Consider the following 72,089-nt stretch of genomic DNA (forward strand, 5'->3'; position numbering starts at 1 on the left):
TTTGGCGACGCCTCTTGATCCTGTCTACTAGCCAAAGCATATATGCGGTTCGAAGGACCGCTAGAACTGGAAGCTCCACCACGACCTCTACCACGGCCTGCTGGTGTCTAAATACCCTGCCCCATAGGGCGCATAGCTACAGAGGAAGACGAACCAGGAACTGATCCAGTGGGCTGAGCTACACCACCTGTACCGCCACCATACGGACACTCTCTCATAATATGGCCTTGGCGGCCACAAGAAAAACAAGCACCTGTAGCAAAATGGCATTCCTCGAAATGGGGCCTACCACACCGAGAGCACCGAGGCAAAGGTGGCCTCGACTGACTCGAACCCCTGTTCACCTGCGAACTTGAAGCCCTAGAGCTCTGACCGGCTCCTGAATATCCTGTACTATCAAATCTCCTGTCTGTAAACTATGGGGGTGCACTTCGTGCTGGCTGGGAAGGATATCTACTATACTGCTGAGGCTGCCTGCCTCGAAACTCGCCAGGATAACCAGCCGATCTAGCCCTCTTATGCTGACCTCTGTCATAATCTCTATCTGGCTGACGTCCTCTATGTCGATCCTATACCCCCTGTGCATATGCCTGTATCCGAGCAATGTCCATACCTGGCTGAAGAGCCACCGCCATACAACTATCAATCAAATAGCGGTCCAGTCCCATCACATAACGATGCACTCTATCAGCCATATCAACTACAATAGTAGGTGCATATCTAGCCAATGAATCAAACTCAAGACTATACTCTCGAACGTTCCTGCTACTCTGCCTTAGATGTAAGAATTTATCAACTATAGCCCGCCTCATCTCTGGAGGCAGGCAGTGGCCAAGGAAGGCCTCAACAAACTCATCCCATACTTCTGGAGGAGTATCCTCGCCCCTAGATAATTCCCACGACTCATACCAATTAACAGCTACATCCCGCAATCGATACGAAGCCAACTCGACCGACTCAGTTTCAGAAGCCTTGATTATCCTCAACGTACGCTGCATCTACCGAATAAACTCTTGCGGGTCATCCTCGGGCTTTGACCCAAAAAACTCTGGAGGATTACAACTTAAGAAGTCGCGAGCTCTCAAGCTATCATGTGTATCCGCATGGTCAACCCCTAGTCCATGCCTGCGAGCCTATCCTGCCACTAATCTGGTCAGCAACTGAACTGCATCTCTCATGGCTCTATCCTCTGCCCCTGGCTGAGGAGCTGGAGGCTCGGGTACTGGAACCTCGGGAGCTGGCAGTGGGGCCGCCCCCTGATCTGGAGATACTTCTGCTCTAGGTTCCTCTGGAAGTGGCGGTGTAGCAGAACTCGCTGACTGGAACACAATCTCAGGCATAAGCTGGGCACGGGCCCTAGTAAGTCTCCGAGTCTGGCTAGTATCCCCTGCTACCAATTTGCCCTTTTGGGCAGCTGTCGCTTTCTTTGGAGGCATAATTGTAAACATAATAATCTGTTAGGGAGGGGTTATCCTGATAATATAGCTCTATCGCACGATCTATGATAAGATGGAAAGATAAAATCCTAAATGTCCTGTAGCTTCCTATTTATATATGTGGTGCACAACAAACTGATAAACAAGACTCTACTAGACACGGTCTGTAGACACTCCAAGGATGAACTGCTCTGATACCACTTTTGACACGACCCAACCCCGTGGGCCATGAACAATGACCGAGATGGACACTCGTATACATACCTGCTAAACATAGTCAGGCTGACACTATAGACAATATAGGAATTGACAAAGATCCAAACGTTCACAATGTCACATATCATGATAATCTGTCTCCGGAGGAGTCACAGCCAATCATATCGTAGTAAAATACGCAAGCCGACAAGGCTGCCACTATATATCATTATAAAACGCAAGCCGACAAGGCTGTCACAACATGTCAATACCATACATAAGCCGACAAGGCTATCAAAACATGTGAATACTATACATAAGCCGACAAGGCTATCACAACATGTGAATACTATACATAAGCCGACAAGGCTATCACAACATGTCAATACCATACGTAAGTCATATAGACACGGCTGAACAAAACTTATACATAATCCACACATATGTCTACAGACCTCTAAGATATCGATAGTGAAATATGACGGGACAGGGCCCCGTCGTACCCCTGGATAAACATGTATATATACAGCAAAAGATCTGTACCAAAAGTCCAAGCTCCGGAACAATGGAGTTCTCCAAGACAACTGAGTGGAAATCCTAAGCTGGAGGATCGCTAAATCGAGTATCTGTACATGTAGGCATGAAACTGTTACACCTTGGAAATTTCCCGTTGGAAAGCAAGTAAATGAACTAGTAATGCATGCAAATGGATGTGGACGATTAGAAGGAGAAGTCTAAGAAATATGAAAAATTACAGATTTGAAATCTGCCCAGTGGTCGTAAAGAGCAAATACGGATCGTAAATTGGTATACGGTCCGTAAACTGCCAGGTCGTAAATTGGTATGTAAGCCTTCAACTTTCTGCCAGTTGAGGAAATGGTAAAATACGATCTGGTTTACGGGCCGTAAAGTGATTTACGGCCCGTAAACCATGGTCGTAAATCACCATGCAAGCAGCCAAAGTTTCTGGTTTTTGAAAAGGTTAAAGACGATCGCGAGGGACGAACCGTAAAATGGAATACGTGGTCGTAAACTCAGTTTACGACCACTGTTCACCGCAGCACAAATTTTGCAATTCATTAATAAAGGGACCAACACTTGTTTTATTCCATTTCCACATTACACACCTTCTCTCTAAAACCTCTCTCTACATTTATTATCCAAGTTTTCAAGGATCATAAGTCATCAACAACATAAAACAAAGTGAATCAAGAGTAAGAACATCATCAAAGGTCATCCAAGTCAAGAAATCAAAATGGAGAAAAACTAGGGTTTTGCTCAAAGTGGAGTATTATCAACTAAAGCTTGTTCCTATAACTTCTAAGGTAAGATTCATGATATTTATATAACATTTAAGATATTGGAGAGTTGAAATGCATGGATTGTAGAAAATATGGTTAACTAGGTCATGAATGATGAATAGTGACATTTTGAGGAATAGTTTGAATTGAATCACGAATGTTGTTGTGTTGTGATATGAATGTGTTATAAATGGTATTAAGATCATGAACTAGACACTTTAGACGGATGGACAAAGTTGGGTGTTATGACCTTGAATATGGATGAATTAGAAGCAAGTTGAGAAATCTAGATAATGTGGATAATGTGAATGACTAATGGCTATTGTTATGATATTAATGAAGGTAGAAACGCTAACATTGGAAGGGGACGTGCAAGTGTAGAATAGTCCGACAAAAAGGTATGTAAGGCTAACCCTTCTTTCATAAGGCATGACTCTTGGCCAAATTCCTAATTCCTTTATATGAGTATGTTGTCTTCACATGGTTGATATTCCGAGCTCATAAGCTCACTACCCTTGATATGTGCTACGTTTGTACCACGCTCCTCATATAACGAGTAAGCCTATAATATAGACGTAACGATAATGATGATGATAGTCATGATAATGATAATAATAATGATACTAAAGGTGCCTACGGGCTATTAGATGTATGTGTGCCTATAAAGGGCTATAATGAAACCTCGATCCTATGGTGCCGGGTAGAGTATATGTTTATATATATGTATGTATATGATTACGTAACGCGCGCACACATCTGCAGATGGTACAGATAACCCTGAAGCCTTGGTAGGGCTAGGTATGATTAACCTTGAGCCTTGGTTGGCCAAGTATGTATGAAACACCATTCTACGAAGTCGGGTACGATATGTAAATGATATATATATATATATATATATATATATATATATATATATACGAAATGACTATGTATATAACATGAATATGAATGTGATAAGACTATTTATATGAATACGAGCACAAGCATGGTACGAGTACTGTTCCGGAATACGGAGGATGACGTATGTGTACTAATACGTATGAGAAAATGGAAAGTCCCTATGAAAGACAAGTAAGTTCCGTGACGACGATATTATTATCTCCCCTCCTGTGCTATTTCATATGTTGTTCATTATGCCTATATATCGATGTTGATCATGCTTTACATACTCAGTACATTCTTCGTACTGACGTCCTTTTGATTGTGGACGCTGCGTCATGCCCGCAGGTGCACAGGGAGACAGACTTGATCCGTAGCAGCTTTCTTCGAGATTACGTAGCAGAGCTCCATTTCATTCGGAGCCATAGCCTTTGGGTACTTATTCTTTTGTGTATATAGTTATGGGCATAGCGGGGTCCTGTCCCGCTCATGTGATATGTATACTCTTCTTAGAGGCTCGTAGACATGTGTACGTAGGTAGATATGTTTGGCCTTGTCGGCCTATGTTTTGTATATCATTTTGTTGGCCTTGTTGTCCTTGTACATTTGATGTGACATAGATGCCTATGACGTTATCCAAGATGATTGTCGCCCAACGGGTCTAATATGACTGATGACTAGAATGCATGACTTGATTTATGAATCGCCAAAATATTATGTGAATGTGTGTTAAGGGGTGCCCGGGTGGGGTAGCACCGGGTGCTCGTCGCGGCCCCCTAGTCGGGTTGTGATAAAAGTGGTATCAGAGCAGTTCAGTCCTAGGGTGTGTCTACGAGCCGTGTCTAGTAGAGTCTTGGTTATGGGTGTGTTGCGCGCCACACTTATAAACAAGAGGCTGCGGACATTTTAGGAATAAATGACCTTCTTTCTTCATAAGAATCATGCGATAGAGCTATGATGTAAGAAATTCTTGCTCCTTAATTGTGTGTTGTGCATTTCAGAGATGCCTAAAAAGAAAAATGCTACAGTAGCCCAAAAGGGCAAGACGGTGGCAGAAAAGCGGGCTAAAAGAGCACCGCCACCGGTAGTAGAGGAAAGTGAGTCCCAGAGTGCGACTCAATCTAAGTCCTCCCAGACAGTGCCTGTTTCTGAGGAGCCTGAGGGGGCCTCAGCCCCAGCTCCAGCACCTCTAGCTCCTCCGTCGGATGCTTCTGGCCAAGATGTAAAAGAGGCCATTAATTTGTTGACTCAATTGGTTGCGGCCCAGACTCAGAGGCAAAGTTCAGGGTATGGTGATAGGGCTGTTAGTGCAAGGGCCCGTGATTTTATTACTTTAAACCCTCCGGAATTCTTTGGGTCAAAGCCGGAGGAGGATCCTTAGGATTTCATTGATGGTATGCTAAAGACGCTTCGGTTGATACATGCTTCGGACACCGAGTCGGTGGAACTAGCGTCATATAGATTGAGAGATGTCTCGATCCAGTGGTATACGGTATGGATGGCTTCACGGGGGGCCAATGCACCTCCCTCGGTATGGCAAGAGTTTTTTGATGCTTTTCTCCGTCATTATATGTCTCCAGAAGTTCGGCGAGCCAAGGCCGATAAATTCTTGAATTTAAGGCAAGGTAGTATGAGTGCCCTAGAGTATAGCCTTCGCTTTAACTGCTTAGCTAGGTATGCTTCGGCCATGGTAGCGGATATGGGTGATCGAGTACACCGCTTCGTGAACGGCCTAGAGCCACACTTGATGGATAGATGCTTGACTGCGTCCCTTCAGGACGGTATGGATATTGCGCACATTCAGGCCCATGCTCAGAATTCAGGGCCATGGCAAGAGGGACAGATCGTCGGGTTCGACGAGTGAATTGAGAGGTGGGCACAGGCAGCAGTTCCCCAGGCATTCAGGCTATTCTATGACCAGTGCACCTCCACGGTTTTCAGGCCAGAGATTTGATGGATCTACTCGTTCGGGGCCGAGTCAAAGTTTTTTAGGGTCTCAATCTAGGGGTGATTCGGGTCAGGCAAGGCCACCCGTACCACGATGTTCCCAGTGCGGGAAGTTGCATTGGGGTCAGTGCCGATAAGGTTCAGACGTTTGCTATTCATGTGGTCGGCCAGGCCATATTATGCGTGATTACCCCTCAATCCGTGGTAGAGATGGGACCCAACCATCAGGGTCGGTAGTCGGATCTTCAGCATCTGTACGCCCTACGGGGCCAGGTTCATATACGCCAGTCGGCCATGGCAGAGGCAGAGGGAGAGCTCCCAGTTCCAGCGGTCATCAACATCGTATTTATGCTTTGGCTGGACGCCAAGATCTCGAGTCTTCTCCTGACGTGGTCACAGGTATATTATCGGTATTCTCTCATGATGTATATGCTTTGATTGATCCGGGATCCACATTATCATATGTTACTGTTACAGCTCGGAAATTTTTCCGTACTTGTGTGATGAGTACAACAATGAAGGACTTGAGTGTATGGTGTTTTACTAAGTCGGGAATGGCTAATTTTGCATTTTTGGAAATAATAAAGTTGCAGAAAAAATTTCACCCAGTGGTCGTATATTGCCCGTAAAGTGATTTACGGACCGTATAGTGCAATCGTCTTTCATTGTGTCAAAAATCTCAAGTTTCTGTTAAGTGTTGAAATGGTTAAAAACGACCCAGAATACGGCCCGTAAACTGGTTTACGGACCGTAAACCAGGTCGTAAACCACCAGGTCCCTCAGCCAAGACTTTCTGTAAATGTTGAATATGGTTAAATACGACCCAGTTTACGGCCCGTAAACCAGGTCGTAAACTGCCATGTCCACCAGCCAAACTCTCTGTTTTTGGAATGCTTAAATACGACCACAGTGGACGACCCGTAAATCAAAATACGGTCCGTAAACTGCAGTTTACGACCACTGTTCATCCCGACAAAAATTCATTAAACATCAGCTTTTGAGTTATTAAAAGGAACTTAGGCCTCATTTTATTTCATTCTTCATTCATACAACTCAAGAACACACTAGAACTCTCCAAATACTTCCTCCATAAGAATCCAAGAGAATCAAGGGAAAGTTAAAGATCAACAACACAAAACCTATGAAATCAAGTGCAAGAACACATCAAGGGATCATCTAAGTCAAGTAATTCCCAAGAAGGTGAAACTAGGGTTTTGTCCAAAGTGAAGTATTGCAACTCAAGACTTGTTCAACCAACATCCAAGGTAAGTTCCATGATATATTCATGTTTTTCAAGGCATTGAAAGGCTTAGACACTTGAAATGTAGAAGAACACAGAAATGGGTCATTATTAAGTGAATAGTGACATGAATGAATGATCGTGGAATTGAACTACGAATATTGGAGTGTTGTGAGTACAAATACGTTATAAATGATGTTTATATCATGAAACAAGCGTTAAACGCATGAAAATGCAAGGACGAGTCATAAGGCTAATTATGAGGGAAATTGGTGGAAAATGGTGGATTTTGCTAAATGTACGTAAACGACGATTGTTGATTTCGATATTGTGAGTAATGCTATGAATGTTGGGAGTTAATATAAAACATGGGAAAAATAGTATAAACAAGGGAAGCGCTGTCCGACTTCTCCTAGAATTAGCGACGCGTTCTTGTAGTTAGTATGCTAATGTTGATACGAATTCTTTATGAAGGTAACGACGCGATATTGAAGGAGAACGAGTGAGTGATATCTTAGCTAAACGACCAAGGTATGTGAGGCTAGTCCCTTCTTTCTGATGGCATGAATCTTGTAGCACGAAATTCCTATTCTCTTCATGAGTTCTTATAGTCCGAAAGGCTAAGAGTCTAACTCCTTAATGTCTATATAAGATGAGGAATACGATATGATGATGCTAGTATAATGATGATGTTAATTATCGCTTACACTCACTTTATGTACTAGTTCCTTCAAGGTGAGGCAGAGTATCAATAGTTGTTCCATAATGGAATCCGGGGATCACGACCTTACGTCACCCCGATAAAGTAAAGTTGATCTTGAGCCTTATGCATGTATTACAATGAGATAAGTATTTTAAGATGAGTATATTATTATTATGAGCATTTTATGATAAGCATGACATGAGCATTTCACACCGTGCCTAGATGGCTGGGCAGTCACCAAGGCGGGCAGCTATACGGATACACCATGACCTTCGGGCATGGGCAGACACCACTAGTGGGCGGCATGAGATGGTACCCCGGACGCGGGAGGCCTGGACGCGGGCTAATATTATTGTTTATCACACCGTTCCGACATGGACGGGCAGCTTGCATATGATGTATATATGTTATGAGGATGAGTACGAGTAAGATGGCACGCATGATTTCCTTTATTATTATCAGACAGATCCAGATATTTCATGTTTATGTTATCACTATATTGTTGATGTTTTCTTTCATTGTTTATGCTTCTCATACTCAGTACAACATTCGTACTAACGTCCTTTCTTCGGACGCTGTGTTCATGCCCACAGGTAGACAGAGAGGAGAGCTTGGCCCAGATCCTCAGAAGCAGTCAGCTGGTTGGAAGCACTCCATCGTCCGGAGGTGCTTAGGATTATCCTTTTGGTATATATGTATATTTTGGGCACGACGGCGTCTTGTTCCGTCCATGTATATACAGTATGTTAGTAGAGGCTCGTAGATACGCAGTGTGGGCTAGATGGTCTCACAAGCCGTTTTCATACGCATGTATATTATTTTGATGGCCAAAAGGCAATTGTATATAAAGTATTTATGTTTGTTTAATTATGATTTTTCTACAACTGGTATGTAATTGATAAAAGAATATTAAATGAGCAAGATAAGTAGTAGAGTGAGCGGTGCTCGGTAACTAGCTCCGGGTACCCGTCGCGGCCCCTAACTGGGTCGTGACAGAAGTGGTATCAGAGCAGTTCGTCCTAGGAAGTGTCTGCGAGCCGTGTCTAGTAGAGTCTTGTTTATGGTGTGTTGCGCGCCACGCTAATAAACAAGAGGCTACAGGGTATTTAGGAAAATGACCATCCTTTTTCTCATGAAATCGTGCGATAGAGCCATGCTTAGGATTATGTTATTCCTAAAAGTGCGTTATGGTTTCAGAAAATGCCGCCAAAGGGAAAAGCTACAGCTGCCCAGAAGGGCAAGCTACGACAAAGAGGCAGGCGAAAAGAGAGCCTCCGGCAAATGTAGAGGAAAGCGAATCGTAAAGTGAGGCCGCACCCAATGTAGGAGAGCAGGGAGGAGCCTCAGCTCCGATTCCTCCACCGGGTGCTTCGGGTCAACAAGTGTCCGAGGCCATCCATTTATTGACACAATTGGTTGCCGCTCAGGCACAACGACAGGATGCGGGTCCAAGGGATCGTTCAGCTAGTACGAGAGCCCGTGACTTTATGGCCTTAAATCCTCCAGAATTCTTTGGGTCAAAGCCAGATGAAGATCCGCAAAATTTTATTGATGAGATGTTGAGGACTTTAGAGATTATCCATGCTTCCGAGACCGAATCTGTGGAGTTGGCTTCTTATAGACTCCGCGATGTGGCGGTGTTATGGTATAAGAATTGGGTGATAACAAGTGGAGAAAATGTTCCACCTCCCGTGTGGCAAGAGTTTGTAGATGCCTTTATTCGTCACTACTAGCCACCCGAATTCCGCCGAGCTAGAGCGGACAAGTTCCTGAATTTAAAGCAAAGGGGTATGAGTGCCCGAGAATATAGCATGCAATTCAACTCATTGGCCCGATATGCTCCGACTATGGTGGCCGACATGGGAGACAGAATCTATAGATTTGTGAGTGGTCTGGGCCACATTTGTACAGATATTGTTTGACGGCCTCCTTGCAAGACGGGATGGATATTTCCCGGATACAGGCCCATGCTCAGAATCTCGAGGAACGACAACGACAGAAAAGAAGTGATGGTGATGGTGACAGAAGACAATGTAAGAGGGCTAGATCTATGGGATAGAGCAGTGAGTATAGAGAGGGACCGAGACAGATACATCCCAGGCACTCAGGTCAGTCCGCGACTAGTGCGTCTCCCAGATTCTTAGACAGGAGGTTCGATCGCTCTTTCCAGTCAGGGCAGGGTCAAAGTTCGAGGGCCCCAAGTTCTCAGTATCAGGGAGATTTTAGTCAGAGGAGACCTCCAGTACCGCGGTGTAGCCAGTGTGGCAAATTACATTTCAGACGGTGTCGTCAGGGTTCAGATGCTTGTTATGCTTGCGGGCAAGTTGGTCACATGATGAGAGATTGCCCCTCAGCGAGAGATAGGGCTGGGACTCAGCCTACAGGTTCAGCAGCGGGTTCTTCTTCGGCACGCCCGATAACACAGACTCCTCAGACTACAGCAGGTAGAGGCAGAGGTAGAGGGAGAGCATCTACTTCAAGTGCTGTTCAGCCCCGTGTGTATGCTTTAGCTGGGCGACAGGATCTCGAGTCTTCCCCAGATGTTGTCATAGGTACCCTGACTATATTTTCCCGTGATGTATATGCTCTGATTGATCCAGGTTCTACCTTCTCATATATTACTCCGTATATCGCTGATTGTGTTGGGGTGAGACCCGAGCCAATTAAACCTTTCGAAGTATTCACTCCGGTTGGTGATCCTGTAATAGCGAGGCAAGTATATAAGAACTGTGTAGTCATTATACGTGATCGTCAGACAAAGGCTGATTTGATTGAACTTGACATGATAGAGTTTGACGTAATTATGGGTATGGACTGGTTGGCGTCATGCTATGCTAATGTTTGTTGCCGGACAAAGGTAGTTCGATTCAAATTTCCGGGAGAGCCCATACTCGAGTAGAAGGGTAATACAGTTTCCCCAAAGGGTAGGTTTATTTCCTACCTTAAGGCGAGAAAGATGATAGCCAAGGGTTATATTTGTCATCTAGTTCGGGTTCATGACACGGAAGCGGAAGTGCCAACTTTCCAGTCTGTCCCGGTAGTGAATGAATTCCCAGATGTGTTTCCCGACGAGTTACCAGGCCTTCCTCCAGAAAGGGAAATCAATTTTGCTATTGATGTAATACCCAACACCGAGCCTATTCTATTCCTCCCTATCGAATGGCTCCAGCAGAGGTGAAAGAGATAAAGGCACAGTTGAAAGACTTACTCGAGAAGGGTTTTATTAGACCCAATTCATCACCGTGGGGAGCACCGTTCTTGTTCGTGCGAAAGAAAGATGGGTCGCTACGAATGTGTATCGATTATAGACAGTTGACAGGGTGACTGTGAAGAACAGATATCCCCTTCCCAGAATCGATGACTTGTTCGATCAATTACAAGGTGCTAAGTGGTTTTCTATGATAGACCTAAGATCGGGTTATCATCAAGTGAGGATCAGAGAAGAAGACATTCCCAAGACAGCCTTCAGAATGAGGTACGACCATTACGAGTTCCGAGTGATGTCGTTTGGGTTGACAAACGCCCCGGCGGTGTTCATGAATTTAATGAATAATGTGTTCAGGCCGTTCTTGGATCTTTTTGTGATAGTGTTTATCGACGATATCCTGGTATATTCTCGCACAGAGTCAGAACATGCAGATCATCTAAGAATTGTTCTTGGCGTTCTTTGAGATCGGGAATTGTATGGAAAGTTTTCGAAGTGCGAGTTTTGGCTAAAATCCGTGGCATTTCTAGGTCATGTTATTTCGGATGATGGTATCCGAGTCGACACTCAGAAAATAGAAGCTGTGAAGACTTGGCCAAGGCCTACGACACCTACGGAAGTTCACAGTTTTCTTGGGTTAGCAGGATATTACAGGAGATTTATAGAGGGCTTCTCATCTATTTCAGCCCCATTGACAAAGTTAACCCAGAAGTCGGCTAAATTCCAGTGGAATGATGCCTGTGAGCGTAGTTTCCAAGAGTTGAAAAGCAGGTTGACCTCAGCGCCAGTGCTAACACTTCCGGAAGGGTCCGATGGCTATGTCGTATATTGTGATGCCTCCGGTGTGGGAATAGGATGTGTATTGATGCAGCATGGGAGAGTCATTGCATATGCCTCGAGACAGTTGCGAAGGCATGAACAGAATTATCCGACTCATGATCTCGAATTGGCCGCGGTTATCCATGCCTTAAAAATATGGAGGCACCACTTGTATGGTGTACGTGTTGACATCTATACGGATCACAAAAGCCTCCAATATATTTTCAAACAGAAGGAGTTGAACCTGCGGCAAAGGCGATGGTTAGAATTACTAAAGGATTACGATGTGAACATTCTATATCATCCAGGGAAGGCAAATGTAGTGGCAGATGCACTTAGCCGCCGATCGATGGGTAGTTTATGTGGAGTCCCTTCGGAAAAGCAAGAAATGGTTCGTGAGCTCCATCAACTAGCAAGTCTCGGCGTACGTGCGACTGATTCAGGAGATGCAAGTATCAGCATCAATGACCCCACAGTTTCATCATTGAATCTAGAAGTGAAGGAACGGCAATATGAGGATTCCCAGCTAAGCCATTATCGAGATCTAGCTCACGAAAAAGAAAAGTCTCCATTAGAAGTTTCCATAGAAGGGGTCCTTAGATATCGGGGCAGGTTATGTGTACCGGATGTGGCAAACTTACGCCAACGGATTTTAGAGGAAGCACATCATTCCCGGTATTCTATTCATCCAGGTGCAACCAAGATGTACCACGACCTTAAGTTGCTATATTGGTGAGATGGCATGAAGCGAGACATAGCAGGGTTTGTAGCCCAATGTCAAAATTGTCAGCAAGTGAAAGCCGAACATCAAAAGCCAGGAGGTTTATTGCAAGCAATGAAAATTCCTACGTGGAAATGGGAAGAAATTAATATGGATTTTGTGGTAGGATTACCCCGTACGCGAGGGAAGTATGATTCTATATGGGCGATCGTGGACAGGCTCACAAAAGCAGCTCATTTTCTCCCCGTCAGGACTACGTATTCAGCGGAAGACTATGCTAAATTGTATCTCAAGGAGATTGTACGACTTCATGGTATTCCTTTGGCCATTATCACGGATAGAGGGGCGCAGTTCACAGCCAAGTTCTGGAAGTCCTTTCAAGAAGGTCTAGGTACTCCAGTTAAGCTCAGTACGGCGTTCAACCCATAGACCGACGGGCAAGACGAGTGCACTATTCAGACCTTAGAAGATATGCTACGAGCATGTGTGCTAGACTTCGATGGTAGTTGGGATGAGCATTTGCCTCTTATTGAATTTGCCTATAATAACAGCTATCATTCCAGTATCCAAATGGCTCCGTATGAAGCCTTATACGGAAGAAAATGCAGATCTCCAATTGGATGGTTTGAAACCGGAGAAGTACAATTGATAGGCCCCGACTTGGTCCAACAAGCAGTTGAAAAGGTTAAAGTGATTCGTGACCGACTGTTAACAGCTCAAAGTCGCCAAAAGTCTTATGCAGACAACCGCCGACGGGATTTAGAATTTCAAGCGAATGATTGGGTATTCCTGAAAGTTTCACCAATGAAGGGATTAATGAGGTTCGGCAAAAAGGGGAAATTGAGTCCAAGATACATTGGACCTTATCGAATCATCCGCAAGGTGGGAAGAGTAGCCTATGAGTTGGACTTGCCTTCAGAGCTCGAATCTGTACACCCAGTATTCCATGTTTCGATGCTCCGCAAGTGTATTGGAGACCCCACGAGAATTGTTCCGATTAATGATGTACAAGTGACAGGGAAGTTGACATACAAAGAAGTGCCCATTGCTATTTTGGATAGACAAGTGCGAAGTCTTCGGAAGAAAAAGGTTGCTTCAGTCAAAGTGCTATGGCGGAACAATAATCGGGAAGAAATGACTTGGGAAGCGGAGGAAAAGATGAAATCTATGTACCCCCATTTGTTCCAATCCCCAGAAGAGATTCAAGATGAGACGTCGACGATATGAGGTATGAATGTTTTAATTTTATGTTTTTGGTCGTGTGTGGCCATAAATGTGTTGATTTTGTGATATAGCCCTGTGAGGCGATGATATTATGGGTCGTTGTGGTAAATTGGTATTGCCAAATTACAAAGGAAACTCTGGCAAAAATTTTCTAGAATCCCCGAGTATCGAACATTCGAGGACGAATGTTCCAAAAGGGGGGGAAGAATGTTACACCTCGGAAATTTTTCCGTACTTGTGTGATGAGTAGAACAACGAAGGACTTGAGTGGATGGTGTTTTACTAAGTTGGGAATGGCTAATTTTGCATTTTTGGAAATAATAAAGTTGCAGAACATTTTTCACCCAGTGGTCGTATATGGCACTATACGGCCCGTAAAGTGATTTACGGACCGTATAGTGCAATCGTCTTTCATTGCATCAAAAATCTCAAGTTTCTGTTAAGTGTTGAAATGGTTAAAAATGACCCAGAATACGGCCCGTAAACCAGGTCGTAAACCACCAGGTCCCTCAGCCAAGACTTTCTGTAAATGTTGAATATGGTTAAATACGACCCAGTTTACGGCCCGTAAACTGGTTTACGGACCGTAAACCAGGTCGTAAACTGCCATGTCCACCAGCCAAACTCTCTGTTTTTGGAATGCTTAAATACGACCACAGTGGATGACCCGAAATCAAAATACGGTCCGTAAACTCCAGTTTACGACCACTGTTCATCCCGATAAAAAATCATTAAACATCAGCTTTTGAGTTATTAAAAGGAACTTAGGCCTCATTTTATTTCATTCTTCATTCATACAACTCAAGAACACTTTAGAACTCTCCAAATACTTCCTCGATAAGAATCCAAGAGAATCAAGGGAAAGCTAAAGATCAGCAACACAAAACCTATGAAATCAAGTGCAAGAACACATCAAGGGATCATCTAAGTCAAGTAATTCCCAAGAAGGTGAAACTAGGGTTTTGTCCAAAGTGAAGTATTGCAACTCAAGACTTGTTCAACCAACATCCAAGGTAAGTTCCATGATATATTCATGTTGTTCAAGGCATTGAAAGGCTTAGACACTTGAAATGTAGAAGAACATAGAAATGGGTCATTATTAAGTGAATAGTGACATGAATGAATGATCGTGGAATTGAACTACAAATATTGGAGCGTTGTGAGTACAAATACGTTATAAATGATGTTTATATCATGAAACAAGCATTAAACGCATGAAAATTCAAGGACGAGTCATAAGGCTAATTATGAGGGAAATTGGAAGAAAATGGTGGATTTTGCTAAATGTACGTAAACGACGATTGTTGATTTCGATATTGTGAGTAATGCTATGAATGTTGGGAGTTAATATAAAACATGGGAAAAATAGTATAAACAAGAGAAGCGCTGCCCGACTTCTCCTAGAATTAGCGACGCGTTCTTGTAGTTAGTATGCTAATGTTGATATGAATTCTTTATGAAGGTAACAACGCGATATTGAAGGAGAACGAGTGAGCGATATCTTAGCTAAACGACCAAGGTATGTGAGGCTAGTCCCTTTTTTCTGATGGTATGAATCTTGTAGCACGAAATTTCAATTCTCTTCATGAGTTCTTATAGTACGAAAGGCTAAGAGTCTAACTCCTTAATGTCTATATAAGATGAGAAATACGATATGATGATGCTAGTATAATGATGATGTTAATTATCGCTTACACTCACCTTATGTACTAGTTCCTTCAAGGTGAGGCAGAGTATCAATAGTTGTTCCATAATGGAATCGGGGGATCACGACCTTACGTCACCCCGATAAAGTAAAGTTGATCTTGAGCCTTATTCATGTATTACAATGAGATAAGTATTTTATGATAAGCATGACATGATCATTTCACACCGTGCCTAGTTGGCCGGGCAGTCACCGCCAAGGCGGGCAGCTATACGGATACACTATGACCTTCGGGCATGGGCAGACACCACTAGTGGGCGGCATGAGATGGTACCCGGACGCGGGAGGCCTGGACGCGGGCTAATATTATTGATTATCACACCGTTCCGACATGGACGGGCAGCTTGCATATGATGCATATATGTTATGAGGATGAGTACGAGTAAGATGGCACGCATGATTTCCTTTATAATTATCAGACAGATCCAGATATTTCATGTTGATGTTTTCTTTCATTGTTTATGCTTCTCATACTCAGTGCAACATTCGTACTGACGTCCTTTCTTCGGACGCTGTGTTCATGCCCACAGGTAGACAGAGAGGAGAGCTTGGCCCAGATGCTCAGTAGCAGTCAGCTGGTTGGAAGTACTCCATCGTCCGGAGGTGCTTAGGATTATCCTTTTGGTATATATGTATATTTTGGGCACAACGGAGTCTTGTTCCGTCCATGTATATACAGTATGTTAGAAGAGGCTCGTAGATACGCTGTGTGGGTTAGATGGTCTCACAAGACGTTTTCTTACGCATGTATATTATTTTGATGGCCGAAAGGCAATTGTATATAAAGTATTTATGTTTGTTTAATTATGATTTTTCTGCAACTGGTATGTAATTGATAAAAGAATATTAAATGAGCAAGATAAGTAGTAGAGTGAGCGGTGCTCGGTAACTAGCTCCGGGTACCCGTCGCAGCCCCTAACTGGGTCGTGACAGTTACTCCTTATATTGCGGGTCAATTTATAGTCGAGCCGGAGTCGATCAAACCTTTTGAGGTGTCTACACCCGTGGGTGAATCGGTAATAGCTAGCCGAGTATATAGAGATTGTGTAGTTATGATTTGTGATCGTCGTACCATGATTGATTTGTACGAGCTAGAAATGAAAGATTTTGATGTCATTATGGGCATGGATTGCGTGGCTTCTTGTTATGCCAATGTTTATTGCCGAATGCAAATGGTTCGCTTCTAATTTCCGGGAGAACCAGTCTTAGAATGGAAAGGGAATACGGCGTCACCAAAAGGTAGGTTTATTTCCTATCTAAAGGCAAGGAAGATGATCACGAAAGGATGTATTTATCATCTAGTGCGAGTTCAAGATATAGAAGCTGGATCGCCGACTCTTCAGTCAGTTCCCGTAGTGAATGAATTTCCGGATGTGTTCCCGAAAGAGTTTCCAGGCCTTCCTCCCGAGCGGGAGATTGACTTTGCTATTGATGTGTTGCCAGACACTAAACCTATATCTATTCCTCCTTATAGAATGGCACCCGCCGAACTGAAAGAATTGAAAGAGCAATTGAAAGACTTGCTTGAGAAAGGATTTATTAGGCCTAGTTCATCCCCGTGGGGAGCGCCCGTATTATTTGTCCGAAAGAAGGATGGCTCTTTGAGAATGTGCATTGATTATCGGCAATTGAATAAAGTGACGACCAAGAACAAATATTCCCTTCCGAGGATTAATGACTTGTTTGATCAATTACAAGGTTCCAAATGATTTTCAAAGATTGATTTGAGGTCCGGGTATCATCAAGTGAGAGTTAGGGAGAAAGATATCCCTAAGACAGCCTTCAGAACAAGATATGGTCATTTTGAGTTCCGAGTAATGTCGTTTGGGCTAACAAATGCGCCGGCATTATTTATGGATTTGATGAACAATGTATTCAGGCCTTTTCTGGATCTATTCGTGATTGTATTCATCGATGATATCTTGGTGTATTCTAGATCTGAGGCCGAACATGCAGATCATTTGCGTATTGTCCTCGGAGTTCTTCGAACTCGAGAGTTGTTTGCGAAATTTTCCAAATGTGAGTTTTGGTTGAACTCAGTGTCGTTTCTGGGGTATATTGTTGCAGCTGATGGTATTCGAGTGGATAGCCAAAAGATTGAGGCCGTGAAGACTTGGCCAAGGCCCACGACTCTTACGGAGATTCGTAGCTTTCTGGGCTTAGCAGGTTATTACAGGATATTCGTTGAGGGTTTCTCTTCCATTTCTGCACGACTCATAAAGTTAACTCAGAAATCAGCTAAGTTTCAATGGACAGACGCTTGCGAACGTAGTTTCCATGAGTTGAAAGACAGATTGACTTCTGCCCCAGTCTTGACACTCCCAGAGGGATTGGAAGGATATGTTGTTTATTGTGATGCTTCAGGCGTCGGGCTAGGCTGTGTATTGATGCAAAATGGTAAAGTGATTGCGTATGCTTCAAGGCAATTACGGAAACATGAACGGAATTACCCAACACATGATTTAGAATTGTCTGTGGTGGTCCATGCATTAAAGATATGGAGACATTATTTATATGGTGTCCATGTGGATATTTATACAGATCATAAGAGTCTCCGGCATATTTACAAGCAGAAAGAGTTGAATTTGCGGCAACGACGGTGGCTGGAATTGTTAAAATATTATGATGTTGATATCTTGTATCACCCCGGAAAGGCAAATGTTGTGGCTGATGCCCTTAGCCGTAGATCGATGGGAATTCTAAGTGATGTACGACCAGAGAAGAGGGAAATGGCCCATGAGCTCCAACAGTTTGCTAGCCTAGGAGTCCGAGTAATAGACTCAGGTAGCAGCGGAGCTACTATCCAAAATACAGCAGTCTCGTCGCTAGTAGCAGAAGTGAAAGAGCGACAATATGAGGATCCCATGCTAAGACAATACAGAGACACACTCCCCCAAAAGCAGGAGTCATCGTTTGACGTTTCGGGAGACGGAGTTCTCCGATGCCGAGGCAGATTATGTGTCCCCGATGTGGCAGACCTACGCCACCAGATTTTGAGAAAAGCTCATTGCTCCCGTTATTTTGTGCACCCTGGAGCGACGAAAATGTATCATGACCTTAAGACTATATATTGGTGGAATTGGATGAAGAAAAATATAGCGGGATTTGTAGCTCAATGTCCTAATTGTCAACAGGTGAAAATCGAGCACCAAAAGCCGTGCGGATTATTACAAGCTATAGAAATCCCAACGTGGAAGTGGGAAGTGATTAATATGGACTTCATTACGGGGTTACCCCGTTCTCGACGTAAGTATGACTCCATATAGGTGATTGTGGAAAGACTCACAAAGTCAGCTCATTTCTTACTGGTCAGAACGACCTATGCAGCAGAAGATTATGCAAGGCTTTACCTTAAAGAGATAGTAAGACTCCATGGTGTTCCGGTATCTATTATCTCCGATAGAGGTACTCAGTTTATAGCATAATTTTGGGAGTCTTTTCAGGAGGGTCTAGGGACCCGAGTGAGCCTTAGCACGGCATTTCACCCACAGAACGATGGGCAAGCTGAACGTACTATTCAGACTCTTGAGGATATGTTACGAGCTTGTATGATAGACTTTGGAGGAAACTGGGATGACCATTTGCCACTCATTGAGTTTGCTTACAACAACAGTTATCATCCCAGTATTCAGATGGAACCGTATGAAGCTTTATATGGGCGAAAGTGCAGATGCCCAATCGGGTGGTTTGAACCCGGAGAAACTAAGTTATAGGGCCAGACTTGGTCAAGCAAGCTATAGAGAAAGTTAAGCTCATACAAGATCGGTTGTTAGCAGCCCAAAGTCGTCAAAAGTCCTATGCAGATAATCGTCGAAGGGACTTAGAGTTCGAAGTGAAAGATTGGGTGTTCTTGAAAGTGTCGCCAATGAAGGGCGTTATAAGATTGTGCGCAAAATAGGCAAGGTGGCCTATGAATTAGAACTACCTCCGGAATTGGAGTCAGTCCATCCAGTGTTTCATGTCTCGATGCTCTGAAAATGCATTGGAGATCCTACTAGGATCCTCCCAGTAAATGATGTACAAGTGACAGAGAAATTGACTTATGATGAAATACCCATTGCCATATTAGATAGGCAAGTAAGGAGGCTTAGAAATAAAGAAGTAGCCTCAGTTAAAGTTTTGTGGAGAAATAACCATCGAGAGGAAATGACGTGGGAAGCGCAAGAAAGTATGCGATCCAAATACCCACATTTATTTCAGGCCTTGGAAGAAGCCCAAGATGAGACGTCAAGATTATAAGGGATGTATGTTTTCCTTTTATGCTTTTGGGTCATGTGTGGCCAAACTTTTATGTTATTATGTTGTGGCCCTGTGTGGCATCAATATTATGGGTTGTTGTGGCAGGATGGTAGTGCCATATTATAGGGGAAACTCTGGCGAAATTTTTGTAGAATTCCCGAGCACTTTAACATTCGAGGACGAATGTTCTTAAGTGAGGAAGAATGTTACACCTCGGAAATTTCCCGTTGGAACGCAAGTAAATGAACTAGTAATGCATGCAAATGGATGTGGACGATTAGAAGGAGAAGTCTAAGAAATATGAAAAATTGCAGATTTGAAATCTGCCCAGTGGTCGTAAAGAGCAAATACGGACCGTAAATTGGTATACGGTCCGTCAAATGCCAGGTCGTAAACTGGCATGCAAGCCTTCAACTTTCTGCCAGTTGAGGAAATGGTAAAATACGATCTGGTTTACGGACCGTAAAGTTATTTACGGCCCGTAAACCATGGTCGTAAATAACCATGCAAGCAGCCAAAGTTTCTGGTTTTTGAAAAGGTTAAAGACGACCGCGAGGGACGAACCGTAAAATGGAATACGTGGTCGTAAACTCAGTTTACGACCACTGTTCACCGCAGCACAAATTTTGCAATTCATTAATAAAGGGACCAACACTTGTTTTATTTCATTTCCACATTACACACCTTCTCTCTAAAACCTCTCTCTACATTTATTATCCAAGTATTCAAGGATCATAAGTCATCAACAACATAAAACAAAGTGAATCAAGACTAAGAACATCATCAAAGGTCATCCAAGTCAAGAAATCCAAATGGAGAAAAAGTAGGGTTTTGCTCAAAGTGGAGTATTATCAACTAAAGCTTGTTCCTACAACATCTAAGATAAGATTCATGATATTTATATGACGTTTAAGATATTGGAGAGTTGAAATGCCTGGATTGTAGAAAATATGGTTAACTAGGTCATGAATGATGAATAGTGACATTTTGAGGAATAGTTTGAATTGAATCACGAATGTTGTTGTGTTGTGATATGAATGTGTTATATATGGTATTAACATCATGAACTAGACAGTTTAGACGGATGGACGAAGTTGGGTGTTATGACCTTGAATATGGATGAATTAGAAGCAAGTTGAGAAATCTAGATAATGTGGATAATGTGAATGACTAATGACCATTGTTATGATATTAATGAAGGTAGAAACGCTAACATTGGAAGGGGACGTGCAAGTGTAGAATAGTCCGACAAAAAGGAATGTAAGGCTAACCTTTCTTTCATAAGGCATGATTCTTGGGCAAATTCCTAATTCCGTTATATGAGTATGTTGTCTTCACATGGTTGATATTCCGAGCTCATAAGCTCACGACCCTTGATATGTGCTACGTTTGTACCACGCTCCTCATATAACGAGTAAGCCTATAATATAGACGTAACGATAACGATGATGATAGTCATGATAATGATAATAATAATGATGCTAAAGGTGCCTACGGGCTATTAGATGTATGTGTGCCTATAAAGGGCCATAATGAAACCCCGAGCCTATGGTGCCGGGTAGAGTATATGTTTATATATATGTATGTATATGATTACGTAACGCGCGCACATCTGCAGATAGTACGGATAACCCTGAAGCCTTGGTAGGGCCAGGTATGATTAACCTTGAGCCTTGGTTGGCCAAGTATGTATGAAACACCGATCTACGAGGTCGAGAACGATATGTAAATGCTATATATATATATATACAAAATGACTATGTATATAACATGAATATGAATGTGATAAGACTATGTATATGAATACGAGCACAAGCATGGTACGAGTACTGTTACGGAATACGGAGGATGACGTATGTGTACTAATACGCATGAGAAAATGGAAAGTCCCTATGAAAGACAAGTAAGTGCCATGACGACGATATTATTATCTCCCCTCCTATGCAATTTCATATGTTGTTCATTATGCCTATATATCGATGTTGATCATGCTTTACATACTCAGTACATTGTTAATACTAACGTCCTTTTGTTTGTGGACGCTGCGTCATGCCCGCAGGTGCACAGGGAGACAGACTTGATTTGTAGCAGCTTTCTCCGAGATTACGTAGCAGAGCTCCATTTCATTCGGAGCCATAGCCTTTGGGTACTTATTCTTTTGTGTATATAGTTATAGGCATAGCGGGGTCCTATCCCGCTCATGTGATATGTATACTCTTCTTAGAGGCTCGTAGACATGTGTACGTGGGTAGATATGTTTGGCCTTGTCGGCCTATGTTTTGTATATCATTTTGTTGGCCTCGTCGGCCTTGTACATTTGATATGGCATAGATGCCTATGACGTTATCCAAGATGATTGTTGCCCAACGGGTCTAATATGATTGATGACTAGAATGCATGACTTGATTTATGAATCGCCAAAATATTATGTGAATGTGTGTTAAGGGGTGCCCGGGTGGGGTAGCACCGTGTGCTCGTCGCGGCCCCCTAGTCGGGTCGTGACAGAAACGCAGCCCCCCCAAAGAAATGGGGTCAGTACGAGATATGTACTGAGTATATAAAGCATGAAATACTGTAAAGAGGATCCTGACTGAAATAGAGATCGCAGGAGACAAGTATGACATTAAAAATACCAATACACTTGCCTTATGAAATGTAAATCGTGGATATCAATATCATATACCATACCCGGCCCATTATGGGACTCAGTGACATAATCATATCATCATCATATATATATATACTGTACCTGGCCCTCTAGTGAGGGACTCGGTGAATAAAGTCATCACATACCACCCTTGGCGCCATAATCACATCATCATATCATCATATCATCACATCATCATATCATCATATATATACATATACCGTACCCGGCCCTCTAGTGAGGGACTCGGTGAGCAATGCAGTGAACTGTGCACGAGAACATACCCGGCCGGGACTCGGTGAAAGCTATGTTGAGGCAGGCAAGAGAAGAGTAGTGAGTGACCATACACAAACCAAGTCATCAACCGAGGCTCGATAGAATAAGTAAAATAAACTAACACTTGAGTGTCAAATGAGTCTATCATGTCCAGTATCACTCAAATATCATTATGGATTATGTCAAGTGGATCTTCGGGAATCATATACACATATCAAGCTAACATGAAATAGCTTATGGAATTCAAGGACTCAATAGAATATTCAAAACGAATCATCTTGGAAAATCAAGACAATAGCCATATCCAGTACCTTTCGAATATCAATATGGATTATATTAAAATAGAACTTCTAGAATCATATACACGTATCAAGACATAATGAATAGTTTCTGGAAATCAAGAACATTAGCCATCCTAGTGGCTCTAAGAATAGGAGCTTCTTTAGAGTCATATATACGTCGTCTGTTTGTTTCATAAAGATCATGCCAAAAGGAAAGAAGGGTTAGCTTTACATACCTATTAAAGATTAATCATAATCTCGTTCGCTTCGTCGCCCCTTTAGCCTATTTAATATAAAAGTAACGCCGTTAGTAAACTACACTTCCTATCTCATAAATCTGTAACCAATCGCCTATAGGACTGATTCTTTAACTTATACTTTCTTGATTAGGGTTTTCATTAGGTAATGACTTAACAGAAATCGGGTAGCATTTCCCTTATATATTCGCCTAACCCGAATTTCCAATTATCCTCCTGTTATCACAGAAATACCGACAATAACAACAATAGAGATATGCATACAAAATTCTTACAATTCAGCCCATAAACAATTCTAACAATCCAACAACCCTTATTAATCCTTTTCGACCCACAATTTCATATAACAACGATCTCATGCATTTTCTTACTTCCAATTTCATCCAAACCAATTTTAATAATTCCATCACAACACTATTAATACAATTACACCACAAAATAAAAAAATCTTACCTAAATTTTCCCGGAGGAATTTCTACACTTAATTGCTCCAATTTCACAATTTCTTCTTCCCTAATTCAATATCCAATGTTGCTATCACCTCCTTGAACTTGTAATGTACTTGAAACTTGATCAAAATATTCAACAAAACAAAATTTTCTCCATCACCATGGCTGTCCGAGAGCAGCCATGGAAGTTTTAATTTTTTTTTCCTAACTTGATTTTTGGTAAAATGAATTCAAGTGTTGATTCCTTCATTTGCCAATTGTTTATATATGGATCCCCATGTATTTCCACGTCCACCCCCTCTAGTGACTCACCAAAATATTTTGTTGAATTGTTATTATTTTTTTAAAAAAACTAAAACGGGTGGGGCCCACACATAGTAATTAAGTTAATTAATTTTAATTAATCACTAATTTTTGCTTAATAATTTAATCACAATTAATTAGTTCCTAATCCCTAATAATATTTCTACACTAAATAAAATTTATAAACAATTTGTGTTCTAATTAAAATTGAAAATTAAAAGTTCCTATTTCGTATCCGAAAATGATCCCGTCTTTAACTTAAGTCGGTTAGCTTGCGAATAATCTCGACGTATAAGAATACGGGATATAACAGATTCCTTGAGTCACAAGGTATGGAGTATGGGGAGTTTAGCTCGATCGGTTGTTTCCAAACGTCCGTTGGCCATGGAGGTTCAGACTCTGGCCAACAGTTTCGTCCGTCTCAATATCTTGACCCTGAGTAGGATTTTGGCTTGTATAGAGGCGAGATGATCGTTATTGGATCGGATCAAGGCTCATCGGTTTAAGGATTCTAAGTTGAGAAAGATCCGAGATAGGGTGTCAAAAGGAGAGGCCAAGGAGGATGTGATCGATTCTGAGCGCATTCTGAGGATTAAAGGACGCATATGCATTCCTCGTGTTGGTGATCTAATTCAGTTGATCTTATTTGAAACCCACAGCTCTCGCTATTCCATTCATTCGGGAGCGACTAATATGTACCGTTACTTGAGGCAACACTATTGGTGGCGCCATATGAAGAGGGGTATAGTTGATTTTTTGGCGAAGTGTGGAAATTGTCAATAGGTAAAGTATTAGCACGAGCAACCCGGCGGGGTGTTTCAGAGGATGCCCATTCCCGAGTGGAAGTGGAAGAGGATTACCATGTATTTTTTCACGGGTTTTTTGACGACCCTTGGCAATTTTGATTCTATTTGGGTGATAGTGGATATGTCACGACCCGTCTAGCCCACCCGGGCACCACTTGGCTTACACTTACCTCTAGGTGAGCCACATAATCAAATGCATAATTCTATCCGTTCATCATACTAGTCCCATTGGGCGACAATGCTTTCATATCATGGTTGACATCTATACCACGTCAATGTACATGAGCCATCAAGGCTATCAAAATAATATAAAAAATATAGGTTGACAAGGCTAGACACATCTAACCATATTCACATGTCTACGAACCTCTAAGAAGAGTATAACATATCACATAAGCCGGATAGGACCCCGCTATGCCCATAATTATATACGCAAAAGAATAAGTACCCAAAAGCTATGGCTCCGAATGAAATGGAGCTCTGCTAGGTAGTCTCTGAGAATACCGCTATGGATCTAGCCTGTCTCCCTGTGCACCTGCGGGCATGACGCAGCGTCCACAAACAAAAGGACGTTAGTACGAAGAATGTACTGAGTATGTAAGGCATGATCAATATCAATGTAAAAGCATAGTAAGCAACATGAGAAATAGCACAAGATGGGAGATAGTAATATCATCGTCATAGGCACTTACTTGCCGTGCATAGGATCTTTCCGTTCCGTATTTGTACTCGTATTCGTATACATACCTTTATTCATATTCATATCGTATCATATTCGTATTCATACTCGTAACCATATCATATACATAATCATATCATATACATAGCATTTACATAGCATACCCGACCATGCAAGATCGGTGTTTCACACATACTTGGCCAACCAAGGCTCAAGGTTACTCAAACCTGGCCCTACCAAGTCTTCAAGGTTACATCTACCTGGCCCTACCAAGGCGTCAGGGTCATCCGTACCATCTGCGGAGGTGTGCGCGCGTTACGTAATAATATTTTTATACTTGTTTACATATCTTACCTGGCCTCATAAGCTCGGAGTTCCATAATAGTCATACATAGACACATATACATAATAGCTCATAAGCATCTTTACTATTTACATCATTATCATCATCATCACAAACATCATTATACTATCATCGTCATTCATCACATTTATCTTTATCGGCTTACTCGTCATACGAGGGATTTAGTACAATCGTGGCATATCAAGAATCATAAGCCTACTAGCTCGGGAGATCAAGTCATTTGAAGGACATCATAGTCTCAGAGAAGAGTTAGATATTTTTCCAAAGAACCATGCCTTATGAAAGAAGGGTTAGCCTTACATACCTTTTCCGTTCACTATTTTACACTTGTGTGTTCACCTCCAATGCTAGCGTTTCTACCTTCATTATAGTCATACTATCATTAGAATCGATAGCTAGCATATCTGACCAAAACTAGAGAAAATCAGACAGCCTCTCCTTTATTTATACGACATTCCTCCATAGCCTATATCAACTCCCAAACGCCAATAATGCATTCACAATACCATAACAATAATCATTATTCATCCACATTATCCACATTTCTGGACTTACTTTCAATTACTCATATCCATGGCTATAACACACAACTATGTCCATTCACGTACATTGCTCATCTCATGTTCTCAACATCATTTATAACACATTTACATCACAATACATCAAGACTCATAACTCAATTCAAACTATTTCTCAAAATGGCACTATTCCACATTCATGACCCATTTTGCCATACCTCTCTACAATCCAAGTATTTCAACTCTTAAATATCTTAAACAACATATAAACATCATAAATCTTACCTTAGATGTCGTAGGAACAAGCCTTGGTTGATAATACTCCACTTGGGCAAAACCCTAGTTTATCTCCAATGAGATTTGTTGACTTGTATGATCCTTAATGGGTTTTCTTATACTTGATTCATTTAGTTTATGTTGTTGATCACCAAATATCCTTGAATTCTTGTGGAATTTATGTAGAGAGATGTTTTATAGAGAAGGGGTGTCATGTAGAAGTGAAATGAAATGAAATAACAAACTTGGTCCCCTTTTTAATAACCCAAAATCTGATCTGAAGTGAACAGTCGTCGAAAGTGTACAGTGGCCGTAAACCCAGTTTACGGGCTGTATTCTGGTTTACGGTCCGTCTTTCACGACCGTATTTAAGCATAACAGAACCAGAAAGGTTTGCTGGAGGTCATAGTGGTTTACGGTCACAGTTTACGGGCCGTATTTCGATTTAAAGGTCCGTATTCTAAGTCGTATTTAACCATTTAGACATTTGGCAGAAATTTGAAGTTTTTGAATGTTGAAAGACGATAGCAGTTTACGGTCCGTAAACCACTTTACGGGCCGTATTCTATTTTACAACCAACTGGGCCGAAGTGCAAATCTGCAACTTTTGCATTTTCAAAACTCATAAGTAGTCATCCCCTTCTTAGTAAAACACCATACACTCATACTCTTCGTTGGTCTATTCATTGTACGCTCACGGAGAAATTTCTGAGGTGTAACATTCTCCTCCCTTAAGAACATTCGTCCTCGAATGTTAAGGTCTTCGGGGATTCTATAAAAATTTCGCCAGAGTCTCCCCTATAATATGGCACTACCATCCTGTCACATCAACCCATAATATCATCACCTCACAGGGCTACATCACAATATCAACATATCTATGGCCACACACGACCAAAAGCATGAAAAGTAAGTATATATACCTTATGTCGTTAGCGTTTCATCTTGAATCTCTTTTGGGGGTTGGAAAAAATGCGGGTATCTAGATCGCATACTCTCTTCCGTTTCCCATGTCATCTCTTCTCGTTTGCTGCCTCTCCATAGAACCTTAACTGAGGCCACCTCTTTGTTTCTAAGCCTCCGTACTTTCCTATCTAGTATGGCAATGGGCACTTCTTCATAATTCAACTTTTCTGTCACTTGCACATCACTTATTGGCACGATCGTTGTTATAGCCCGTATTTTGTACGTTCGGATAATTCAAGATAATTGTGAGAAGTTAAGGGCAAGGCTATATTTTGATCTTGTTTAATATACAAGTTGTTTATGAATATTATTGGCATGGAAATATTGAGAAAGGCTAAGGGTAAAAAGGGAAATTCACAAAGTGGTTCATGGTAATATTGAGGAAGGCTAGGGGCAAAATGGGAATTTCAAAAAGAAAACTTCAAGAATATTCAAGAGACAAGCCACCATGGCCGTGTGGTGTGGGTGGGTCCCACCCATGGCCATGTGTTCATATTTTTATTTGTAGGGCTCAAGTGTATATATATATATATATATATATATATATATATATATATATATATATATATGGTGGCAAATAATACATACTCATTCTTTAAATCAAGAAGCTTGGAGAAGAAGGGAAAGGAAGAAGAAAGAAAAAAGAAGCATTCAGCCACCATGGCCAAAATTTGAAGCCATGGAAATTGATCAAGAAAAAATATTTTCTTCTAGTATTCCAACCAATTTGAAGGCCCTAATTAACATGGAGTGGTTGTTGGAGCAATAAAACCATTCATTCTTGCAAGGCACAACTCTAGCCAAGTTGAAGAGCTAAGTGGAAAAGGTAAGGTTTGATCCCCTTTTATATGTTATGGATGGTTTGTATATGTTGTAGAGTGTAGAAATTAATGAAATTCATGAAATATGTGTGTAAGGGATGTGGTCGAATGGGGGATTGAATTGGTGAGATGTGATGAATTGATTTTACTTAGTATTTTAATTGTTGTCGTGGTAGATTCTATGATGTAAAATGAGGATTTAATGGTTTGAAATGAAGTTGTAACCGTTTGTGGATTATGGAAGAAGTTAATGTGATATTAGTATGGTTTCTTATGATTATAAGAATGAATGATATTGCTAAAGTATAGATTGTTGGCGTAGTTTATGAATTTGGAAGAAAGGAAATGTGTTGTTAGTGTTCTTGTGGGATTTGGAAGGTTTCGGGTGAAGTAGTATGTTAATTGGGTTGTTTTTAATGTTATGTGAATTGTTTGAAGTATTCTTGAATCATGTTAGAAAGATTTCGGATTAATACTTGAATGTGGGATCATTGGTGTTACCTTGAATATATGTGATCGAATTGAATATAAATGAAATGCCGTTGAATTGTGTGACAAGAGTTGTTAATGTAAGAATATATTTTGGATTAATTGTTGAAGATTGTTAGTATGATTGTTGGTATTGTTGTTGATAATTTGGCCGAGTTGAATTCTCGGATTGTTGTTGATAAATTGGCCGAGTTAGATTCTTGGGGATGGTGTATTTACAGGGGAAATGCTGCCGAAATTTCGGCAGATTATAAGTGAGTTTATTTGAAAGATTAAGACAAGTGTGTGACAATGTGTTTGATGATTATGTAAATCTCCTTGAATGTAGACTAACGAGCATGGTCGAATAAGCGTAGCTAATAGGACGTGGAACAGGTATGTAAGGCTTACCCTTTCTTTCTTTTGGCATGATCTTTGTGAAACCAACATGACAAAGTATATGTATATGATTCCAAAGAAACTCCCATTCTTAGAGCCACTAGGATGGCTAACGTTCTTGATTTCCATAAGCTGTTTCATATGGTTTTGATGCGTATCTATGATGTCCGAAGTTCTGTTTGGTATGTTTCCGAATGGCATTCGAAAGATAAGTGATATGACTAAAGTTTTGATTTCCAAATGATAGCACGTTTGATTATTCCATTGAGTCCATGATGTATTTTGATACGTACAAATGGTTCCAAAAGCTCTATCTGATTTGATCCATAACGATATCCGAAAGGTACTTGATATGATTGTTGCTTTGATTTTCCAAAAATGTCTTCTGAAACGTTCGTAGAAGGTTCTGTACTTCAAACGCTCATAACTTTCTTTTACTAAGTCGGATTGACCCGAAACTTGTTTCTGAGCCTTCAGATGTCGGTAAGTGTACATATCTATCGAGTCTTGATTTATGTGCATGTGGTTTCGCACTACTCTGTTCGTGCAAGCCTCAATATGTCTATTCACCGAGTCCCCGGCCAGGTATGTTATCGTGCACACTCTTCTGCATTGTTCACCGAGTCCCTCTCACTTGCGGGCCGGGACACGTTATATGTATATGTATATGATGATATGATGATACGGGGATGGCGGCCAGGATGGCATATGTTGACTTTATTCACCGAGACCCGCAATAGAGGGCCGGGACACGTTATGCATATATGGTATATGATGCTGATATGCATGATTCTATCCACCGAGTCCCTCAATAGAGGGCCGGGACACGTTATATGTATACATGATATGTGATGTTTACAGACATGATTCTATCCACCGAGTCCCTCACTAGAGGGCCGGGATACGTTATATGCATACAAGATATACGATGTGGACATATATGATGTTATCCACCGAGTCCCTTACTGGAAGGCCGGGACACGTTATCTGTATATATATGATGTGGATATGCATGATTTCATTTTAAAAGGCAAGTGCTTTGATGTTTTAAAAGGTCATACTTGATTATGGTAAATCTCTGTTTCAGTTATGATTCTCTTTTCTGTATTCCATGCCTTACATGCTCAGTACATATTCCGTACTGACCCCCTTTCTTCGGGGGCTGCGTTTCATGCCACGCAGGTACACCTAGAAGAGTAAAGAACATTGCTAGAAGATGCTTCAGCTGGATTGGCAAGCTCCATTTGCCCTGGAGTGTTGCCGGGTCAGAGTATTATGCTATGATGTTCTGTTCGAAGTTAGAGACTTTGCAGACAGAGTCGTGGGTATAGAATGTCAGTGTTGTAAGCGGCTCCATCAGCCGATGTGTCATTCTGTATTATGTGATAAATTCCATATAATTACAGATTTTGTTTGATTTGAGAGCAAAGAAAAAGAATATTTTTGAAAGCCTTACTATGTATTTCATGTTTATTTGATTTAAAAGTCCAATGAGGTTATGTGTGTACTAAGAGTCAGAGGGTTCGCTTGGCTCTAAGTAAGGGTCGGGTACCCATCACACCCTAGCGAGATTAGGGTGTGACAATCGTAGTAGGATCTCCAACACATTTTCGAAGCATCGAGACATGGAAAACTGGATGGACTGATTCCAAATTCGGAGGTAGGTCTAGCTCATAGGCCACTTTGCTTATCTTTCGCACAATCTCATAAGGTCCAATGTATCGGGGACTAAGCTTCCCCTTTTTGACAAATCTCATTACACCCTTCATCGGTGACACTTTCAAGAATACCCAATCTTTCACTTGGAACTCTAAGTCTCTTCGACGATTATCCGCATAGGACTTTTGATGACTTTGGGCTGCTAACAACCGATCATGTATGAGCTTGACTTTCTCTATGGCTTGCTGGACCAAGTCTGGCCCTATCAATCTAGCCTCTCCTGTTTCGAACCACCCAATCGGGGATCTACACTTTCGCCCATACAAAGCTTCGTACGGTGCCATCTGAATGCTAGAATGATAACTGTTATTGTAAGAAAATTCAATGAGTGGCAAATGATCATCCCAATTACCTCCGAAATCTATCATACATGCCCGTAACATATCTTCAAGAGTCTGAATAGTGCGCTCAGCTTGTCCATCGGTCTGCGGGTGAAATGTCGTGCTAAGGCTCACTTGGGTCCCTAAAGCCTCTTGGAAAGACTTCCAAAAATTGGCTGTAAACTGAGTTCCTCTATCTGAGATAATAGATACTGGAACACCATGGAGTCTTACTATCTCTTTAAGATAAAGCTTTGCATAATCTTCTGCCACATACGTTGTTCTGACAGGCAAGAAATGAGCTGACTTAGTGAGTCTATCCACGATCACCCATATGGAATCATACTTATGTCGAGAACGGGGTAGGCCTGTAATGAAGTCCATGTTAATCAGTTCCCACTTCCACATTGGGATTTCTATAGCTTGCAACAAACCACCCGGCTTTTGGTGCTCGATTTTCACCTGTTGACAGTTGAGACATTGAGCTACAAATTCCGCTATATCTTTCTTCATCCCATTCCACCAATATACAGACTTAAGAGCATGATACATCTTCGTCACACCGGGGTGAACAGAGTAACGGGAACAATGAGCTTCTCTCAATATTTGGCGGCGTAGACCTGCCAAATTGGGAACATAGAATCTGCCTTGACATCGGAGAACTCCGTCTCCTGAAATATGAAATGATGACTCCTCTTTCTGAGGGAGTGTATCTCTGTACTGCATTAGCATGGAATCTTCATATTGCCGCTCTTTCACTTCTGCCACTAGCGATGAGGCTACTGAATTCTGGATAGTAGTCCCCCTGCTACCTGAGTCCACTACTCGAACTCCTAGGCCTGCTAACTGCTGGAGCTCACGAGTCATTTCTCTCCTCTCGGGTCGTACATTACACAAACTTCCCATAGATCTGCGGCTAAGAGCATCAGCTGCAATATTTGCCTTTCCGGGGTGATAGAAGATATCAACATCATAATCTTTTAGCAATTCCAACCAGCATCGTTGCCGTAAATTCAGCTCTTTCTGCTTGAAGATATACTGTAGACTCTTATGATCTGTATAAATATCCACATGGACACCATATAAATAATGTCTCCATATCTTTAACGCATGAACCACTGCGGCCAATTCTAAATAATGGGTTGGATAATTCCACTCATGTTTCCGTAATTGCCTTGAAGCATACGCAATCAGCTTACCATGTTGCATCAATACACAGCCTAGCCCAACACTTGAAGCATCGCAATAAACAACATATCCTTCCAATCCCTCTGGAAGTGTCAAGACTACGACAGAATTCAGTCTAATTTTCAACTCTTGGAAGCTACGCTCACAAGCATCTGTCCATTGAAACCTTGCCGATTTCTGGGTCAACTTTGTGAGTGGTGCAGAAATAGAAGAAAAACCTAAAACAAATCTCCTGTAATAACCTGCTAAGCCCAGAAAGCTACGAACCTCCGCAGGAGTTGTGGGCCTTGGCTAAGTTTTCACAGCCTCAATCTTTCACATTCTCAAGGAGCCATCTTTCTTTCAGACAAACAATACGGGTGCTTCCCATGGGGATGAACTAGGCCTAATAAAGCCTTTTCAAGCAAGTCTTTCAGCTGCTCCTTTAACTCTTTCAATCCTGCGGGAGCCATTCTATAAGGAGGAATAGATATGGGCTTAGTGCCTGGCAACACATCAATGGCAAAATCAATCTCCCGCTCGGGATGGAGGCCTGAAAGCTATTCCGGGACCACATCCGGAAATTCATTTACCACAGGAACTGACTGAAGAGTCGGCGATTCAGCTTCTACATCTTGAACCCGAACTAGATGATAGATACACCCTTTTGTGATCATTTTCCTTGCCTTCAGATAGGAAATAAACCTACCTTTTGGTGACGCCGTATTCCCTTTCCATTCTAGGACTGGTTCTCCCGAAAATTGGAAACGAACCATTTTCATTCTACAATCAACATTGGCATAACAAGAAGCCAACCAATCCATGCCCATAATAACATCAAAATCCACCATTTCTAGCTCATGCAAATCAATCATGGTACGACGATCACAAATCACAATTACACAATTTCTATATACCCGGCTAGCTATTACCAATTCACCAACGGGTGTAGACACCTCAAAAGGTTTAATCGACTCTAAATCGACCCGCAATATATGTAGTAACATATGAAAATGTGGAGCCCGGATCAATCAAAGCATATACATCATGAGAGAATATTGACAATATACCTGTGACCACGTCAGGAGAAGACTCAAGATCTTGGCGTCCAGCCAAAGCATAAGCACGGTGCTGAGGATCGCTAGAACTGGGAACTCTCCCTTTGCCTCTACCATGGCCGACTGGCGCATGTGAACCTATCCCCATAGGGCGTACAGATGCTGAAGATTCGGCTACCGACCCTGAAGGCTGGGTCCTACCTTTACCATGAACTGAGGGGCAATCACGCATAATATGGCCTGGTCGACCACATGAATAGAAAACATCTGAGCCCATTCGGCATCGAACCCAATGAAACTTCCCACACTGGGAACATCGTAGTGCGGGTGGCCTTGCCTGACCCGAATCATCTCTAAATAGAGACCCCGAATAACTCTGACTCGGCCCGGAACGAGTAGATCTGTCGAATCTCTAGCCTGAAAACCGTGGAGGCGCACCAGTCATAGAATAGCCTGAGTGCCTGGACATCTACTGCCTGTGCCTGCCTTTGAACTCACTCATCGGACCTGAAGATCTGGCCTTCTTGCTATGACCCCTATCCTGCTCGCGTTCACTTCTCTGCTGTTGTAAACTTTCTTCTAAGTTTTGAGCATGAGCCAGAATGCATGAAATATACATATTGTCCTGAAAGGACGCCGTCAAACATCTATTAATCAAATGTGGCCCTAGGCCTTTTACAAATCGGTGTACCCGGTCGCCCATATCTGCTACCATGGCCGAAGCATAGCTAGCCACAAAATTGAAGCGGAGACTATACTCTAGAGCACTCATGCTACCTTGCCTCAAATTCAAGAATTTATCGGCCCTAGCTCACCAAACTTCTGGAGGCATATAGTGCCGGAGGAAAGCATCAACAAACTCTTGACATACTGGGGGAGGTGCATTGGCTCCCCGTGAAGTCATCCAAACCATATACCATTGGATCGAGACATCTCTCAATCTATACGACGCTAACTCCACCGACTCGGTGTCCGAAACATGTATCAATCGAAGCGTCCTCAACATACCATCAATGAAGTCCTGAGGGTCCTCCTCTGGCTTTGACCCAAAGAATTCCTGAGGGTTCAAAGTGATGAAGTCACGGGCCCTTGTACTAAAAGCCCTGTCACCTTGCCCTGTACTTTGCCGCTGAGTCTGAGCAGCAACTAACTAGGTAAGCAAATGTATGACCTCTTTCACATCTTGGCCTGAAGCATCTGGTGGGGGAGCTGGAGGTCCTGAGGCTGGGGCTGAGGCTCCCTCACGCTCCTCTAATATAGGTACTGAATGGAAGGACTAAGATTGAGCCGCACTCTGGGACTCACTTTCCTCTACTACCGGTGGCTGTGCTCTTTCAGCCCGCTTTTCTGCCACCGTCTTGCCCTTCTGGGCTGCTGTAGCTTTTCTCTTTACAGGCATTTTTGAAATACAAAACACACGATTAAGGGGCAAGCATTTCTTATACCATAGCTTTATCGCATGATTCTTATGAAGAAAGAAGGTCATTTATTCCTAAAATGTCCGCAGCTTCTTGTTTATAAGTGTGGTGCACAACACACCCAAAATCAAGACTCTACTAGACACGGCTCGTAGACACACCCTAGGACTAAACTTCTCTGATACCACTTTTGTCATGACCCGTCTAGAGGGCCACGACGAGCGTCCGGTGCTAGCCCACCCGAGCACCCCTTGGCTTACACTTACCTCCAGGTGAGCCACATAATCAAATGCATAATTCTATCCGTTCATCATACTAGTCCCATTGGGCGACAGTACTTTCATATCATGGTTGGCATCTATACCACGTCAATGTACATGAGCCGTCAAGGCTATCAAAATAATATACAAAATATAGGCCGACAGGGCCAGACACATCTAACCATATTCACATGTCTACGAGCCTCTAAAAGAGTATAACATATCACATAAGCGGGACAGGACCCCGCTATGCCCATAATTATATACGCAAACGAATAAGTACCCAAAAGATATGACTCCGAATGAAATGGAGCTCTGCTAGGTAGTCTCTGGGAATACCGCTATGGATCGAGCATCTCTCCCTATGCACCTGCGGGTATGACACAGCGTGCACAAACAAAGGACGTTAGTACGAAGAATGTACTGAGTATGTAAAGCATGATCAATATTAATGTAGAAGCATAGTATGAAACATGAGAAATAGCACAAGATGGGAGATAATAATATCATCGTCATAGGCACTTACTTGTCGTGCATAGGATCTTTCCGTTTAGTATTTGTACTCGTATTCATATACATACCTTTATTCACATTCATATCATATCATAGTCGTATTCATACTCGTAACCATATCATATACATAATCATATCATATACATAGCATTTACATAGCATACCCGACTATGCAGGATCGGTGTTTCACACATACTTGGCCAACCAAGGCTCAAGGTTACTCATACCTGGCCCTACCAAGGCTTCAGGGTTACATCTTCCTGGCCCTACCAAGGTGTCAGGGTTATCCGTACCATCTGCAGAGGTGTGCGCGCGTTACGTAATCATATACATACTTGTTTACATATCTTACCCGGCCTCATAAATTCGGGGTTCCATAATAGTAATACATAGACACATATACATAATAGCTCTTAAGCATCTTTACTATTTACATCATTATCATCATCATCACCAAAATCATTATACTATCATCGTCATTCATCACATTTATCTTTATCGGCTTACTCGTCATACGAGGGATTTAGTACAATTGTGGCGTATCAAGAATCATGAGCTTACAAGCTCGGGAGATCAAGTCATTTAAAGGACATCATAGTCTCATAGAAGAGTTAGATATTTGGCCAAAGAACCATGCCTTATGAACATCATTTATAACACATTTACATCACAATACATCAAGACTCATAACTCAATTCAAACTATTTCTCAAAATGGCCCTATTCCACATTCATGACCCATTTTGCCATACCTCTCTACAATCCAAGTATTTCAACTCTTAAATACCTTAAACAACATAGAAACATCATAAATCTTACCTTAGATGTTGTAGGAACAAGCCTTGGTTGATAATACTCCACTTGGGCAAAACCCTAGTTTATCTCCAATGAGATTTCTTGACTTGTATAATCCTTAATGGGTTTTCTTATACTTGATTCACTTAGTTTATGTTGTTGATCACCAAATATCCTTTAATTCTTGTGGAATTTATGTAGAGAGATGTTTTAGAGAGAAGGGGTGTCATGTAGAAGTGAAATGAAATGAAATAATGAACTTGGTCCCTTTTTTAATAACCCAAAATCTGATCTAAAGTGAACAGTCGTCGAAAGTGCACAGTGGCCGTATACCCAGTTTACGGGCCGTATTCTGGTTTACGGTCCGTTTTTCACGACCGTCTTTAAGCATAACAGAACCAGAAAGGTTTGCTGGAGGTCATGGTGGTTTATGGTCACAGTTTACGGGCTGTATTTCAATTTATGGTCCATATTCTAAGTCTTATTTAACCATTAGACATTTGGCAGATAGTTGAAGTTTTGGAATGTTGAAAGACGATAGCAGTTTACGGTCCGTAAACCACTTTACGGGCCGTATTCTATTTTACGACCAACTGGGCCGAAGTGCAAATCTACAACTTTCGCATTTTCAAAACTCATAAGTATTCATCCCCTTATTAGTAAAACACCGTACACTCATACTCTTCGTTGGTCTATTCATTGTACGCTCACGGAGAAATTTCTGAGGTTTAACAGGATCGATTGACTAAGTCCGCTCACTTTGTTCCGATTCAGGTTTCTTATACTGCGGAGTAGTTAGCCAAGATGTATATTCGGGATATTGTGAGATTACATAGGATCCCTATTTCTGTTGTATCTGATCAGGGTACTATCTTCACTTCCCGATTATGGAGAGCATTTCATGACAGGTTGGATACCCGATTGGACTTTAGTACAGCTTTCCATCCCCAGACCGATGGCCAGTCCGAGTGGACCATTCAGGTGCTCGAGGACATGTTGAGAGCATTTTTTATTGACCTTTGTTGTCATTGGTATCAGCACTTTCCCTTGGTGGAGTTTGCATACAATAATAGTTATCATTCGAGTATTGCTATGGCGCCTTTTGAGGCCTTAAATGGTAGGAGGTGTAGATCTCCGATCGGTTGGTTCGATGGTTTCGAGGCTCAACCTGGAAGTACGGATCTATTGAGAGAGTTCGTTGATAGAGTGAGAGCTATTCAGGCCAGAATTGTTGCAGCTCAGAGCCGGCATAGAATGTATGCGGACCGGAAGGTTCGGGACTTGAAGTTTTGCTATTTGTGATCAGGTTTTATTGAATGTTTCACCCACGAAGGGTGATTATGAGGTTTGGTAAGAGGGGAAAGTTGATCCCTAGATACATTAGCCCGTTTGAGATCGTGGATTGTATCGGTGATGTAATTTATGAGTTAGCATTGCCTCCAGGCTTGGCGGGAGTTCACTCAGTTTTCTATGTTTCGATGCTGAAGAGATATCATACCGACGGTACCTACATTGTCCATTGGGATTCTATATTTCTTGATGAGAATTTGACTTATGAGGAGGATCCTATCGCGATCTTGGATAGGCAAGTTCAGAAGTCGAGGTCCAAGGAGATTGCTTATGTCAAATTGCAATCGAAGCACCGTCCTGTGGAAGAGGCTACTTAGGAGATTTATTCTGATATGCGTAGTCAATATCCCCAGTTGTTCATTGATTCATGTATATTTCTACTTTCCTTCTTTTCTTTGCTCGAGGACGAGCAACAATTTAATTGTTATCTAATGTAGCGACCCGTATGGTCGTTATAGTTCTTCGGGAACTTTCGCCCTCTCCCGAGCATTGATTAGCTCCCTTTTGGCCGGAGGGGCTTGTTGACACGCTTCCCAAGGTGTCTACACTGGATTCGGGAAACTTTGGGAAAAATATAGACTTGAAGCGAAAAAGGGTTGACCCTAGGTTGACTTTTGGGCAAACAAACCTTTTCTTGAATTTTGTTAATTCCAAGAGGTTCAAGTAGTCATTTAGAACTTGTGTGTGCATTTGGTTCGGTTCCCAATGCATTCAGATGCATTTCGAGGCATTGGATGGGAAATGGAAAGTAAGGCATCGGTGGTTGACTAGGTCAACGAGACCTCCGTTGGAAATTTTGAGGCCACAGGTGCGTTCGTAGCGTATTTTTAGACAAGACTAGGTGTCTGATATGACAGCAGATGGTCTCGGGAGTTAGTCAAAAAATTGGATCGAAGGAAAATATTGGGCTAAGTTTGTGTCCGGTGCCCGCTTTGGCGGTACCGCTGTGGTGGTGGACCTGCCGCTGAAGCGGTACAAGTGATTTAGGCTTGACCTCTAAAGCGGTCAGGTGGCTGTTGGGGCGGCGCCGCTGGGGCGATCACAGTAACGCTATAGCGGGTGACGGACAGTTAAATCCATTAAATGAGTCTTAAACCACCATTATTTTATATCTCGATATTGGAGCTTGGGAAAGATGTTCTTAGAGACAAATTGAAGGAATTCTTGGACGTAAAACTTTGTCTAATCCTTTACTCTTTAATCACAATCATCTTAGATTTTCCCCTTCCCTTTTCAAACCCTTAGAGATGGAATTTCAAGGAGGGTTTTGGGAGATTTTTCCCTAAGATTATACTTGATAAATTGATGATGTTAATGTTAAAATGTGATGAATCTAAGCTTAGTAAGCCCATATCTTCCACTTTTAATGTTTAATTTCGGATTTGGAGAGTTACGGTTCATACCCAATTTGGGGTTTTTTACTTGAAATCAGATTTGGGACAATTCTTGAGTTAAATCAACAATTAATGATCAGGTTATGATTACCTAGGTTTCAATTTGGTATTTTACCCGCGAATTTTTCGTTTTGCCCTTGTGGTCCCGTTTTTCCAATTTCTAAGGTTAAAACGGACCTAATTGATATCATAGCAATATTAGTATCATTCTCCATGATTTTTAATTTATAATTCAATTATGCTTAGAATACTTTGGTTCTGAGCTTCAGAGGAAGGGAAAGGCGATAGAGTGACTTGTTGGTGTTGCGGTTCGGCAGTCCAGGTAGGTTATGGCTTACCTCTAGTAAGACTATGCATGGCGAATCACATATTTAGAATATAATGTTGGAGACAACATGTGAACCTTCCAGTATGAAGTTGGGTTGGATATTGCCTTAGTCTAGGCCCTGATATGTGTTGGGACTAGCCACCCCGTTATGTGTATTTATTGTTCCATTTTCATAGTTGATGCTACGAGTAGTGGTAAGTATCAGAATGTGTGTTACTATCTTGACTGAGACATTGTTGACATACCGTTGTTGGTATTTGTATTGTGATACATTGTTGACGTAGCTGTTGTTGGTACTAGTAATATTGATATATTGTTGGCATACCCTTGATGGTATTGTGATATGATACATTGATGGCGTACCCCTTCGTGGTACTTGTGATATTGAACTTGATTGTTGATACTTGATGTACTCATTGCACTCATTGTAAGACATTCATGCTGCATGGCCGGTACCCGGTGATGATCCGGTATCGTTGATTAAGTAAATTGATATTTGATAAACTCCTTACTTGAGTGATAGTAATGGCCGATGTCCGAAGATCCATTCCGGAATCGTTGATTGTTTGAAACTGATGTTTGATAAACTCTTTTACTTGAGTGATTGTGAGAAGGCCAATGTCCGAGGTTCAATTTCGGAATCGTTGATAAGTGCATTGTATACATTCCCTCATATTCATGATGCATGGCCAATAGCCGATAATTATTCGGTATCGTAGATTGAGCGACACTTTTGCTTGAGTGATTATGAGATGCCGATGACCAACGATCTATTCCGGCATCGTTGTTACATGGCCGATTTCGATGTTATTCCGAAATCATTGTTTGTGCATGGGCTTCGTGGGTCCGCCAGAGTGGTGCTGGTGAGACTCCTCCCATGAGCAATTACCCAGGGTCCTGTCTGTCTATTGGGCAAAGATTCGGGACGGGTGTCACTTAGACTTCGCGAGTCACACTGGGTTGTGTTACCAAGACGTCGATATTTCCGTCCGGAGTACATGTGTACACCTCATTTGCATGGAATTACATCTCATCCATTCCATTATTGCATTGCATTGGCTTGATTGAGATTTGTGGTGATTCATTGATTGATGATTTAATTGGATATATACATATTTCGGACTTGGTGTACTTGGGTTTAGAGGCTTTACGTAGGCGATGACGAATACTTAGTTGTGATCTTATTATCTTATACTTGTTGGATTCCTTGCTATCTACTTATTTTCTGAATTGTGTTATCTATGCTTGGTCAGCCGATGATGCCTACCAGTACTGTTGTTTGCACTGACTGCACTTGCTGCATTCTTTTATGAATGCAGAGTATCAGGTCGGATCTGCTTCTCTGACTCGTGGCTGATTGACTCTTCAGCTTCCACTTGAGTTTTCCAGGGTGAGCATGGCGTCCGCTGATGTCAAAGACTCTTCTGTTACTTATGTCTTGATTTCCATTCAGAGACATGATTTTAGACTACTTATGTATTATTATTCAGACCTTTAGTATTCGGATTTAGATGCTCTTGTATGACCAGACCAGATACTGGGGTGGATTTCATTTACTACCGCACTTGTTAATATTATATTATATTGTAAGACTTACGATACTTTACTTTCTTCCGCTATTTTCTATTATTGTGAATGTTGAGTTAAGGGTTCGCCTACCGAGGTGGGAAAGGTAGGTGCCCCCATGACCTAGGCTGAAATGGGTCGTGACTATATGTAGGTATATCACCTAGTATATCTTGAATTTGTCAATATATAGGTATATCACAGCTTGGGCCTAGACACCGGTTCAACTGAGATTCATTTTAAAATTTGTCCCTTTTTGCATAAATGTCCCCTTCCCTTGATAGTTAGTAATTATGGGCCTGGCCCAATTGTTTTATAATTTAATTTTGGCCCAGTAATTTAATTTATTTCCCTACGATTGAGTACTAATGTATTGTATACCCTTTTATTTTGTAAACCCCCCTATCCGTTGGTGGGTCCAACGAGGCCCACCAACTCTATTAGATCGAGTCGACCTCAACCATGGACGAACTAAGCATTGGAGCGGATTTGGAACGAAATAAGTTTAAATTGCATTATTTTTCTGTTGAGCTTGGTAGGCCCAATCCCGTTACTTGATATTATTTATTTGACAATATATTCTTATTGAAACACTACAAAAATTGTCACGAATTTGGAGTTGTCAAAAAATTATTTCAAAGTTATAAAAAATGATTTTGATAAAAAAAAATTGACGTGTAAAAAAAGGTTTTTGGGACAGAACTTGCTTTATGGATAAAAATGGACATTTTTTTTTAAAATGGAAACAATGATTTTTGAGAAAAATGGACTTGCCAAATTTTATGGACATTGAGACAAATTGGGATCGTACCTATGGACAATTTGGACAAATTGACTTAAAATTACTTTGGATTAATTTGGACTAAAAAGAAATCTAAAAATGTAAAAAATGGTTAAACATATGGACAATAATAGTATGCCAAAGAGAATTTTATAAAACTTAAAACTAAAAACCTTTTTTCTAAAAAACTCGGGTGGGCTTATGTGGTGTTCTACATAGGTTAACGCCTTCGCCTTTTCACCTAGTTGTTCTAGTCCGTAACCCAAAACGCCCAATTTTAGGCAAAACTCTACCATTTTTATTTCTTGAAAATGAGTAGTTTGCATAAATGACTAACCTTTATTTGAGGAAATATAAAACAAAAGCAGTTTTTATCAAAAATAATTTATATCTACAAGGCATACTATTAGAACCTGTAGGTCAACCGCATTTTACGGATCCTTAATACCGGGGTGCCTAACACCTTTCCCGGGGGATCACCAAAACCCTTACCCAAACTTTGATATAGATTTGTTTCTTTTAAAACGTAGCCATGTTAAATAAACCCTTTTTGAACTTGTTTTCCTAAATTACATATAAGTTAGGTGGCGATTCTAAAAACAATGTCCATTTAGAGCACCATCCACGTAGAAGTGTATTTTTTCCTTTTTCCCGGTACGATTGACAACCGTACTTTCCCGGGACACTTTCCTTTTTAAATGAGGCAAGTGCAAATACGAATCGGAAAAAATAAAACCGTTACAATAAGGAATGAAGGAATGGAAGTTTCCTAAATGTCCTATATCCTCTCGAGGATAGATACGGAGCTCATCGTATCGATCCTCAAGACTCTACTAGACATTGTTCTTGTACTTGTGAGACCGATTAACCTAAAGATTTTATACCAATTTGTCTTGACCCAATTTCATAACTCATGAAGGCACTAACTCCTACCAAGTTAGTAAGCCATCCACAACCCGTTAGAACAATTTAATAGGAGAATTAAAGTGGAAAAAGAATCATTCAAGTTATTTTAAGTATTAATCATCGTTAATATCACAAAATATGGAAATAAAGGTACATCCATCCCCGAATCTACTGTCACTAGTACAAGAACGACTAAATAAAGTATAAGTGTAGGCATACATCTAGAAAGTACATAAGTTTTTAGGAATAAGCACAAAATAAATATGAGTGAGGAAGATTCGGTGCCATGGATCAACTGATGGCTCACCCCGAATCGTCTAGATGACCATCTCAACGGCCGACACGTCTAGAGATCCACTCGTACCGGGAATAGAATCTACACAGGAAAAAAGTGCAGCTAGTGTAGTGTGAGTATAGGAAAGAATGTGTACTCAACAGCATCGTCAACCGACCCTAACGAAAATGGGGACGAGGGTTGGCAAAAATTACTACTTCCACAATTAGCCACTATTAGTCCGCAATAACAGCAATATATCGAACTATAGTAGTGATCTCATTTTAAGCCTATGTGAAGCTCCTAATCCATAAGCACATGAGGTAATTAAATAAGCATCTAAGTCCTTAATCGACCAATTACCCAAAGCCGAAAGAGGCAATCCAAATCACAATCAAGGCATAATAGACAATCAACTCACTCAAACCATAATAACAACTAATGAGATAGAATGTATGATATGATATATTATGCAAATGCATGTAATGCCATGCAATGCAAGGTTATTCCATCACCCGCTATACACAGGTTCGAATGTTAACGAATTGTGACCCATGGTAAACTCGCGAGGCCCATATACAACCACTCGGGAAAAATACTCGGATCAGGGTCTCTACATATCATATCTTAGCCTCTTAGGCTCATATTACCTGTCAATTAGCCCATTGGCTCATAGTCATCATTACCTCGTCCAGAATCATTTCCCTTTTGACTTTTCAATAATACCATCAATGCATATGAGATACCATGATAAATATGAATATGACATGCTCAACAATAAGAAATCAATGCATAGAGCAAAAAGACCTTATCTTTAGTCATGATAAGTATGCAGAAGATATATGATAAGTATGGACATAGCATGCATCACGATAAGAAGCAGAAATACACATAAGATTCCCTTTTTCAAGTTCCACCTTTAGCGCTTTATAGATAATAAAGTTTTGTCTCAAGATATCATCATCACTCCGTCCAGAAAGATTTCTCTTCGGACCCACATATGTATCCTCAAATATATGCAATGCATGAGATACCAGATGAAGCATGATTATGACATGCATAATAATAATAAGCCAATAAATACAGTAAAAGATCTCATCTTTATTCATTATAAGCTGTAAAGGGCCTATCTTTAGCCAATCACGCAATAAAGTCCTGTAAATTGAGTCCCTCTATCGGAGATAATAAATACTGGAACACTGTGAAGCCGTACTATCTCCTTAACATAAAGTTTTGCATAATCTTCTGCTACATATGCAGTTCTGACCGGTAAGAAATGAGCTGACTTCAAAAGTCTATCCACAATTACCCATATAGAATCATACTTACGTCGGGAACGGGGTAAGCCTATAATAAAGTCCATGTTAATCACTTCCCATTTCCAAGTTGGAATTTCTATAGCTTGCAACAATCCGTCTGGCTTTTGGTGCTCGATTTTCACTTGCTGACAGTTAGGATATTGAGCTACGAATTCCACTATATCCTTCTTCATTCCATTCCACCAATACATGGATTTAAGATTATGATACATTTTCATTGCTCCGGGGTGGACAGAATAACGGGAATAATGAGCTTCTCTCAATATTTGGTAGTGTAATCCTGCAACGTCAGGAACACATAACCTGCCTCGGAATCGAAGAACTCCATCTCCAAAAATCTCAAATGATGACTTCTCCTTTTGAGAGAGGGTACTTCTGTAATGAATTAGCATGGGATTTTCCTATTGTTGCTCTTTCACTTCCACTGCTAACGATGAAACCGTTGAATTCTGAATGGTAGCTCCCATGCTACCTAAGTCCACTACTCGAACTCCTAGGCTAGCTAACTGCTGGAGCTCATGGGCGACCTCTCTTTTCTGTGGCTGCACATCGCGTAAACTTCCCATGGATCTACGGCTAAGAGCATCAGCCACAACATTTGCTTTTCCGGGATAATACAGGATGTCAACATCATAGTCTTTCAATAATTCCAACTACCGCCGCTGTCGCAAATTCAATTCATTCTGCTTGAAGATATACTGAAGGCTCTTATGATCTGTATAAATATCCATATGGACACCATACAAATAATGTCTCCACATCTTTAATGCATGAATCACTGCAGCCAATTCAAGATCATGGGTTGGATAATTCTTCTCATGATTTCGTAACTGTCTTAAAGCATACGCAATCACCTTACCATGTTGTATCAACACACAGCCCATCCCAATGCCTGAAGCGTCACAATAAAAAACATATCCTTCCAATCCCTCGGGAAGTGTCAGGACTGGGGCAGAAGTTAATCTATCCTTTAGCTCTTGGAAACTACATTCACAAGCATATGTCCATTGAAATTTGGCTGATTTCTGGGTTAGCTTCGTGAGTGATATAGAAATAGAAGAAAAACCTTCTACGAACCTCCTGTAATAACCTGCTAAGCCCAGAAAACTACGAACCTCCGTAGGTGTTGTTAGCCTTGGCCAACTCTTCACTGCCTCAATCTTCTGGGTGTCTACCCGAACACTATCGACTGAAATAATATGCCCCAGAAAGGTCACTGAGTTCAACCATAACTCACACATAGAAAATTTGGCAAATAATTCTCGAGTTTGTAGAACTTTAAGAACGGTACGTAAATGATCCGTGTGTTCTGCCTCGGACCTAGAATACACTAAGATATCATCGATGAATACAATCACAAATAAATCTAGAAAGGACCTGAACACATTGTTCATCAAATCCATAAATACTGTCGGTGCATTGGTTAGCCCAAACGACATTACCCAGAATTCAAAATGGCAATATCTTGTTCTGAAGGTTGTCTTAGGAATATCCTTCTCCCTAACTCGCACCTGATGGTACCCGGATCTCAAATCTATCTTTGAAAATAATTTGGCGCCTTGTAATTGATCAAATAAATCATCGATCCTCGGAAGAGGATATTTGTTCTTGATCGTCACCTTATTAAGTTGTCGGTAGTCAATACACATTCGCAAGGAGCCATATTTCTTTCGCACAAACAACACGGGTGATCCCCACGGGGATGAACTAGGCCTAATAAATCCTTTCTCAAGCAAGTCCTTCAATTTCTCCTTCAACTATGTCAACTCTGCGGGAGCCATTCTATAGGGAGGAATAGATATGGGCCTTGTATCCGGTAGCACATCAATAGCAAAATCAATCTCCCGCTCGGGAGGGAGGCCTGGAAGCTCTTCCGGGAATACATCCGGAAATTCATTCACCACGAGGACAGACTGAAGAGTTTTCGATTCAGCTTCTATATCTTGGACCCGAACTAGATGGTAAATACAACATTTTGTGATCATTTTTCTTGCCTTAAGATAGGAAATAAACCTACCTTTTGGTGACGCTGTATTTCCTTTCTATTCTAACACTGGTTCTCCTAGAAACTGGAAACGAAACATTTTCATTCTACAATCAACATTGGCATAGCAAGAAGCCAGCCAATCCATGCCCATGATAACATCAAAATCCACCATTTTTAGCTCATGTTGGTCAACCATAGTATGACGGTCACAAATCACAACTAAACAATTTCCATATACTCGACTAGCTATTACCGGCTCACCAACGGGTGTAGACACCTCAAAAGGTTTGATCGTCTCCGATTTGACCCCAAACCGACCCGCAATATATGGAGTAACATACGACAATGTGGAGCCCGAATCTATCAAAGCATATACATCATGAGAGAATACCGATAATAGACCTATGACGACATTGGAAGAAGACTCGAGATCCTGGAGTCCATCCAGAGCATAAATGTGGTGCTGAGGACCGCTAGAATTGGGGGCTCTCCCCCTACCTCTACCATGGCTGACTGGCACTTGTGAACCTGGCCCCATAAGGCGTATGGATGATGAAGACCCGGCTACCGATCCTGAAGGCTGAACTCTACTCCTGCCACCGACCGAGGGGCAATCACACATAATATGGCGTGGCTAACCGCATGCATAGAAAACCTCTGAACCTAGTCGACAATGGCCCCAATGTAACTTCCTACACTGGTAACATCGCGGCACTAGTGGCCTCGTCTAACCTGAATCACCCCTGAAACAGGAACCTGAAGCCCTGAAACTCTGACTCGGCCCGGAATGAGTAGATCTATCAAATCTCTGGTCTGTAAACCGTGGAGGCGCACTAGTCATAGCATGCCTGAATGCCTAGAAAACTGCTGCCTCGGCCAGCCTCTAACCTCACTCATCGGACCCGAAGATCTAGCCCTCTTGTTATACCCTCTATCATGCTCACGCTCACTTATTTGCTGTTGTTGGTTTTCTTCCAAATTTTGGGCATGGGCTTGAATGCGTGAGATATCCATGTTGTCCTGAAGAGATGCAATCAAGTACCGATCCATCAAATGTGGCCCTAGGCCTCTAACAAATTGGTGCACTCGGTCACCCATATCCGCTACCATAGCCGAAGCATACCTAGCCAAAGAATTGAAGTGGAGACTATACTCTAAAGCACTCATACTCCCTTGCCTAAGATTCAGGAATTTATCGGCTCTAGCCCGCCGAACATCTAGATGCAAGTAATGTCTGAGAAAGGCATCCATAAATTCTTGCCATACCGGGGGAGGTGCATTGGCTCCCCGTAAAGCCATCCAAACTGTATACCAATGAACCGCGATATCCCTCAATCTGTAGGATGCTAACTCCACCGATTCAACGGATGAAGCATGCATTAATCGAAGTGTCCTCAACATTCCATCAATAAAATTCTGAGGGTCCTCTTCCACTAACAGCCCTGTCACCTTGCCCCATACCATGCCGCTGAGTCTGGACGGCAACCAACTGAGTAAGTAAATGAATGGCCTCTTTTACATCTTGGCCCGAAGCATCCGGAGGAGGAGCTGGAGCTGGGGCTGAGGCTCCTTCATGCTCCAAAGAAATAGGCATTGAATGGGACGACTAAGATCAAGCCGCATTCTGGGACTCACCCTCCTCAATATCCGATGGCGGTGCGCTTTCAGCCCGCTTTTCTGCTACTGTCTTGCCCTTTTGGGCTACCGTAGCCTTTCTCTTTACAGGCATCTCTAAAATACACAATACACAGTTAAGGAATGAATAATCCTTATATTATGGCTCTATCGCACGATCTTATAAAGAAAGAGCGCCATTCATTCCTAAAATGCCCGCAGCCTCCCGTTTATAAGTGTGGCGCGCAACACGCCATAAACAAGACTCTACTGGACACGGCTCATAGACACACCCTAGGACAGAACTGCTCTGATACCACATTTGTCACGACCCGACCCGAGGGCCACGATAGGCACCCGGTGCTAGCCCACCCAGGTACCTCTTATCGTGCATTCATATTCACATCTAGGTGGACCACATAGCTTACTCATCAATGCTATACATCGATAATGCTAACTCATTGGGGAACAACACATTTATACCATCATTAACAACTATGCCCACATCAATATACATAAGCCGACGAGGCCATCAGAATGATATACAAAATATAAGCCGACAGGGCTACAAAATATAAGCCGACAGGGCTACAAAATATAAGCCGACAGGGCTACAAGACCTCTAAGAATTGTAAGTAGCATCCTATAGGCGGGACAGGACCCCGCCGTGCCCATATATGTACACAAAGGAATAATACCAAAAGTTGTAGCTCTGGATGAAATGGAGCTCCTCTAAGCAGTCCTTGAATAATAGAGCTATGGATGAAGCCTGTCTCCCTGGCCACCTGCGGGCATGACGCAGCGTCCACAACAAAAAGAAGTAAGTACGAATATTGTACTAAGCATGTAAAGCATAATCAACATCATAACAGGAGCATAAGAGACAACACAAGAAACAACAAAAGATGGGAGAATTGGGAGATAGCAAAGCCATCATTATCATTACTTACTTACTTGTCTTTCGTATCGGCCTTCCATTTCTAATACGTGCTTGTGTAAATACATACAAACATATACATATTCATATCTATAGCATAACTGACCATGAAGGTTTGGTGGTTTCACATACCCGGCTATGACAGGCTCGGTGATTATACATACCTGGCCCTACCAAGGCTCAGTGGTATCGGTACCCAACTGCAGTGGTGTGCGCACAATAGATATCATACCCTACCATATAAGCTCAGTGTTACATAATAGTCATACATACTTAGACACGTATACTTAAGATTCCATAAGGATCATCAACATCATTACCATTATCGTTTTTGTTACGTGTATCCTTGGAGGATCAACTATCATATAGAGGATGCAATGGAATCAGGAAAGTATCGAGGATCATGAGATTTAGTAGCTCTAGAGATAGAATCATTTGGAGGACATTATAGAACTCATGAAAGGATATATATATATATATATAGCCAAGGAACCATGCCTTACTTAAAGAAGGGTTAGCCTTACATACCTCTTTGTCTTCTGAACTATCTAGCGTTCACCGTTGAAGCTTCAATAATCTACATTTAGAAGGATTCATGCCATGGTTAAGCCTTAATGATACTTTTAAATTCAAACTAGAATAAATCATAGTCTAATGAAAATTGGGCAGCATTTCCCCTATTTCGTCAACTTCCACCATATCACAAAACAACTCCCAACAACCACAATAACATCCATAATACACTCATAATATCCAATTCAAGTAATCACATTACACTAAGCCTTCAATATTCACCCCCATGTTCAACTCATACTAGCAACTTCATACCCATTTTAGCACATTTTCATATAATGCTTCTTCATCACCATTATTGCCTTCCACAACATGGTTATATCCATATCATACTACGAATCATGACTCCATATAGATTACTGCTCATAAACATTATAAAAGCTACATTTAGACTTCATTTTGTACCTCCTTCTTCCACCCAAGTCTTGTTACAACCAAACATTCTCAAAGACATGAAATAAGCATGAAAACTAACCTTTTCATCCCATGGAAACAAGCTTTGGAGCATCTATCAACTTTGTACAACACCCTAGCTACAATGCCCAAGTTTTCTTGTAGTCTACAAACCCTAAGAAACCTTCTAACGTATGAACACTTTGGTTATTGCCTCTTGATCTTTGTTTTATCTTCGGTTGGGGTGGAATAAGTTTACAGAAGGGTTTTGAGCTCTCAATACTTGTAGAAGATGAAAAATGAAATAAAAGAACTAAGGGCAACTATTTATACAAAAACTTAAAATCTGCCCGACGGATACTATACGGATACTTATACGGTCCGTATAACGTTGTACGGTCCGTCGAAGTGGCCGTGGTTCACCACCATGAAAAACATCTTCCTGGTAGGTGTTATACGGACCCCTTATACGGACCGTATAAGTGGTCCTATAACTCCACTTCCCTGAAATGGTTTACCTCATTTCGTTCGATCTCCAATCCTTGTAGAACCTTCTTAACACTTGTTTAACATTTCATTACCAATCTAAGGAGGGTTACAACTCTTCTTTAAGACATCATTAAGTCAACATTAGCTGAGTACTTTATGGAGCTTTTCCAAAACACCTCATATACTTTGTCCTTCTTAAGGATGTTTCTCCTCTTACTTCCAAAACCTTTGAAATCTTAACTAGGATCGTTAAATAACCTTTCTTACTTATAGAAACATCATATTCGTCTCACCCTGCATTAATCTATCTATCTCATGACGACATAATTCTTTTTTGAGGTGTAACATCATCATCTACTATGCCCATATGCGCAAGCCGACAAGGCTTCCAAAAATGATATACAAATATATGAACATTAAGAACTATCAGCTTTAGTATTTCTAGAAATGGAGTCATCATGGAGGACATTTGTATATATGTTTGCATCAAAGTAATCATGCCATAAGAAGGAAAGGGTTAGCCTTAACATACCTTTTCGTCTCCTTAACTACTTTACATTTTTCCTCCCAAGCTCGCAAATCTACATGCAAGATAATTCATATTTAAGCCTTGAAAACTCTTATAAGGACAAACTAGAGTAATTTGTGAGATAGCGAATATTGGGCAACATTTCCCCTATTTTAGCTACTTCTACCAAATTCCAAAACAACTCCCAAATGACAATAGCAACATCAATAATCCCATACTCAAGAGATTACATTCATGTTATGCTCCATTCAATCCCAAAACTCCCTTTTTTATAATCAATCCATAACAACAACTTCAATACAACCCCTATACACTTGTATACGAAACTTCCTCATCATCATTGTTACCACTCACAACAAGATTATACTCATAATATGCAAAAAAATATAACTCAAGTTAATTTATAGCTCAAAATATTATCAAATTCATAGTTGAACTCTCTTTTCCTATTCCTCCTTCAATAAAATTGTACAACAATCAAACAACCTGAACAACATGCAATAGATATGAAAGCTTACATTAATCACAAAAGAGAAAGCTTTGGATCCAATTACTTCAGTAGGATAAAACCTCCAACTTCAACACCAAAGAGATACTTGAACTTTATTAACCCTGGTGAGCTTTCTGGCACATAAATCTCTTGATCCTCTTATGTTTTATGCTGATTAGCATATGAACTTGAGGAGAGGGTTTTGGAGAGTATTTGGACGATTTTTGTGGTGGAAATGGAGAAAAATGAACCTTGAACAAATTTATAACATCAAAAAGTCGGCCACTGACTTACTGTTGCAGCCACTTTGACGGACCGCAGAAAATTTGACGCTCCATCAAATGGACCACCCAAAATGGCCTCACTAGAACTGTTTTACGGTGGGAAAAAATACATTTGATGACCGCAGAAAGTTTTACGGAAACGAAGCCATCAAATTTCATAGCCCGAGCAGTTTGTCTTAAAACACCCACAACTTCCAACTCTGATATCGTATTGACGAACGGTTTGTTGCGTTGAAAACTATACTCAATGAACTTCAATTTGGATAGTTAATTCACACCACAACTCCTCATATTCTCGGAGATATACCTCTCTCTAGTTGGACAAATATCCATGTCCAAAATTCTGCAAAGTTTTCCCAAAGTTCTGACAAAATTAATTTCCTTAATTAGCTTGTTCTCCCATCCTTCCATAGATTATTACATGAACTTAAACCCTCATAACCATGACAAAGGCACATATAATCTCGTATATCCTGGAAAATAACTCCAGTGTCCACGATTAGGATAACTAACACCTAACGAATCTCAACATACAGGCCTACGAGGTGTAACACCGTCATAAAACCTAGCCGAAAAAATCATGTTTAATTCCTCTCCCTCCTCTGATAGCTATTCTCATCCCCAAACTCTATTAGCTCCGGTAACTCGGATTATACGCTTCACTTCAGCCTCATTAACCCACCCTTTCTAGTTATTCGAATGTGTAAATTGACTGAAAAGTTAAAAACGAAAAGAGAAGTCATTGATGCTCATCTACAGGGGGAACCAAGTAGAAATCAAAGAAATAGGGAAAAAAGACAAGAAATCAGGGACCAAATAGAGCATCAGGAAAATGAGTTGCTAGATACCGCCAGCTCATACCTACCTGATGTCCCTGGAAAATTGAGAAAAACAAGAAAAGAGATAGGGGATCTCTCTAAAACTCGGTCCTCATGGATGAAGGCAGTAGAAAAAGGTTGTCACCACCTACCCAGTGGGAAATGATAGGTACCCGGAGCTGACTACCGAGCACCACTCATCATGCTATCTATCATAATCAACCTGGACATACATCATTCTCAACACATGATTTATTATGAAACAACCTCCAAATATCTCCCAAAACATGTGTGTGTACATAAGCTCACGAGGCTACAAAAATGATGTACAGAATATACAATGAAGAAGTCACATAGCATCTCTAACTTGAGTACTGAAATCATAAGAACGTGACAGGACCCTGCCATGCCCCAAATATGCAGAAAAGAATATACCAATATGTGGCAACTTCGGAGTAGTGGAGTGCTCCTACAAATCTGCTGAGTAAGCTCCTAAGCATATGTGCCGTCTCCCTACCTACCTGTGGGCATGAACACAGCGTCCATAAAAGAAAAGGATGTCAGTACGAACAATGTACTGAGTATGTAAAACATGCATATCAACATAATATAGAAATGAGAGAACATAAAGTGAAGGGATAACCTGTAACTGATTGCCTCTTGAGGCGGAATCATGCATGCTACTTTTATAACAAACATCATGATATCATGTATACATATATAAACTGCCCAACCATATAGGTACGGTGTAATCATTATTAGCCCACATCCGGGCCTCCCGCATCCAGGGTAAACATCTCAAGCTCCCCACTAGTGGAGTCTGCCCGGCCAATTAGGCATGGTGTAATCATCATCATAGCTGCACACTACGCCTATCGTAGTGGTGACTGCCTGACCAACTAGGCATGATGTGATCTTACATATACATAATATGAAGTATGCATGAGAGCTCAATCTGTAACTCTATCGGAGTGACGTAAGGTCGGGAACCTCCAATTATGTTATGGAACAATCACGATCGCCATGTCTCACCTTGAAAGAACTAGTATCGTGAGGTGAGACGATCAACAATGAATAGCAACAAGAAAATCACAGAATAAGATCATTAACCTCTTAATGACATCATTTCATAAGCTTGAGAATCTCTAGAAATAGAATCATCGTTATCATAAAACATATCTCATCCTTTTCTCATAAAAAGCTATTAAGACTCTTTAGCTTTCAACATGTTGGGATGTAAAAAAGTCATGGAGATCTATAGAAGATGGTAGTATAGGAGTCATGTCTTTGAAAGAAAGGAACTAGCCTTACATCTTTTACGTCTCTTTAGGTTTATCGACTAAACGCTTCCCTTCCAAGCTCACGATTCTACATTCATGAGAATTCGTACTAAAATTAGATAATTGAAAGCGTACTTAGGTCTCAACTAAAACGATTAAGAGCTAACGAAAATTGGGCAGCATTTCCTTTGTTTCGAAAACTTTCTCCATACGATAAACAATTCCCAAATAGAAATAGCAACACTCATAATATCATAATCAATAGATTTCTCAATTAAACATTGTTCACTTCTCAAATTCACTTTCAAAGTCATCCACAACCTTGACTACGATACAACACTATACTCATTCTTCACATAATACTTCTTCAACGACATTAGCATCATTCATAAAGAAATTATACTCATCTCATACTACGAATGATTCAACTTAATTTACTACTCAAAATACCATTATTTCCATATTTGAGATCACATTCTATTTTCTTCTCTAATCTAAGTCTTTCAACAACTCAATGATTTTAATAACATGAAATAGGTGTAAAACTCACCTTTGATTATATAGGAATGATCTTTGGATGAAGATACTTCACTTGAGAAATCCCCAACTTCAATTCCAAAGGAAGCCTTCACTTCTATCAACCCTAGTGAGCATCCACACACTTGATTCTCTTGATTCTTGGTGGTTAATCTTTGATTTCTCTTGAGTTCATGTGATATGGTATGGAGAATGTTCTAGAGCTCTCTTGAGGTGTGGAGAATGAGGAAAAAGAAAAATAAGAACTCGGGTCCTCTTTTTATAAAAAATTAAAAGCTGCCCGACATGGTTATACAGACACTAATACGGTTCGTATAACTTATACGGTCCATATAAGTGACCGTATAATACCACCAGTAAGTGACCCTTCTCTGCTCGGGTTATATAGACCCTTATACGGACCGTATAAGTTGTCGTATAACCCATATTTTTCTGAAATTGTTCTCATCGCTTCGTTCGATCTCAAATCCTTATGAAACCTTCTTGGCACTTACATAACACCTCGTTAACCATCTAAAGAGCTCTATAACTCATCCTTAATACCTTACTAAATATTTAATAGCAGTGTGATTACGAAACTATCATGACCCAACTAGTGGACCATGACGGGTACCTGGAGCTGGTTACCGAGCACCGCTCATTATACTATCTATCGTACTCGACCGAGATATATATATTTATATATAACATCTTCAGCATCGAACTTGTCATAACAAATTTCTGAATCTCCCAAAATACGAATATATGCATAAGCCCATGACGCTACCAAGATGATGTACAACATATACAATGAAAGGTCTCATAATATCTACAACCCACATATGAGTACCTACGAGCCTCTAACTGAAGACTGAAATCATAAGGAAGGGACAGGACCCCGCCGTGACCAATATATACACAAGAGAATGTACCAAGAAGTGGCTACTCCGAAGTAGCGGAGTCCTCTTGCAAATCCTCTAGGTAAGCTCATAAGCGTCTGCGCCGTCTCCCTATCGACCTGTGGGCATGAACACGGCGTCCATAAAAGAAAAGGACTTCAGTATGAACAATGTATTGAGTATGTAATGCATGCATATCGACATAATAAAAAAGTAAGAGAACATGGGATGAAGAGATAACCAGTAACTGATAGCCTCTTAAGGCGAAATCATGCATGCTAGTTTTTATAATAAACAAGATCATATCATGTATACCAATATAAACTACCCGTCCATATAGGTAAGGTGTAATCATCATTAGCCCGCGTCCGGGCCTCCCGTGTCCGGGGTAAACATCTCACGCCGCCCACCAGTGGTGTCATGTCCGGCCAAATAGGCTCGGTGTTATCATTATCCATAAGCTTCCCACCGAAGTGGTGTCATGCCCAGCCAACTAGGCGCGGTATAATCATACATATATACTTATCATGAACCATGCATAAGTGCTTAAGTGAACGTTGTAACTTTATCGGAGTGACGTAAGGTCGGTAACCTCCGATTACATTATGGAACCTCATGATCGTCATGTCTTACCTTGAAGGAACTAGCATTATAAGGTGAGGTTGTCATCAATGAATAGCATCAAGGAATCATGTAAAGATCATTAACATCATAATAGCATCATATCATTATCATGGAACAATTCTCATCTCTATCTCGTAGGGAACTTTTAATACTCTTTAGCTTTCATCCTTTGGGATTTAAGAAAGTCATGGGAATTACCAGAAAGAAATCACAATATATAAGAATCATTCCTCTGAAGGAAGGGCCTAACATACCTTTATATCTTTTTAACTCTATTGCCTACTTGCTTGCCTTTTGAGCTCGCGATTCTACCTTCAAGGGAATTTGTACTATGATTAGACAACCAGAAACATACTTAAGCTTAAGCTAAAGCAAATAAGAGTTAATGAAAATTTGGCGACATCTCCTTTGTTTCGACAACTTCTTCCATAAAATGAGACAACCTTCAAACATCAATAAGAACACCCATAATAACATAATCAATAAATTCTTCAAGTTAAACATTGTTTACAATAATTCTTCAAGTTAAACATTGTTTACTTCTTACATCCACCTTCAAAATCATCCATAACCATACCTATAATACAACATCATACTCATTCTCTTATAATACTCCTTTGACATCATTTTTATTATTCACCACAAGATTGTGCTCATAACATGTCAAGAACTATTATTCAAGTCAAGTCATCATTCAAAAATATCACTATTTCCATATTTGCATTCCATATTCTTCTTCCTTCCGTAATCCAAGTCTTTCAACCACTTAATATGCCTAATAACATAAATTGAATATAACACTCACCTTTGATGAGATAGGAATGGACTTTGGATAAAAGTACTCCACTTGAGAAAACCCCACTTCAATACAAAAGGACTTCTTGATCGCTACAAACCCTAGTGAGAATCCATACACGTGATTTTTACTAATTCTTGGTGTTTACTCCTTGATTTCCCTTGGATATATGATGACATGGTGTGAGTAATATTCTAGAGCTTTCAAGACTTGTGAGAAAGTGAAATATGAAAATTAGGAGCAGAACTCGTCTATTTATAGCTAAAACTGGAAAGTTCCAAAAAAGCGGTTCGATGAGTGGGTCGACGACACGTCAACGTGTCGACGCTCCGTTGACTTACATCTAAAAATCCCTGATTCCCGAAACATGTTGATGGTTGAGCCGACGGTCTGCCAACTTGGTCTGTCGACCTGCGCCTGCAGGTCTCAGCCTGCAGAAACATGTTGACGGTGCACAGTGACAGTCCGTCGACACTGAACAGTGTCTGCAAAATTTCCTGAATCCGTTCAGATTACGCCGGTTAGATTTGTTCAACTTCTAACCCCGTAAATCACCAGGAATACCTGCTGGTACGTTGTATTCGGGGTAAGATATTCTGTACCTTAACTTTCTCCAACCAGCTTTCTTCTCTCTCCTCAATATCTTTGGAATCTTAATTAGAATCATTAAGTATCCCTTCTTACTTGTAGGGACATCATAAACACCTTAACTGGCGTTAACCTATTTACCGCCCAACAGCTCGAAAATTTGAGGTGTAACACTCTCCCCCCCTCCCTAGGAACATTCGTCCTCGAATGTTAAGTTCTCGGGAATTCAACAGAAATTTTGCTAGAGTGTCCCCTGTAATATGGCACTACCATCCTGGCACAACAATCCACGATGACATCGCCTCACAGGGCTACAACGCAATGGCAGGAAAATATGGCCACACACAACCAAAATTGTTAAAAAGAAAGCGTTACATACCTTATGATAATGGCGTCCCATCTTGAATCTCTTCCGAGGGTGAAACCAAATGTGGATACTTGGACTTCATGTTTTCTTCGGCTTCCCAAGTCATTTCCCCTCGGTTATTTTTTCTCCACCAGACCTTAACTGAGGCTATCTCTTTATTTTTAAGTTTCTGTACTTGCCTGCCTAATATGGCAATGGGTACCTCTTCATAAGCCAGCTTCTCCGTAACCTGAACATCATCTACAGGCACAATTCTAGGAGGATCTCTGACACACTCACGGAGCATCGATACATGGAAAACTGGATGGACTCACTCAAGTTCTAGAGGAAAGTCTAGTTCATAAATTCCTTCGCCTATCCTGTGGACTACCTTATAGGGTCCAATATATCGAGGAATTAATTTTCCCTTCTTGCCAAATATCATCACGCCCCTCATCGGTGATACCTTCAGGAATACCCAATCATTAACTTGGAATTCTATGTCTGGCTGACGGTTGTCCACATAAGATTTTTGGCGACTTTGGGTTATCAACAATCGATCTCGGATAACCTTGATCTTTTCCATCCCTTGTTGAATCAACTCCAGACCTATTAGTTGTACCTCTCCTACTTCAAACCATCCGATTAGCGATCTACACTTCATTCCATATAAGTCTTCATATGGGGCCATGAGGATACTAGAATGATAACTATTATTCTATGCAAATTCAATAAGTGCAAAATGATCATCCCAATTACCTCCGAAGTCTAGTATACGTGCTCGCAACATATCTTCCAAAGTCTGAATAGTGCGTTCAGCTTGTCCATCCGTCTGTGGATGAAATGCTATGCTAAGCTTCACTTGAGTCCCCAAAACTTCCTGAAAACACTTTCAGAATTTAGCCGTAAATTGTGCTCCTCTATCGGTAATAATAGATATAGGAACTCCATGAAGTCGTACTATTTCTTTAAGATATAGTCTTGCATAATATTCTGCGGCGTATGTAGTCCTAACTTGTAGAAAATGAGCTAACTTTGTAAGTCTGTAAACAATTAACCATATGGAGTCATATTTGCACCGGGAACGAGGCAACCCTACAATAAATTCCATGTTGATGACCTCCCATTTCCAGGTTGGAATTTCCATAGCTTGCAACAATCCTCCTGGCTTTTGATGTTCAATCTTCACTTGCTGACAATTGGGACACTGGGCTACAAATTATGCAATATCATTCTTCATTCTATCCCACCAATACATTGACTAGAGGTTGTGATACATCTTTGTTGCTCCTGGATGAACAAAATAATGGGAGTAACAAGCTTCTTCCAGAATCTGACGATGTAGTCCTGCCACATCTGGCACACACAGCCTGTCTCGATACCTGAGAACTCCATCTGCAGAAGCCTCAAATAATGACTTTTCTTTCTCCAGAAATGTATCCCTATAGTGACTCAACTGGGGATCTTCATATTGGTGCTCTCGCACCTCCATATCTAAGGATGAATCAACTGGGTTGTGAATACCAACTCCTGCATTTCCCGAATCAATTAGATGAACTCCTAGGCTAGCTAACTGGTGGAGCTCATGGACTAATTCTTTCTTCTCCGGCTGGACATCACATAGACTATCCATAGATTTACAGCTAAGAGCATAGGCCACCACATTTGGCTTTCCGGGGTGGTATAAAATACTCACATCATAGTCTTTTAGTAGCTCCAACCATCGCCTCTGCCTTAGACTCAACTCCTTTTGCTTGAAAATATGTTGGAGGCTCTTGTGACCTGTATAGATTTCAACATGAACACCGTACAAATAATGTCTCCACATCTTTAGTGCATGAATAACCGTAGCTAATTCAAGATCATGGGTCGGATAATTCTGTTTATGTTTCCGTATCTGCGTAGTAGCATAGGCAATTAACATACCGTGTTGCATGAACACACAACCCAACCCGACACTGGAGGCATAACAATACACCACATCACCATCGGCCCTTTCTGGAAGGGTTAAAACTGGAGCTGAAGTCAACCTGTCCTTCAAATCCCGAAAACTGGGTTCACAAGCATCAGTCCACTAAAATGTTGCTGACTTTTGAGTTAGCTTCGTTTGTGGTGCTGAAATAGAAGATAATCCTTCCACAAATCTTCTATAATAGCCTGTCAAACCCAAAAAGCTACGGACTTTATAGGTGTGGTTGGCCATGGCCAAGCCTTCACAGCCTCAATTTTTTAAGTATTAACTCGAATACCGTCAGCTGAAATGATATGGCCCAGAAAGGTTACCGAATTCATCCAGAATTCGCATTTCGAAAATTTAGCATACAATTCACGAGCCCGAAGAATCCCGAGAACAGTACGTAAATAATTTACATGTTCTGCTTCAGTCCGAGAATATAATAAAATGTCATCAATGAACACTATCACAAATAGATCTAAGAAAGGCCTGAACACATTATTCATCAAATTCATGAACACTGATGTTACACCCCGGAAAATTCCCCGTTGATGCACAGTGAATAGACTAACGAAAGGCACGAAGTATACGGTATTGAAATAAGTGAGAAATGACATTTGATGACCCTAGTTGAGATTTTCAAAGACATTCGGAGTAAGAGGAGAAAGTTTGCCAAGAGAGGGAAAGGCATACGATGTGTATCGGAAAGGATTTATGAGTAATAAGTTAATGATGATTTAATAGTGTCTTAGAGAAGAATTATAACATCCCTTAGATCGTTAATGAGGTTTTAAACAAGTATCAAGAAGGTTCCATAAGGATTGGAGATCAAATGAAGTGATGAGAACTAGATCAGAGAAAAGATGGGTTACATGGCCGTTTATACGGACCGTATAAGTGTCCGTATATTTTCCCGACGGATCAGATTTTTAAGTTATTAAAAAGGGGACCAAGTTCATTATTTCATTTCATTTTCACCCAACACTTCAAGAACCATCTAGAACCCTCTCCACTCTTCATCCATAAGAACTCAAGAAAAATTTATGATCAACTTCATCAAACTAAGAAAACCAAGTGTAAGAAACTCATTAGAGATCATCCAAGTCAAGAAATTTCATTGGAGGTGAACTAGGGTTTTTGCTCAAGTGAAGTATTTCCACCCAGGGCTTATCCCTACGCCATCTAAGGTACATTTTATGGTGTTTCCATGTTATTTAAGGTTTTGAGAGGTTGAAAGACTTGGATTGTAGAAGGAGATAGAAAATGGGTCATGAATGTGGGAATAGTCTCATTTTTGAGTAGTAGCTTGGATTGAGTCATGATTCTTGATATGTTATGATTATGATAACATTATAAATGATATTAAGAAGATGGGATAAACATTTTATATGAGTGAACGTAATAGAGTACTATGACCATGATTATGGAGGAATTGAAGTGAAATTGTGAAATGTGGATAATGTAGATGAATGACGATTGTTGCTTATAATATGGTGAATGTTGTCATGGAGGTTTGAGAGTTGATATGTAATATGAGGAAAGTTGTATAAACAAAGGAAATTCTACCCAATTTTCTCTAGCCTTAGTAAGCATGTTCTTATAATCGATTAGCTAATGTTAATATGAACTTTCTTGAAGGTAGAAACGCGAGCATCGAAGGAGAACGATCAAATGATAGAATAGCTAAATGAAAGAGGTATGTAAGGCTAATCCTTTCCTTCTAAGGCATGACTTCTATGGCATGAATCTTCCTATTTTTCCATCATCTTCCTAAATAATGAAAATTACGATCCATGAATATAAAGAGCTACATACGCACATGATAAAGAAAAGAGATACGATACAAGCATGATAATGATGATGATGAGTTTAAGTATAGAGAATCCTCGAGTAATATACGATTTTCATGAGGTTTATGATCCAAAGCACGGTTCCATTGATGTTTTTCCTTGTGTACACTCACCTTAAAATGTTAGTCCCCTCAAGGTGAGACATAATGACTATGATCGCACCATAATGTAATCGGGGGATCACGACCTTTTGTCACCCCGATATCACAATAGTTACCTTCAAGTTCTAATGTATATTTTGATGATAAATGTATAATGATGCTAAGTTATGACAAGGTCATGATATGCCTATGAGATATACAGTAATGTTAAGTTTATGATGTGCTCACGATACTACAATTCCACCGTGCCTAAATGGCCGGACATGTCATCGCAAAGGCGGGATGCTTGTGATTCCAACGTGCCCAAATGCCTTGACATGTCACCGCTTTGGCGGGCTGCTTATGATTCAACCGAGCCTAGAAGGCCGGACACGATCACCACCAATGTGTGGCGTATGAGGTTTACCCGGACGTGGGTTAACGATGATGATATATATATATATGATATGATGATACATGTACTATGAATATATATGATATATGTATGAAATGCATCCACTCTTAAAAGTAAGTAGGTTATATTTTCATCTTATGCCTTATGATTTCTTTGTTATGTTCATTCCATCCATGCCTTACATACTCAGTACAATGTTCGTACTGACGTCTGTTTTCTTTGAACACTGTGTTCATGCCCACAGGTAGGCAGAGAGGTGACCCAGACTCGTAGGAGGTTCCATTGAGCACCCCATTATTCCGGAGGTTCCATTGATTTATCCTTTTATGTGTATATATATATATGTTTTGGGCATGACGGGGTCCTGTCCCGTCCATATGTCTAGTACTCTAGTAGAGGTTCGTAGATAAGTATGTGTGGGTAGCATGGTCTCACGATGTCCATATTGTATGTACATTATTTTGATAGCCGAAGGGCTTATGCATATAAAGGTAATTATGTTTCCAAGTAAAAAATGGTTTTCCAATAATTTGCGTGTAAGATTAATGAATGAACGCTTGATGAGTACGATGGGAATGGTATGAGTGGTGCTCGGTGGTTAGCCTCGGGTACCCGTCATGGCCCCTAGTCGGGTCGTGACAAAAGTGGTATCAGAGCAGTTCAGTCCTATAAAGGAAGTGTCTACGAGCCGTGTCTAGTAGAGTCTTATTTGTGGTCTGTTGCGCGCCACACTAATAAACAGGAGGCTACAAGGCATTTAGGAAAAATGACCATCTTTCATCTTAAGAGATCATGTGATAGAGCTGTATAATAAGATTATCTACTCCCTAATAGTGTGCTATGATTTCAGAAATACCGCCAAAGAGAAAAGTTACAGCCGCCCAAAAGGGCAAGATTACGATGAAAAGACGGGTAGAGAGAGAGCCACCAATGAATGTAGAAGAAGGAGAATCACATAATGAGGCGCCATCTAATACTTCCTCAACTCCGCCCAATTTAGAAGAACAAGAGGGACCTTCAACTCCAGCTCCTATGCCTCCAGTTCCTCCGCCGGCTACTTCGGGTCAACAAGTGACTGAGGCCATTCATCTATTATCGCAGTTAGTTGCCGCCCAAGCACAGCGGCAGTGTTCGGGTTTAAGTGATAGGGCCGTTTTCATGAGTTTGAATCCTCCGGTGTTCTTCGAGTCAAAGCCGGATGAAGACCCGCAAAGTTTTATCGATGAAATGTTGAGAACATTGAAGATTATTCATGCCTCTGAAACTGAATCTGTAGAGTTGGCATCGTATAGACTCCGAGATGTGGCGGTCTTATGGTACAATAATTGGATGTCATCAAGAAAAGAGAACGCGCGTCCTCCCATTTGGCAAGAATTTGTAGATGCCTTCATCCGCCACGATTTGCCCTCCGAGGTCCGCCGAATTAGAGCGGATAGATTTTTAAATTTGAAATAAGGAAATATGAGTGCTCTGGAGTATAGCCTTCGATTAAATTCATTTCCTAGATATGCCCCGATTATGGTGGCCGACATGGGAGATAGGGTGCACAGGTTTGTGAGTGGCTTAGGGCCACATTTATTTAAGGATTGTTTGACGGCTTCGTTGCAAGACGAAATGGATATTTCCCGCATTCAAGCCCATGCCCAGAATTTAGAAGGACAACAACATCCACAAAGGGGTGATCATGATATTGATAGAGGGCAAAGCAAAAGGACCAGATCTATGGGGGCAGGTAGTGATTATAGAGGGGGATCGAGGCAGACATATCCCAGACACTCAGGCCAGTCGGCGACTAGTGCACCTCCACAATTTTGCAGGTAGGAGATTTGACCGCTCCATTCCTTCAGGATAGGGTCAGAGTTCGAGAGCTTCAGGTTCCCAGTTTGGGGGTAATTATAGTCAAAGGAGACCACCAGTTTCACGATGTAGTCAGTGCAGAAAATTACATTCGGGGCCATGTCGCCAGGGCACAGATGCTTGCTATGTTAGTGGACAGGCTGGGCACTTGATGCGTGATTTTCCCTCGAGGTATAGTAGAGGTGGGGTTCAGCCCACATGATCAGCAGCTGGTTTCTCTTCAGAGCGCTCGGTAGGGCAGACTCCCTAGATCCCAACAGGTCGAGGTAGGGGCAGAGGGGGAGCATCTACTTCAGGTGCCACTCAGCCCCGTATGTATGCTTTAGCCGGACGACAAGATCTTGAGTCCTCCCCTGATATGGTTACAGGTATATTACCCGTATTTTCCCATGATGTGTATGCATTGATAGATCAAGGTTCTACCCTATCTTATATTACTCTGTATGTTGCTGGTTGTATTGGGGTGACACCTGAGCCAATTAAACCTTTTGAGGTATCTACTCCGGTTGGTGATCCCGTGATGGCTAGACAAGTGTACCAAAAAATGTGTAATTGTGATATGCGACCGCCAGACTAAAGCTGATTTAGTTGAGCTGGAAATGTTAGATTTTGATGTGATTATGGGTATGGATTGGTTGGCCTCATGTTATGTTAATGTTGATTGTCGAATGACAGTAGTTTGATTTCAATTTCCTGGAGAGCCCGTGCTTGAATGGAAGGGTAATACAGCATCTCCAAGAGGTAGGTTTATTTCCGACCTTAAGGCAAGAAAGATGATAGCAAAAGGCTATATTTATCACTTAGTCCGAGTTCATGACACCGAAGCAAAGTAGCCAATTTTCCAATCTGTTCCGGTAGTGAATGAATTTTCAGATGTATTTCCAGATGAACTTCCAGGCCTTCCTCCAGAAAGAGAGATTGATTTCGCTATTGATATGTTGCCGGATACCAAGCCTGTTTCTATTCCTCTTTACCGAATGGCTCCGGCAGAATTGAATGAGTTAAAGGTACAGTGGTAAGATTTGCTTTAGAAGGGGTTTATTAGACCCAGTTCATCACCGTGGGGAGCACCTGTCCTATTTGTAACAAAGAAAGATGGCTCCCTACGAATGTGCATCGATTATAGGTAGTTGAATAAGGTGACGATAAAGAACAAATATCCTCTTCCGAGAATTGATGATTTATTTGATCAACTACTGGGCCGCGACGAGCACCCGGTGCTACCCCACCCGGGCACCCCTTATCGTACATGACATAACATCTAAGCGAACCGTAAATCAAATTAAGCATTGTGTTCATTAATCATGTTAGTCCCATTAGACGACCATCATCATTTAACATATCATTGGGATCTATGGATAAGCAGCTATGGATCAAGTCTGTCTCCCAGTGCACCTGCGGGCATGACGCAGCGTCCACAAACAATAGGACGTCAGTAGGAACAATGTACTGAGTATGTAAAGCGTGATCAACATCGATATAAAGGCATAATAAGCAACATATGAAATATCATAGGAAGAGAGACATTATTATCGTCATCATGGTACATACTTGGTTTTCCATAGGGACTTCTCATTTCTAATACGTGTCATAAGCACATAGTCTTATCACATTCATATTCATATTGTATACATAGTCATATCATCTACATAGTATTTACATATCATACCCGACCTCGTAGGATCGGTGTTTCATACATACTTGGCCAAATAAGGCTCAAGATCGTACATACCTGGCCCTACCAAGGCATCAGGGTCATCCGTACCATCTGCAGAGGTGTGCGCGCGTTTCGTAATCGTATACATACTTTATACATAGTCATATACATATATTCTTACCCGACATCATAAGCTCGGGGTCTTATCATAGCCCTTCATAGGCACACATATACATATATAATAGCTCGTAAGCATCTCTAATCTTATTTTACTCTCATCATCATTACTATCCTCATCATTATCGTTACATCTACGTTATAGACTTACTCGTCATACGAGGAACATAGTATAATCATAGCACATATCAAGGGTCGTGACCTTATGAGCTCGGAATGTCAACCATCTGAAGACAACATACTCATATAAAGGGATTAGGAATTTGGCCAAGAACCATGCCTTAGGAAAGAAGGGTTAGCCTCACATACCTCTTCGTCGAACTATTCTACACTTGCGCGTACTCCTTCGATGCTCAAGTTTCTACCTTCATTTAATATTATAACAATAGCCATTAGTCATTCATCTTATCCACATTCTTCATTTTACCCTCCATTGACCATTTTAGCATATACTTCTACCATCCAAGTATTTCAACTCCCCAATATGTTAACCAACATATAAATATCATGAATCTTACCTTAGATGATGTAGGAACAAGCTTTGGTTGATAATACTTCACTTTGAGCAAAACCCTAGTTTTTCTCCATTTGCACTTCTTGACTTGAATGGTATTTAACGGCTTGCTTACACTTGATTCACTTATTTATGTTGTTGGAGACTTATAATCCTTGAAAACTTATGAAATAAATGTAGACAGATGATTCTAGAGAGAAGTGGTGTAATGTAGAAATGAAATAAATCAAGTCTTGGTCCTCATATTTAATGAATTGAAAATCTGCGCTGAGGTGAACAGTGGTCATCCATGGAGGTTTAAGGTCCGTATTCCAGTTTACAGACCGTCCCTCATGGTCGTCTTTAACCTTAAGCAGAACCAGAAACTTTGGCTGCATGCATGGTGATTTACGACCATGGTTTACGGGCCGTAAATCACTTTACGGTCCGAACTCCTGGTCGTATTTTACCATTTCTCAACTGGGCAGAAAGTTGAAATCTTGCATGCCAATTTACGACTGCCAGTTTACGAACCGTATTCCATTTTACGGTCCGTATTTTGCACTTTACGACCAGTGGGCAGTTTTGCCAACCTTCAACTTTTCACATTTCTCGACTTTTCATTCTAATCATTCTCGTCCATATAATCACATTTCTCATGAAACATTATACACTCGCACTCCTCGCACACATCACTAGTTCGTTTACTTGCGTACCAACGGAAATTTTACCGAGGTGTAACATTCTACCCCCCTTAGGAACATTCGTCCTCGAATGTTAAAGGCTTGGGGAATTCTATAAAAATTTCGCCAGTGTTTCCTTTGTAATGTGGCACTACCACCCTGTCACGACAACCCATAATATCGATGCCACACAGGGCCACAACGTAACAACATAAAAATTGTGGCCACACATGACCCAAAAGCATAAAAGGAAATATACATACCTTATGATCTTGATGTCTCATCTTGGGCTTCTTCCAAGGGCTGAAATAAATGTGGGTATTTAGATAGCATACTTTCTTCTGCTTCCCATGTCATCTCCTCTCGTTTACTGCTTCTCCATAGAACCTTAACCGAGGCCACCTCTTTGTTTCTAAGCCTCCGTACTTGCCTGTCTAATATGGCAATGGGTATCTCTTCATAAGTCAATTTCTCTATCACTTGCACATCGTTTACTGGGACGATCCTAGTGGGATCTCCAACACATTTTTGAAGCATCGAGACATGAAATACTGGATGGACTGACTCCAATTCTGGAGGTAGATCTAACTCATAGGCCACTTTGCCTATTTTGCGCACAATCTCATATGGTCCAATATACCGGGGACTAAGCTTCCCCTTTTTGCCAAATCTCATAATGCCTTTCATTGGCGACACTTTCAAGAATACCCAATCTTTCACTTTGAACTCCAAGTCTCTTCGACGGTTATCCGCATAGGATTTTTGACGACTCTGGGCTATTAACAACCGATCTTGTATTAGCTTAACTTTCTCTATAGCTTGCTAGACCAAGTCTGATCCTATCAATTTAGTCTCTCCGGTTTCAAACCACCCAATTGGGGATCTACACATCCGCCCATATCAAGCCTCATACGGTGCCATGTGAATACTGGAGTGATAACTATTATTGTATGCAAACTCAATGAGTGGCAAATGATCATCCCAATTCCCTCCAAAATCTATCATACATGCTCGCAACATATCCTCCAGAGTCTGAATAGTACGTTCAGCCTGCCCATCGGTCTGTGGATGAAATGTCGTGCTAAGACGCACTTGGGTCCCTAAACCCGCTTGGAAAGACCTCCAAAACTTGGCTGTAAACTGAGTCCCTCTATCGGAGATAATAGATACTGGAACACTGTGGAGTCTCACTATCTCCTTAAGATAAAGAATTGCATAATCTTCTGCCACATAGGTCGTTCTGACCGGTAAGAAATGAGCTGATTTGGTGAGTCTATCCACGATCACCCATATGGAATCATATTTACGTCGAGAACGGGGTAAGCCTGAAATGAAATCCATATTAATCACTTCCCACTTCCACGTCGGGATTTCTATAGCTTGCAATAATCCACCCGGCTTTTGGTGTTCAATCTTCACTTGTTGGCAATTAGGAAACTGGGCTACGAATTCCGCTATATCTTTCTTCATCCCATTCCACCAATATATAGACTTAAGATCATGATACATTTTTGTCGCCCCGGGGTGGACAGAATAACGGGAACAATGGGCTTCCCTCAATATTTGGTGACGTAGGCCTACCACATCGGGAACACATAACCTGCCTCGACATCGGAGAACTCCGTCTCCCGAAATATCAAATTATGACTCCTCTTTCGGAGGGAGTGTATCTCTGTACTGAATTAGCATGGGATCCTCATATTGTCGCTCTTTTACTTCCACTACTACCGATGAAATTGCCGAATTCTGAATAGTAGCTCCGCTGCTACCTGAGTCCACTACTCGGACTCCTAGGCTAGCTAACTATTGAAGCTCACAGGCCATCTCCTTCTTTTCTTGTCGTACATCACTTAGACTTCCCATCGACCAACGGCTAAGAGCATCAGCCACCACATTTGCCTTTCCGGGGTCGTACATGATCTCAACATCATAGTCTTTTAGCAACTCTAGCCATCGTCGTTGCCGCAAATTCAACTCTTTCTGCTTGAAGATGTATGGAAGACTCTTATGATCTGTGTAAATATCCACGTGGACACCATATAAGTAATGTCACCATATCTTTAATGCATGGACCACCGCTGCCAATTCTAAGTCATGGGTAGGATAATTCTGCTCATGTTTCGGCAATTGCCTTGAAGCATACGCAATCACCTTGCCATGTTGCATCAACACATAGCCTAGCCCAACACCTGAAGCGTCGCAATACACAACGTATCCTTCCAATCCCTCTTTAAGTGTCAGAACTGGGGCAGAAGTCAATCGACCCTTTAACTCTTGGAAACTACGTTCGCAAGCATCTGTCCATTGAAACTTGGCTGATTTCTGTGTCAACTTTGTGAGTTGTGCAGAAATAGAGGAAAAACCTTCAACGAATCTCCTGTAAAAACCTGCTAAGCCCAGAAAGCTACGAACCTCTGTAGGAGTTGTGGGTCTTGGCCATGTTTTCACGGCCTCAATCTTTTGACTATCCACTCGAATACCATCGGCTTCCACAATATGCCCTAAAAATGCCACTGAGTTCAACCAGAACTCACATTTGGAAAACTTTGCAAACAATTCTCGAGTTCGAAGAACTCCAAGGACAATACGCAAATGATCCGCATGTTCTGCTTCGCATCTAAAACACACCAAAATATCATCAATGAATATGATTACAAATAAGTCCAGAAAGGACCTGAACACATTATTCATCAAATCGATAAATACCACTGGCGCATTAGTTAGCCCAAATGACATCACCCGGAATTCAAAATGACCATATCTCGTTCTGAAGGCTGTCTTAGGGATATCTTTCTCCCTAACTCTCACTTGATGATACCCGGACCTCAAATCAATCTTTGAAAACCATTTGGCACCTTGCAATTGATCAAATAAATCATCGATCCTCGGAAGAGGATACTTGTTCTTAATCGTCACTTTATTCAATTGTTGATAATCAATGCACATTTTCAAGGAGCCATCTTTCTTTCGGACGAACAATACGGGCGCTCTCCATGGGGATGAACTAGGCCTAATGAAGCCTTTATCAAGCAAGTCCTTCAATTGCTCGTTCAACTCTTTCAATTCTGTGGGTTCCATTCTATATGGAGGAATAGATATAGGTGTGGTGCCTGGCAACACATCAATGGAAAAATCAATCTCCCGTTTGGGAGGAAGGCCTGGAAGCTTTTCCGGGAACACATCCGAAAATTCGTTCACTACGGGAACTGACTGAAGATTCGGAGATTCAACTTCGGCATCTTGAACTCGCACTAGCTGATAAATGCACCCTTTTGTGATCATTTTCCTTGCCTTTAGATAGGAAATAAACCTACCTTTTGGTGATGCCGTATTTCCTTTCCATTCTAAAACTGGTTCTCCCGGAAACTGGAAGCGAACCATTTTCATTCTACAATCAACATTGACGTAGCAAGAAGCCAACCAATCCATGCCCATAATGACATCAAAATCTACCATCTTTAGTTCATGCAAGTCAGCTATAGTACGGCGGTCACATATCATAACTATACAATCTCTATACACTCGGCTAGCTATCACCAATTCACCAACGGGCGTAGACACCTCAAAAGGTTTGATCGACTCCGGCTCGACTATAAATCGACGCGCAATATAAGGAGTAACATAAGACAATGTGGAGCTCGGATTAATCAAAGCATACACATCATGAGAGAATACCGATAATATACCTGTGACCACATCAGGAGAAGACTCAAGATCTTGGCGTCCAGCTAAAGCATAAATACGGTGCTGAGGACCGCTAGAAGTGGGAGCTCTGCCTCTGCCTCTACCATGGCCAGCTGGCACATGTGAACCTGGCCTCATAGGGCGTACAGATGCCGAAGATTCGGCTATCGATCCTGAAGGCTGGGTCCTACCTCTACCATGAACCGAGGGGCACTCACGCATAATATGGCCTAGCCGACCACATGAATAGCAATCACCTGAACCAAATCGGCATCGACCCCAATGCATCTTCCCACACTGGGAACACTGTGGTACGGGTGGCCTTGACTGGCCCAAATCATCTCTGAACTGAGGTCCTGAATAACTCGGACTCGGCCCTGAACGAGCAGATCTATCAAGGCCCTAGCCTGAAAACTGTGGAGGTGGACTGGTCATAGAATAGCCTGAATGGTTGGGAAACTGCTGTCTGTGTCCGCCTGTGGACTCGTTCCTCGAATCCGAAAGTCTAGCCCTCTTGCTATGTCCCCTATCTTGTTCACGTTCATTTCTCCGCTGCTGTAGGTGTTCCTCTAATTCCTGAGCATGTGCCTGAATGCGTGCAATATCCATTCCATCCTGAAGGGACGCAGTCAAGCATTTATCCATCAAATGTGGCCCTAGGCCTTTCACAAATCGGTGTACCCGATCGCCCATATCCGCTACTATGGACGAACCATACCCAAGGAATTGAAGCGGAGACTGTACTCTGTAGCACTCATGCTACCTTGCCTCAAATTCAAGAATTTATCGGCCCTAGCTCGCCGAACCTCTGGAGGCATATAATGACGGAGGAAAGCATCAACAAACTCTTGCCATACCGGGGGAGGTGCATTAGCACCCCGTGAAGCCATCCAAACTGTATACCACTGGATCAAAACATCCCTCAATCTATATGACGCTAGTTCCACCGACTCGGTGTCTGAAGCATGTATCAATCGAAGCGTCCTCAGCATACCGTCAATGAAGTCCTGAGGATCCTCCTCCGGTTTCGACCCAAAGAATTCCGGAGGTTTCAAAGCAATGAAGTCACGGGACCTTGCACTAACGGCCCTGTCACCCTGCCCTGAGCTAGGCCTCTGAGTCTGGGCTGCAACCAACTGAGTCAACAATCTGATGGCCTCTTTCACATCTTGGCCTGATGCATCAGGTGGAGGAGCTGGAGCTGGGGCTGAGGCTCCCTCATGCTCCTCAGTAATAGGCACTATCTGGGAAGCCTGAGATTGAGCCGCACTCTGGGACTCACTTTCCTCTACTACCGGTGGCGGTGCTCTTTCAGCCCGTTTTTCTGCCACCGTCTTGCCCTTTTGGGCTGCTGTAGCCTTTTTCTTTTTAGGCATCTTTGAAATACACAACACACGATTTAGGAGCAATAAAATCCTACATCATAGCTCTATCGCACGATTCTTATGAAGAAAGAAGGTCATTTATTCTTAAAATGTCCGCATCTTCTTCTTTATAAGTGTGGCGCGCAACACACCTATAACCAAGACTCTACTAGACACGGCTCGTAGACACACCCTAGGACTGAACTGCTCTGATACCACTTTTGTCACGACCCGGCTAGGGGGCCGCGACGAGCACCCGGTGCTACCCAACCCGGGCACCCCTTATCGTACATGACATAACATCTAAGCAACCCGTAAATCAAATCAAGCATTGTGGTCATTAATCATGTTAGTCCCATTGGACGACCATCATCATTTAACATATCATTGGCATCTATGCCACGTCAAATGTACAAGGCCG

The sequence above is a fragment of the Lycium barbarum genome, chromosome 5, assembly GCF_019175385.1.
Source record: "Lycium barbarum isolate Lr01 chromosome 5, ASM1917538v2, whole genome shotgun sequence".
Taxonomy (NCBI): domain Eukaryota; kingdom Viridiplantae; phylum Streptophyta; class Magnoliopsida; order Solanales; family Solanaceae; genus Lycium; species Lycium barbarum.